Source organism: Bidens hawaiensis, unplaced genomic scaffold, assembly GCF_021521415.1.
Source record: "Bidens hawaiensis isolate Kalapana, Puna unplaced genomic scaffold, B.hawaiensis_p1.1 tig00006390_1, whole genome shotgun sequence".
Classification (NCBI taxonomy): domain Eukaryota; kingdom Viridiplantae; phylum Streptophyta; class Magnoliopsida; order Asterales; family Asteraceae; genus Bidens; species Bidens hawaiensis.
Window position 1 is genome coordinate 472196 of NW_027491431.1, and position 72089 is coordinate 544284.

Consider the following 72089-nt stretch of genomic DNA (forward strand, 5'->3'; position numbering starts at 1 on the left):
CTGGTTGCAAGTTCTTCAATTGCCAAAAGAGTGAGAGATAGTAAATGGAATGTGAGTGCTCTTATACATCCCTTTTAACGTATAAGAGTATAACTCGTACTCTCATATATTTGAAACAATAATTAACTACTCCGTATAAAAGAGTAAAAGTAGTGACCGACATAATCACAGAAAAATAAACCAGTGAGATCCCAAAGTAGCTACAAATAAAAATGATCCATCGTAATTCGTAAATGACTAAACTCGGTGGTAACTTTTATTTAAGAAAGTATAAAATAATAAAATAGGATTTCATATGTTCATGTAAATATAAATTTCGGCCACAGAATCTTTTTAAAAATAACTTATTGTTAATTAGTCGTATTTCGTACATTTTATTTGTCAGGCGAATGCATAGATCCAATGTGCAGACATAAAAGATGAATTGCTTTCTCGTTTCTTTTATTTGTCCCAATGAAACGTGACTAAAATAGATATTTTTAAACATAAACGAATTATAAATTTATTGACCGACAAGTTGCTTCCTATTTAGTTTCCTCCATGTTTAGTAAGCCAGAAAAATTGCATGAAACATTAAATAATGATAGAAATAATGTTTTGATAATTAATTTGTTAATTATGTTATAAAATATTTATCTTTCTTGTTCACATAAATTACCGCTAATTTGTGAGCTCTATTTATGAATCTTTAACCTTCTTCAACTTCCGCTTTGCCATCACACTAATGTGATTCATCAATCTAGATTAGATTGGTCTTCTTATTTTTCTCACGTTTTGGACATCCATTTATATGATGTCCATTGTCCAAACTCCTTACACCGAAACATTATATATGTAAGACCGGAAATCTTGAAAGCCTCAGGGTTGGTAAGCATATATAGCATATTTGTTTCACTGGTATAAATTAAAAATCGTAGTAGCGGAGCATTCAAACAATTTGGAAATTGACATAAAACAAAACCAAAATAAACCCAAGTTAATTAAAACAGTCTAAAATATAATGCCACTCTTTAGAGTGTGGGTAGCTTCAATTCATGAAGTAGCCAAGAGTTTCTCATTTCAAATAATTAATTTAACTAGCTAAATATCAAATATTTGTTTCAATATTTTATTAAAACTTAGTAAATCATAAGAAGACTAATGCTTTAACTCAACAGGCCAGCTGTATTGGAGAGAAAGTGAAGATTTGGAATGAAAGCCACAATGTTTCAAGTTTGATCCCGATTTAAACCGGGTTTTATTGTAGTGTGCCTTCGGGCAACGAGTTTTCCCCAAAACATGAGATAGTGTGTTCTACCCATCGATGTCTGCAATAACACGTATGAGGTTGTCTTTTACCGTTGAGTTGCCCCAACTATAAACAGATTTTAGCTATATCTTATCTTAAAATATAATTTTATAATTCTTAAATCTTCTTTATTTGTTACTTTATTTGGCTCATAACATTCTAAGATATGAATCTTAATAGAAATTACTAGTTTACAAAAAGTTAGATTTATTCAACCCCTATAATACATGTGTTTTTAACCTACAACCAAAGTTGCATTAGTCACTAGACAACCCTAGAGGGCCGATCAGGAAGTTGGGAGTACCGCGACATGGTAAATATAAAGAAAATTAATTGGTTGTGATGTGTGTGAATATATATATAAATTTGGATAAAAGTTCCACACAAATCGGGTTTTAAAAATAGGTTTTCACCTACAACTAAACCACACACGAAAGGCAAGTGTACCTATAGTTTGTAATAAAGTGTCGGCAAGAACCGAGTGTCAATCCATGGATACGGTAATTTTCTAGTACTAAATCTTTGAAAATGACCAACCGAACAAAGAAATCTTAATTTGAGTTTTTAACTAACTAAAGTAGCATACAACAAAGCAAGTAAAAATACAAGAAACAATCAATCCAACAAAACTACCTAGACATGCATTCACTCTACCAATGTGATAAAATAGCAATGATATGGTAAACATCATGAATCAAAACATAAATACTAGAAATGACAGACCTCTTCATTTGAAACATATGAGTTTGACTTTTACTACTTGCTAAAATAGTTTTTGTATTATCTAAATACCATTATTCCTTTTAATTTATATAGGTGCACAGCTTTCAAATAAACAAATTGTTCAAGAATGTACGGTTAGGAAACTACGGACAAGGGTAATTCTTTTAATTTATAGTAATTTCTTTTACTTCATCTATTGAATTTACATTTTTTAACGTTATAGGATATCATATTCTGTCTACAAAACACCAAAAATGGCATAATAGTTTCAATTATATTGATCATAAGTTGATAAAAATGTATGCAGGATACAGACATACAGTCACTGAAGAACGAAGACCTGCCAATGTCTCCGTCAATTCAGTTTCTTACTCTATTGGGTTGAAAATATTTGTATTTGAAAATGTATTATCATTATTATTATTATTATAAATAATTTATTTTTGAAGCCTAAAGTTTCTGCATTTACAGTACATCAACTTCCGGAAGCAATGACTGTTCTCATATGCCAGAGGGTGCCATCATTTGGGTCACCTGAAAAGGTCAATACTGTCCAATGTTCATTTTCTTATGTTTGAGGTATCTGAGAAGTGGTTTGTTTGTTCAAATGGATCTCTCACTATACTCCAAAGACTTATTTTCTAAATATTTTCTTTACCAATCTAACTAAGTGTATTTTAAGCTTTGAGGTTTGTCATGATATTATGATATCATGTTCGGGTTTTTAGTTTACAGGATAAGGAATGTGGCCAACTGCAGCTTCTACACAAGATTCTTTGCTCAAAAACATGAAATCAAGTTGCTTTGCGAATACATGGCCACCTGCAGCTTGCAGTTGTCGCCAACAGCTTGCTTTTGCTGCTTGTCTGCTGATTGATCCATTTTGTTTTGTAAGTTGTGTTTTCGTTTTCTCCTTTACTTGAAACTTGAAATCCTCTTATGTATGTTCTAAATTGTAAGTAGCATTTAGCAATATGACAAGTATGCATTTTCTCTATGATTGATGATTGTGTTAAAATATAAGAAATTCAGTAGTTGACTATGTCTTTGTTTTTTTTTTGTAATGAATTGATTAACCTTTTTGCCCTCTTCTTAGAATTGAAACTATAACTCTAATTGTGCAAATTCTTTTGTGTTTTGTTCGGGATTATGTTTAGCTGTAGTATTAATATGTATATGTTTCCTTGAGTATATATTGTTATAATAATCATGATAAATTCTCTTTTCATGCGTATCTTTTAAAGTTGACATAATCGTGTTTTGGGCCCACTCAATCCACACTTAATATACACATGTTTTGAACCAAACCCATTTGGTCCGTTACACCAACCCACCTAACCTATCTGTTTTGACCCCTCTAATAATGTGGCTGATCTTAATAACTTCTTGTGTATTTGCCGATAATCACGGGAATGTAGGGCATGGCTGCTATAGGTGATGTGGTTCGTGTTGTGGTGAGTGAACACATAGAAGAGCTCAACCGTTTGAACGCTTTCATACAGGGGGACTACTAAACAGGTTAAGAAATGCAACCAATGGTTATACAGAAAGAAGGGTGTGTTTCATTTTCAATAATGAGGTAGCTATTTTAGGTGTGTATAAATATTCTCCGAATGTTTCTCATGTTTCTTCTGTTATCGAGTATTAACGATGTTGTCACCCAAGATTGGGGATAATAATGAAATTTTAGATGCTTGAAGCTTTTTATCATTTAAATAATTATTAATTAGGAGTTCGTGTTTGATGTTGGTGAGTTGTTTGCTAACTTATATGGGGTATTTGTGGGTTTATTAAAATGTTGGAGATTTTATTTTATCATTTGCAATTTGGCTTCTGTCAAGAGTTTATTCTTTTAGAAATGGAACACTTCTCATGTTCATGCAGTGATTAATTTAGTTATGACATTTGATTATGGTTGTAGCTGAATAATTATATGAGTTTAAATCATGAATCAATTTCCATGTATGATTTTTGTGGTCGAAAAACTCCGGCATATATTGGTTTGTCAACTGTGTGGGGAAATCTGTCTATTGCATACATTTCTTATCTATATTTTTATGGTTTGAAGACGTTAGATTCATTCTAATTCAAGCATCAACCAATGCAGATTGGTGATTGGGTTCTAGAGATTGTTATAAAATTAGGTCTCAAAGTGTGAAGGAAATCGGAAGTGATCGACGTCATCATTTTTTTGTTCTTTTTAATGAAGTCGGTCTTTTTTACACATAAGTAAGATGAACTACGCTTTTTCGTTCAAGTGCAAAGAAAGATAGTTTGTCGTTATTTCATTAAATATATTATTAGAAAGATAGTATTCTATTAATGCATTCATCACATTCTCGCGTTGATGTTCTCGTCCATTGGACGGGTAAAATGCTAGTTATAATTGGTAATGTCTTGGCTACAAGCTTGATTAGTCTTTATAATCTAAATGATGGTTAGGCATTATAGAGAACATGAGATGCAATAGGGTTCATCAAGATTCAAACCGAGTTAGGGTTTGTCAAGCGTAAAAGCGAGTCAGGGTTTGTATATTTTATGATTAATATGAACGAGAGTTAGGTCGTTTAGTTCGTGTTTGATTATCGACCGGGAATTGAAAACAAACATCTTTATAACTCTAACGTATTTTACCAATGTTAATAAAAGGCACTTCATACGACACCGCAGACTACGTACGTAGTAGGCATGCAAAGAAAGATCAATGACAGGTTGCGTTTAAACTGTCCTAACAGAAAATTGAACCTTAGATTGGTTTTTCTATGAAACTGCAGACAAACAAGAAATCTTATATTAAGACAAAAAAATATTCCAAAAACGAAGTACAAAGCCAATCCACTGTCACATGTAAAAACAAAGCAGACTTCGATTTTTCATAGGATAATAATTTCAACGTCATTAGATCTTGCCCATCAGCTTCTAGAAGCATATTTTTATCCATCTATATATACACTATTTTGTCTCATGGCAACCTCCACATGTATTATTCAATAACTTCAACAACACTAGCTATATATATAACTAAATATCATGGGGTTGTCACTCAATAGATCAATCACTCTAGTCATCGCGGTGCTCATTTTTATATGAGCGCATGTCACGTATCATCACACCGTTCACGTGTGCTAAACAAAGAGACCATGTTACAGAAGCATGAACAATGGATGGCACGTTATGGGCGTGTATATAAAGATCAGAATGAGCAAATAGCGCGATTTAAGATATTCAAGAACAATGTCGCGTACATTGAAGAATTCAACTCACAAAACCAGGCTTACAAGTTGAGTGTCAATAAATTTGCTGACCAAACAAATGAAGAATTCAAAGCTGCTCGTAACAGGTTAAAGGTTCACCACACGATTATTGGCTGATCAAACAGCATCATTTAGGCATGAAGAAGTGATTGATGCTCCGTCTAGCTTGGATTGGAGAACGAAAGGAGCCGTGACTCCGGTTAAGGATCAAGGTCCATGTGGTAAGCCAGTCATAAACTTGTTCCATTATATATGCATACACATATACATAAGGCATGGCTCATGAGCCACTCGAGATCGACTTGCTAAAAGCTCGAATTAACGTGAGCTTAAACGTGAAAATATATGAAAATATATTTTGTGATTGATGCCCTGAATGGTATACATAGATGATATAATATAGGGAATACCTAACCGTAAATAAGGAAAAGAGTCTGCTAAACTATTACATATATACACAGTATCAATACAAATAATGCATGCTAATACGCCCCAGCAGTTCGAGCGGGGTCTTGACCAATGCTCAAACTGGATCGAAACGACTGAAACAAATCACGTGGTAAACCTTTTGTAAATATGTCGGCATACTGATACGGAGCTGGAACATGGAGAACATGAACATGACCCATACGGACTTTTTCCCTGACAAAGTGAATATCGATCTCAATGTGTTTTGTGCGTTCATGCTGTACAGGGTTACCAGACATGTAAACCGCGGATACATTATCACAATACACGATCGTTGCACGAGTAATGGAAACATGAAGTTCCAACAACAGATTACGAAGCCATGCAGTTTCAGCAACAGCATTAGCTACACCCAGGTATTCCGCTTCTGCACTAGACCGAGATATAGTGGGTTGACGTTTTGACGACCATGATACAAGATTATTTCCCAAATAAACACAATATCCGGACGTGGAGCGTCGCAAGTCAGGGCATCCCCCCCCCCCCCAATCTGCATCCGCGTACACAGTCATAGACGTAGGAGCTGACGGTGTAATCCGTATACCATAATCAATTGTGCCTCGAATGTAACGTAATATCCTTTGCGTGAAAGAAAGATGAGGTTTCCGTGGAGCGTGCATAAACAAACATACCTGTTGTACTGCGTAGGCAATATCGGGGCGAGTGAACGTGAGATATTGTAGAGCCCCTGCTAAGCTGCGATATAAAGTCCCGTCTTCAAGCAACGGCCCGTCAGTAGCACCAAGTTTAGCACCGGTTTCCACGGGAGTAGCACACGGTTTACAAGAGGACATGGAGGCCCGTTCCAGAATATCCAAGCTATATTGAGACTGAGATAAAAATAAACCATTGCGGTCACGTGTGACAGTGATGCCAAGAAAATGATGCAGTGGCCCCAAGTCTTTCATTGCAAACTCTTGAGATAGCGACCGAATAATTTTGTTTAACAATGTTGTCGAGGATGCTGTTAAGACAATGTCGTCAACATACAAGAGCAAATAGGCCATATCATTCCCTTGTTGATAAATGAATAATGAGTTATCACAAGCGCTTCCCCTAAAACCTTTGCTAGTTATGAACTTAGAAAATCGGTCGAACCAAGCGCTTGGTGCTTGTTTAAGTACATATAATGATCTCCGTAATTTACGCTAGATGAGGTGCATTTGGGTCAACAAAACCAGCGGGTTGATGCATGTAGACATTTTCATGCAAGTCACCATGAAGAAAAGCATTCTTCACATCGAGTTGATGTATCGGCCAAGACTTGGATAACCCAATAGACAGAACAGTACGTATCGTAGCCGGTTTAACAACCGGACTAAAAGTCTCGTCACAATCGATACCCAACATTTGAGATTGACCGTTCGCGACTAATCTTGCTTTATATCGTTCCAAAGTCCCATCAGAATGGTATTTATAACGAAATAACCACATACAATGTATAACAGGATGATTAGCCGGGTAAGGCACCAAAACCCATGTACCACTTTTTTTTAACGCTTTAAACTCGTCTATCATGGCCAATTTCCAGTTTGGATCGGATAACGCTTTTTGGTAACTAGTGGGTATTGGGGAGATCGGACTAGCGGAATGGGTAGTGTGAAGGCTATATTTAGGATTTGGTTTAGCGATCCCAGATTTAGCTCTAGTTTGCATGGTGTGAATATTGGGTGGAGGTGGTGCATTAAGATTTGTGTCAGAATGTGGAGAAGTCGCAATGGGTTGTGGATCGGTGTATTGGGCCGAAGAGGACTGATTTATGGGGTTAGGTTGTGTTGAAGTGGAAGGTTAAGGGATTGGGTCGACGTGGGCTTGTGGAGGTGGAGGCGGTGTTGGGGCTGGCGATGTTGTTTGTGTTCTGGGTATCGGGTTAGGGAATGAGACCGGATGCAAAAATGGTTCATCATCAAGGAAATTATAATAAGCATTGGCTATGGGTTCATGATAGGGAATGAGAACTCGTCAAAGACGACGTGACGCGAGATATAAACTCGGCCGGTAATAGGATCTAGACAGCGGTAACCTCAAAAATCTGCAGGATAGTCAAAAAAGATGCATCGGGTAGAGCGAGTGTAGAGTTTATGTGGAACGGTGGCGGAAAGATTTGGGTAGCACGCACATCCAAACACATGAAGATGATCGTAAGTGGGGTGGCGATTGTATAAAGCATAAGTTGGGGTTAGGTAGTTAAGTCTTTTAGTGGGTAGAATGTTGTGTAGGTAAACTGCTGTGTGAAGAGCCTCAACCCAAAATGGTGGTGGTAGGTGTGCATGCATAAGAAGTAGGCGAATGATGTCATTAAGACGCCGAATCATACGTTCGGCACGACCATTTTGTGGTGAAGTTTGAGGACACGAGAACCAAAATACGAGTCCATGGGTAGAGGCAAAACTGTGAAAGTCACGGTTATCAAATTCGCCACCCAAGTCACATTGAAAGGTTTTAATGTTACGATGAAATTGGGTTTGGAAAAATTTATAAAATTTCATGAAATTGGCAAACACTTCAGATTTAAATTTAAGCGGATAAACCCACACATAATTGGTAAAGTTATCGAAATCCATGTAATACTTATAATTTGAGTTACTAGGGACCGGCGAGGTCCATAAGTCACAATGAACAATATCAAAAGGTGCAACCGTGATAGAACTAGATTTAACAAAAGGTAAACGTTTACTTTTCGAAATTTGACATGAATGACAAACATTGGAAATATCTTTATTACATGAAATAAAAGACCGACTGGAAAGTAAATATAAGATAGGATGTCCCGGATGCCCGAGACGGTTGTGCCAGTTGTTGGTAGCAGTTGTAAGTAAGCAGTTTGCGGAAGCGACCGTAGGTTCGGTAAATGGGTATAGATCCCCCATGCTGTCATGGCGCGAAAGAGTCTTTCTAATTGTAAGGTCCTTCAAAGAAAAACCATACGGGTCAAATTCAATAGAAACAAGATTTTCACGACTAAATTTACGAACAGCAATTAAATCTTTAATAATGTTAGGTGCTAGAAGAATATTATTTAAATGAACGGTTTTCGACGGGAGGTGGTAGGTGGAATTACCCGATCCGGATATTGGTAGAGTTTGGCCATTACCGACGAGTATATTTTCGTTAAAAGGAATAGTAGATGGGGATTGGATTTTACCTGGGTGGGCCGTCAAATGAGATGTTGCACCGGAGTCCATGTGCCAAGGCGTGTCGGTTTGATTGATTTGCATGGCCTGAAGGGCGGCCCCAAGTTCAGTTGGACAGAGAGGGTTCGGACCATATCCATTAGACGCTACGTGGGCCTGCTGTGGTTGGGCCGCAAAGCCTGGTGGCATATTTGGAACATCTGATTTAGTTGTCCATGGGGAATTCCAGTTGGGTTGGGCTGGATGTGGGCAAGGTGGAGGCCCAGACCACCCATGTTGAGTTGGCCCATTCCAGTTGTTCCAGCCAGGAGAGCCGTGCCACCCCTGTTGTGTGTACCCATTGTTCCAACCATTCGAGTTTCGACCACCACGGCCATAGTATCCACGACCACCGCCCCTGTTACGACCCCGATGTAGTGTTCCCTGATGTTGTGGGTAGGGTTGATTCAACTGAGGGGTCTGATTTGGTGGAGCCGTGGCAGTAGAAGATGGTTGGGCAGGGGTAGCTAGGGCAGCCTGAGTAGGGTAGGAGCCAACAACCGTCACTTGGAAGGCCGTTTATCATCTGAAGTACGAGTCGGGATTCGTCCACCGGCCTTTCAACATCTTCCAATTGATTTGCTAGGTCTTTCAACTGCTGAAAATAATCATCTAATGATGAACATGCGACAAGAGTAAGATTGGTAAACCTGTGTTCGAGTAGTTGTGCTCGGGCTTCCATATTGTTGAGGAAAATTTCTTTAATCTTATTCCAAGCTTTTTGAGCGGTTGAGTCAGCTTCAAGAACCCGACCCAGGATTTTATTATTGATGCTGCCATAGATCCATTGTAAAACAATGGCATCAACTTCAGCCCAAGACTCGTATGCCTCATCAATGACGGCCGGTGGTGGTGTTTCATCAATATGTTGCAAGACCTTGTAACCTTTGGCATGCAGTTTAAAAAGTTTGGTCCAGGCTGAATATGTAACTTGTTTACCATCCAAGACCCGGATTTTGTTTTGTATGTTCGTAACCGAATACACGGGGTGAAGGGTTTTGGTGTCTGGTTTGGGAGGGTTGTCACCGGAATTATTTGCATCGTCGGCCATGAGCAAGAACAGGAAAAAAATTGATATGATGGCAAGGATTAATCGAGGGTTAGGTGTGGCTGTGATACCATGAAAATATATTTTGTGATTGATGATGATATAATATAGGGAATACCTAACCGTAAATAAGGAAAAGAGATCTACTAAACTATTACAAATATACACAGTATCAATACAAATAATGCATGCTAATAAAACGAGCTTGACCCCAAGATCAAGCCTAAAAATTAAACGAGCTTGAGCCACAACTCTAGCCTAAGAATAGGCTTGTTAGAAAAAAAAAATTCAAGCTTCATATATCTGATTTAAGCTGGCTTATGAAATTATACGAGTCTATTATATATATAGTTTTTATATTTTCTATACTAAATATATTATTTTATAATAGTTGTTACTATGCATAAAAGTATATATTCTAAAAATAACTAAATAATATATAGTATTCTAAAAATAACTAAATAATATATATTATGTTGTACATAAAATTAAAATTAAACTATTTATAAATAATAATTCTAAATGCATATAAATTGATTATCAAATATTAAACCAGCCAAGCTGAGAGCTTGAAAAACTACTCACAAACGGAGCTCAAGCTATACAAATAAATATCTATAAATTAGCATCTTTATATATATCTGATTAATATATATGCATATATGTCTAATAAATAGGAAGCTGTTGGGCATTTTCGACAATTGCTGCTACCGAAGGAATTCATGAAATCACTACCGGGACACTAATCTCACTATGGGAGCAAGAGCTAATGGATTGTGACACGAACAGTGAAGACCACGGCTGTGAAGGCGGATACATGGTTAACGGGTTTGAATTTATAGTTCAAAACAATTGTATAAACACCGAGGCAGCATACCCATACACGGGATCAGACGGAACTTGCAACACTAAAGAAGAAGCCATCCATGCAGCAACGATTAGCGGGTACGAAAACGTACCAGCAAACAATGAGTCAGCACTATTGAAGGCAGTGGTTATGCAGCCTGTTTCGGTTGCGGTTGACGCATCTAAATTTCAGTTTTATGGAAGCGGTGTTTTGAATAGAACTTGCGGTACTGATTTAGACCATGGAGTCACAGTTGTCGGGTATGGAACTAGTGATGATGGCATGAAGTACTGGCTCGTGAAGAATTCGTGGGGCTCGGATTGGGGTGAAGTGGGGTACATCAGGATGCAAAGAGATGTTGAAGATAATGAAGGGATGTGCGGCATTGCTATGATGGCTTCTTATCCAACTGTCTGAAGGCGGGACACTTGTGTTTAATTCAATGTATAATCAGACTTTTAATCATGTACATATTGTTATGTTTTATACAAAATGACTGGATTACTTGTGTTGTTATAAAAAGAGAGTATCCTAAACAATCTTGCCTTCTCATTCATCATTAAAGATTATTATACAACCATTTCTTTAACTAACCGGCTGTTAGTTACCGGTTACAATAATCCTTTTTAAGTGTTAAAATGACAATTACCGTCTAGGGCACGTTCGTTTCACAAAATCCGTAGTAGTTCAAAGGAATTAGAATAAAATCTCACTAACATGGTTAATTTAGAATAAGTGTGAACTAATTAAAAACATGATCACGAGCCCTGTTTTTGTACAATTGTCAAAGTGAAGTTAACAATATCAACCTCCACTAGTGACCCGATAATTTACCCTGGAATAACATGTACTAAAAACACAAATAGAATTAGATTTCAAGACAGTCATCATCATCATTATCAGTGGTCTCATCCCAGTCAAGTTCAAAAGAGTTAGCTGACTTCATCAATTCCGTTAGTCCCGTTAGATCCTCTAAATAAGTCGGATGATTGATAGCTTGCAGAATAAATTCCAGACCCCTTTTTCTATACTCTGAAACCACCTGAAAATCACGAAATGTCCAAAATAAGTAAGTTTATGCGTAAAAAGTGTTGTAAAAAATCATTGACCCGTTTAACCCATTTATTTCTTTTAAGTGTCATGACTTAAAATAAGTGTGTATTTATGCACATTTATGCCAAAAACTCGAGAAATTAATATAACTTAAAGCGTAACTGTTTTATGCACGTTTGTATTTTTGTCGTAAATTTATACTTTTAGATTATTGATATGCAAAAAAAATAAAAGAATCTGGTTAAACGGGTAGTGTTCGCGTCAACCTGTGTTCGGGTTCATGTGTTTGAAAGGATTTTCGGGTTCGACTCAAAATTTCCATTTCAACCCAACAACCCAGGATTTTCAGAAAAATATTGTCACTTTTTAAATTCAAAAGTGACAAGAATTAGTACCCAATTCAACACCAAAAATCTATTTTTTTTTCTATTTTAAAGAATATATATTTACAATTTATATAACTTGACTAACCGTTGGGCAACAAGCAGTGCAACTATTAGAGGAATGTCCAACAAGTATCATCTGAGAAAACTGTGAAAGCGCGCCTCGGATTTGATGAGGTAATATACCGAGCGGTTGCTCACTGTTACCACTATCCAAAGACTTGCCAAATTCGGCTTCCGCTGATATCCTATAAAAACAAGTGTGAAAAAATAATAATAAATAAATACTTTCGTTAAAAGAATTTAATTTAAAACCGAAGCATTACCCGAGAGGATGATGCAAAATTCCAACAAACAGTTCAACTGCAAGGGCAGATGCAATAGGGGCGAGCCCGGGGCGTGTCACCGTGCATTGCTGGTCCAAAGTGCGGTTAGCGGTTGACTGCATGATAATTTTTTGACTAATTAATGAAGATAACTCTTTTTGTGTTACATGTGAAATGTATACCAACTAATTATCATATACACAACACACAGCCAAAGTAACATGACACGTGTACATAAAGATCAAATGAAGAAGTCACATACATCAACAGGGGCAACAACGTCATTGCAAAAGTAGCAACCGAGCCTCAGCTTGCTATCACTCTGTGACAGTGACATTTTTTCAACACCAGCTGATATTGTAACGGGCTCGGTTTTTGATTCATCAGTTGCACTAAGAGGACCCGAACCGTGACGCATTACCAAGAAACTGTCGAACCCCAATGCGGCGGTTATTGTAAGCTGAAATTGATAATTTAAAAATACATCAATGTCAGTATTCTTGGCAGTAGAAACCCATAAGGGCATAATGGTAATATACTACATTACAATAAATTTTAAGAAACTTGTTTTCAAGTAGGGCTGTTCAAAAGGCAGCAGCTCGCTTGTTTGTAAATGAGCCGAACCAAGTTTAAATGTTTAAACTAAAGCCCAAATTTTAATATATAAAAAAAGTATGAATTATGTAATACATCAACTATGCGTTATGCTAATGTTAAAAATAATGTTTCTTTTCTTTATATATATATCAATATGTGTAAAGATACAAAATTATTTTTTGTTTTAACTTTTAAATATAAACGAGCATGTGTAACGAGCCACTAGCTGGCTCGAGATCTCAGCTCGTTGAGATAAACGAGCCAGCCAAGCCAGATCGGTTTTTAAATGCGCCGAGACCGGGCCAAGGTAAGCTCAGCTCGTTGGCTCGTTCTTAAGGCTAGTTTAACTAGATCGTCGGCTCGCGCGCCAACTTGTTTAAATTAAAGCCCAAATTATATTAAAATTTTGTAGTTCACTAATTATGCATTATGTGTATGTTAAAATAATAATTTTTTTCTTTACATATATCAATATCTGTAAATATATAATTTTTTTAAATAAACGAGTTGGCTTGACAAGCCACGAGCAGGCTCAGGCTTTTTACAAGCCAAGCTCGATCTCAGTATTTCAACTTGTGAAGATAAATGAGCCGAGCCTGAGCCCAATCTGACTCGACTTGGCTCGGCTCGTTTACAACCTATTTGCAAGTGAAGCCTAAGCCATTCATTTAGCATAAAAGTTGCTTCTTTTTCGTCTTTTCACATTTATTTAACATAAAGATTTACATATTGACTTTTGAAATCGAACTCAAACAAACCTTATTAGCATTGGCACATAATAGAGTCGGAAGCCAACGACTTTCCCTCGTATCGGTCAACAAAAAAACAGCATCGTGAGACTCGACCAAATCCTGCAAACGTTTGCAGTCATCGAGCACGTTTTTCTCGTCTTTACTAGAAACAGGATGCCCGGGCATCGGTATAGACATTACTATGCCTTCCACTTCCTATAATAAATATAAATCAACAAATAAATAAATTATGTAACTCAAATATTTAGATTTTTATTAGATAAATTTAATTTACCACTGCGGGAAAAATTTTACGAAGACTTTCGGCTGCTACAACGGCTTTTTTATCGCCTTTGACACTATCATCGAATGTATATAACGATTGTCTTAACGGATTCGACATGGCCACTTGACCGCTATCCACTAATGTTATTTTCCGCACACCCCAAGCCTGCATATAAGCGTGAGATTATAAGTGTACCGTCAACAAAAGTCGTCAATAGGGAAATATTAGTGGTGGCAATTTCTGGCATGACAAGAGAATAACGGGTTTTGGTGTATCTAAACTCTTTAGAAAAACGGGTAGTGTTTGGGTTGACTTGTTTAGATGAACATGATGCATGTTCTGGTTGACCTATTTCTATAACGGGTCGACCCACCAACCTGTTGACGATCCATTTTCTTAACTTTCTTTTACAACTCACCAACTTGATTAACACGTTTACAACATGGTTATCACTCGCCAACTCGTTTGACCCGTATTGATAAGCGGGTTAACCAGGTGATATTCGGGTTAGGGTTGATGTTTTTAACACGAAAAGAAATACGGGTTGTTTTCTGGTCGACCTGTTTAACCCATTTAGTTAAAGGGGTAGACCTACAAATCCCTTTATGGCACGTTTAAACATTGATGCTTCACACGAATAAAAATAAGGGTCGTGTTCAGGTTGAACAATTCAACCCACCAACTCGACACAGTTGACAACGGTCAACAAGAATGTGACTCACCATGAGCATGCGTGCCACCTGGCATCCAAGAGTCCCGGCTCCCAACAAAAGACACTTGGTACCAGACAACATGTTCAAGTTCAAAGACGGTAATGCACGCCATCTCATTAATTTTAAATTCAAATCCGCAGCCGATATAACCCTCCTGCATAATTTAAACATTTTAATTGCTTGATTCTTGAATTTTAAAATAGAAAAAACAATTTAACCTCCCGACCGACCTTGTTGGATCCATGGAAGTAGATAAGTCAATGTGTCTCGATACTTTCTTCTTACTATTCACTTCCCATCCAATTACATTTGGCACATGCTCTTCATCTTTCCATGCTAATTTAGATTTTACAAAAACAAATTTAAGTTTTAAAAGAAATGTAAATAATTATTTTTTACATGTAATAAGAAACAACTGCAGACCTTGTGAAGGCTGTATTAGAGCTTGACCAACAAGAGACGAACTCAAATCAGCAAAGCCACGATTCTCACGATAGCATAAAAACTGAACCGTGTTGATATTCCATCGGGCAGAAATAAAGGCTAAATAGTTGCGAAGTGGCCATCCAGGGTTGCTTGGGCCGTGATATGGATCATAAAAAGCAAATAAAATCTGCCACCAAAATAACTGGCTTTTTAGAAAACTTTTGGCGCTAAAAGATAGCCATTCTTGAGTCCTATCAGTAGATTTGTTTAAAAAGCTTGTGGTTCGCTCAAAATCAACTCATTTGTAAACGAGCGGAGCCGAGATGGCTCGATTTGTAAACGAGCACAGCCCGAGTCAAGGGAAGCTCGGCTCGTCGGCTCACTAGTTAGGCTCACTGGCTCCTTTAAATAAAAGCCCAAATATTAATATATATAAATGATAATTGATAACCCAACATTATAACCCAAATTGTAATATATAAAAATTGTAAATTTTGTAGTTTAATAACTATGCATTGCGTGTATGTTAAAAATACTATTTTCCTTTTTCATATTATAATATGTGCAAAAAATATAATATCAAATTTTCTAAAAAAAAATAAACGAGTTGCCAGAGCTTTTACGATCCGAGTTTGAGCTTAACATTTCAGCTTGTTTACATAAACGAGCCAAGCCCAAGCCCAACCTAGATCGGTCGACACAGCTCGTTTACAGCCCTAGTTCTATGTTTAGAAAGATGTGTCTTCACCTTATGATCTTCGTGTTGGCATGCTTTAAGGTCCTTCAGGGGTCTAATGGTAGCATGTGAATTTGAAGAAATGCAAACTAGAAAGAACGGTATGTCTACAAAATTACATATTATTATATTAGTAGCGTTATATGGGAAAAACCGCATGCCATTTACAAATGTTAAAACTTGAACATTAAGGTCAGAAAAAATGATAAATTCTCTATATTTATATTGACTATTTAAGATAGTATTCATTTAACACTGGAATAAACACATCATGGTGTTAGTTAAGTACTTATAAACAAACAAACGACTCCAAAACCTTTTCTTAACATGCAATGTTTAGTATCCAGAAAACTAGATTACATAAAGTATGGAACAAAACAAAACAAAAGGTACTAAAAACAGTAGCAGTAAACTACAGATAATATAAAACAGTGAGAAAGGCAGAGACATGAATAAGTACTTTACAATTTTCCATTTCAAAGAGATTGGTTGGACCGAAAATCAACACACGTATATAAACATACACATAAAAGGTCAAAATGACTACCTGCAGTTAAACTCGACTTACGCCACTCATTACAGCATGCTGACACAGATTCAGCCTGTACACCATGAAAGTAAGATTGTACATTTTAGCCAAAAAAAAAAAAAGTTAACTAATTGCAAGAAAAATGAAGCTATAATGCCAAACCTCTTTGGCAGTGAACCATTCCGATGCGGGCTTTAAATCAACCAATGTTGCCGGAGGATCAAGAACCAAAGCAGGAAAAGCAATCGAGTAATTAAAGTGAAATCTCTTAAGGTCTGCAAACGATACAATAAGGAACCTCAAAAGCAAAGAACTGTCCTCCTCTACCTTTCCCGATCTAATATCGTCCCATATCTGATATTCAAGATTTTGACATCACATTCATATGTCGCCAATAAGTAAAATCAAACAAGCGTACTCAGTATAATCTTACTCAAAGCAGGGCTATCAATAGGGTCTGGGGAGAGGCAAACCTTACCTCTAGGTGTGTAAACGAGCTGAGCCAAGCCCAAGCTCAACTCGTTTTGACTTATGAGGGCTCGAGCTCAGCTCAGCTCATCAATTGATATTTTAAGCTCAGGCTCGGCTCCTTTATTATTTATTAATTAATTTATATACGTTTTTTATTATTTTTATATATTTAAAAAAAAAAACTTTAAACGAGCCTAAGCCAAGCTCAACTAGGTAATGCAAAACTAATACCTAAATGTCTAAAAAGAGGTACAACATAAATGCACACAAGGCTCTAGCTCAGGCTTGATAACTAAACGAGCTTTATTTGAGAGCTCGAAAAAGCTCGGCTGGTTTTGAGCTTTTTATCAATCCGAGCTCAAGTAGTTCGGATTATTTTCTTACGTCTAGAGTATAGTAATCCAGATAACACAAACAAAATGTAAGCATTGATAATACCTTGTTTCCTTCAGCCTTTAACAAAGTCTTTTTATCAATAGCCTGATACCCTTCAAATGTATTGGTATTATACAGCGTCCCGGGCACCGAACACTTATTTCTATTCCCACGGGTGGGTAACTCACCCGACTCGGTTGACAAAGATTGACCAAGCAGATTAAAATGGGTTGAAACATGAGGGTTAGAACAAGGTGCATAAAAACCTAAATAAATAAACATATACCAAAATTAGTAAGCAAAATCTTAACTTTATCCTAAACCCATGTATCTATCTAGCATACCCATGATTGGAATTGGGTCCTCATTGGTTTTGAATTTGTTGAGTTTTAAAGAACATAATCCATGCCAAAAACCCTCATCAATAGAACTCTGAAAGGGTGCAAATTGAAGAACAGAGCCTTTGTTTTCACCGGACATGATTATACCTTATTCGGGTCGAATTTGATCTGGGTTTTGTCGATCTTGAAGAAAGATTTTGATGATAAGCAAACAAGAAACGTGTATCAGAGAAAAAGGTTTTGACTTTTTTTTAAGTCCAATGGAATTTTAATTTTTACTATATATATTATATATTATATTTATTCATTTATCTTATCAATTTTACTAAATCATGCTTAAAAAGCATTGTATATTTTGCATTAAAAACTTGTATTTTGGAGAAATATGTAATTTCAAAGTTTAGGAAGAAAAAATATATAAAAATCCCTAAAAAAAGATTTTTCTGACCTTTTTTGTCTGTTCCACACAGACCACACTTGGACATTTAAGTCTGCAGTGTGTTTGTTTTTCTAAAAACATTTCATTAAAAAAAAGTCTGCACCACCTCTTCCTGATATAGACATAGATAATGGTCTTTCAACATCTTCTAAACTCATTATTTTCATAAGATATCAAAAAAAAACCCTAACCAAGAACTCTCCTCTCCTCTCTTCTCCTCATCTATCCTTATTGTCACCTTCAACCTTCCTCCCTGCCGCCGCCTGCCCACCTTACCGCTACTGCCTGCCACGCCTACCTGCTTTGCTGCCACTACTCTGACGCCTTGCTCCGACTCTCCATCCATGTACACTAATTGTTAATTAATTGTGTTAACTTATTTTTTATTTGAGTTGTTAACTGATTAGGTTTTTTTAGGTTTTTGTTAATTGATTTGTTCAATTAGGTTATTAGGTTTTTGTTAATTGAATTCTTGTTAATTGATTGTTCAATTGAGTTGTTAATTGATTGGTCGGTTTGTTTTGTTAATTATTCCTATTCCTATTATTTTTTTACTATTCATATCAAGAATGTGTGGAATACGACTTTGAATGTGTTCATAAAACTTGTATGTTTATAAAATAATAATAAACATGTGAACAATGCACCGGTGTAAGGGTATAAGCATTACCTAAATAAATCAGATTTTATAAAAATTAAGGTGTACATGGTTATACATGACCTTAACATGATAGTCAAATTACAAGGAAATCACACTATAATTTACGTGAAGCCACTATCGTGTTTTCAAGATATCGCTCTTAGCAAATTGGTTGAGTTTATCGCATTTGTTAGTCGATTATAAGTTTTTTTTATTAGTAACTTAGCGACTATCTAGACATTTAATATCCATGGAAGATGGAAGTTCACTTGGTCCCTAAACTAAACTATAACATTTATATAAATAAAATTAGCTTAAACAAGTAGATATAGTTTGTAAAACTATTTAGTTATTAGATTTAAGAACACAAAACTTAATTAGTTTATTACTATTAATAAAAAAATAACCATCAAAACTCAATCCGATATAGAGTTACCGTCACAGGACATGTAAGCATGTAACCCACAAAATAAAAAATAAAAAAATAAAAAAAAAATGAGCCATGATATATATTTGATGTTTAGTGAAGCCCAAAGAAATCTATAGTCTCAACATTATAATTGTTTTTCTTATTAAAAGGCAGGATCATTAAAGTATGAATTTAAATTTTTAGTTTATAGTTGAAACAGAGTCTTACAAATCGTAACACGTTCCATCAGTTGTATATAAGTAATCAACATTGTAACTATAACTTATTCTGTATTATGTAGATGTAAAAGTAAATAAACCTTTATTATGTCTCTCCTTACATATCTAAAAAATTAAACACTACAACTTTAATACTTCAAAAAGAAAAAAAAAACAATAAAAATAAAAGTAAATAAAATCATAGAATAGAAAATAAGATAATGGGCGAGTTTACAAGAACCGATAAAATACAGGGGCAAAAGTAAAAGTAAAAGAAACAAAACGACATGTTAAAAGCCCGGGAGTCGGTCTTATTAAAACCTTTAAACCTTTGAAGACGGAGCCACATACAAGAAAGAAAGAACCCTAAAACACCGACAGATTCTAACCACTAAAACATCCAAATCCATCCCATCACTAGAATCCTTAATTATGTTTTAATTAATAATTTCTTCACAGGTGGGAATTGAATTCGATTGAATCCCAATAGCCGTACTATACTAGAATCCTAATTTTTTATATATTTTTCAGTAATTGGAATTTTTATATGTAATCTGTCATGTTTTGAAAAGCTACATATAAAAGTTTGCATAAATACTTCAAAGCTCACACCAAGGCACCGAATAACCCCGGCTCGCTCCCCACCGCCGATTAATTGATCAAAATTGAAAATTTTATATATGTTTATATTTGAAAAGTTACATATAAATTCCAATGCGATTAATCGTTAGTACCTACCCCACCGGCGCTTGACTAGCGAGTTCTACAACACTGGCTAAAACCAAGCGCCAACTAGCCATTAGTTGCTGCACCGATAAGCTCCGACTAGCTATTGATTGGTGCTTATTACTGATTTTTACAACACTGGAATAAGGAATCTGGTTGATTGTTTATTTAATTGAAGTTGCAGGGTATAAATGAGCACTCAAGTGGCATCTACAATGGAAGCAACCGATCACGCTGACATGGAATCTGAAGTGAAGCCTCAAATGATTTACAGGTGCAAGAAGTGTAGGAAAATTGTTGCTTCAGAGGATAATATCGTTTGGCACGAGCGAGGTGAAGGTCAGAAAAGCTTTAAGTGGAAGAAGAGGACCGGAGATGCAACAAGCGGGCCGACTGAATGTTCATCCATTTTTGTAGAGCCTTTGAAATGGATGCAAGCAGGTCAGTAACCAAACTTCCTGTTTTGCTAGAGGTGCAAAAATGAACAAACGGGCTGGGTCGGGTTTCAAACTAAATTTTCTTAAATCTTGGTTTTTTAAAGCATGATACTTTTTAATAAATGGATGCAAGTAGGTGAGTCGGGTTGGATCTCGAACTAAAGTTTCTTAAATCTTGGTTTTTAAAGTACATTGCTTTTTAATAAAATGGATGCACACTTCCCATTCACTAGAGGTGCCAAATGGACGGTCCTGAGGGGGGTTGTTGACGGGTTGGGTCAAGATCCTTAAATTTTGGTTTTTACAGCATAATCCTTTACCAAAGTGTATTCCTTGTTAACCTTAATCATGTTATGCAACAGTTGAAGAAGGTAATGTGGAACAGAAGCTTCAATGCATCGGCTGCAATGCACGTCTGGGTTCGTTTAATTGGGCTGGTATGCAATGTAGCTGTGGAGCGTGGGTAAATCCGGCATTTCAGCTCCACAAGAGTCGTATGGATGAATGTCCGTTTTAATATTTCCTACTTGGTACAAGTTTTGTGTTGGAATTTAATTACATCTTATGCTCGTTTTATTCGTTTTGCCATGTTATGAGGATAAAAAATTTTATAAAAGTTTGCATAATAATTTTTCCTATTTTTTGAGCAAGGAATACAAGAACGACAAAAGTATCCAGTAGAATCTCACTCAGAATAAGAAAATGTTAAGAGGATACTAGAGACCCTTGGCTCCAAAAATCTTTCGTTTTCATTCTTTTTTCGTTTTATGTATAATGTAGGTATGGTAGTCAGATTACATAAAATGTAAAACGACCATACGAAAGTACTAATAATGGAAGGAAGAAACAACGTTTATTTGCTAGTGTTTCAACACCACTTTGTTACATAATTGGAGTTTTTGAACCTACTGGCCGGCGGCAAACGCCTCCTCCGGGAAAACCTTGGTGATTCCCGCAAGACTCTTGAAATGAATCTTTCCGGTGGGCGGATCCTCGATGCTGATGTCATTTACTGGCGGCCACAACATCAACTCTTTAGCCTTCACTCCCTTTAGTTTCTTGATCCTCTTCTTCTCCACATAACCAGTGATCTCTGAGTCGTAACTAACGAGCTTTTTGATCATCTTGAAATTATGCTCGACTTTTTTCGCCTGTTGATAGGGGTTTGTATTAGATTGAAGAGACCGAATTGAAATAACAAAAGAAAAACCGATTATTTGGTTTTATATGTTCCTAGATACCGAATTCTTGGTCAGATTTTGGTTTTGCGTGCAACTAAAACTGAAAACCTTAACCAAATTGAATTTATAGATTTTCATTTTTTGGTCTGAATTTTAAGTGATTTATTAGAATGTAATAAATGGTAAATTAACCTGAATGTGTAATAATTCATTAACAACCAATAAAAAGATTTGGGCTCAACTTTCTTTTTGGGCCTTTTGTTTTGGGCAAAAGTTTCAATCACAGATGTTAATATTATTAGTTATTATTTGGGCTCAAACTTTTAGTTCCAAAATCATTATTTAAACCAAAACTGATCCAAGCCTAGCCCGAGAAACCGAAACCAAACGGATTTCAAATACTCAAAAACAGAATGTTTAGCTTGAGCCCAGCATTGACCCATGCACACCCGTACCTGCAAAATCCACATGTAACCGGTGGTCTTGACGAACCCGACTTCAATGACATTAGCAAGCGGTAGGAGACCTAATGGAAGGCCGTGCTCTTCAAGAATGGAGACTGCAAATTTCAAACCTTCTTCATGGCCTGTCTTCAAAGTTGCTCCTTCTTTTGGGTCCGCCATTGATGTTGGATTGAAGCTTTTGTTTAATGAGTGTTTGTGTGTTGTGAACTTGTGATTATTTGGCTTGATTTGTTTTATAAGGAAGGCTATGAGAATGAGACAATGTTGGTGGGTAAATTCGAGGTGGTCACAACTTTGAAACGCTCACCGGCGAATTGTCTGCTAGCATTGTGAAACATATTGAACACTTATGATTTAAAGTGTGTTTGGAGAGTCAAAGTTAAGAACTACATAACCATAGATCATAAGATGCATGGTTTTTTTTCTTTCTATCTAGATATAGGTTGTTAATGAATAAAGATGGATAAACAGTAAACAGTCTAGTGTCAATGTGCCATGGACGTATCTTGATAAGCTATTTGTAAACCGTACAACATGATTTATGCCGAGTCAGTCTGATTATGATATTTGGGACGATTTAAACGGCTGGAAATAAATGAAAGAGTTTCTTTGGAACAAGAACATTGGTAATGCTTTGAGATAACTTCCTTACAAGAACATCTTAAATGGAAGATACTAAAAATGTCTAAATGTGCATCTAGTCAGAAGTCATATTAGCAATGTGTATATTTTATAAAAATACTCCTTTTTCTCTTTCAAAAGCTTGCTTTTCTTGTGAGTTCATCCATAATTTATGTTCACCAACAAAAGGAAAGAAAAAAATATAGCTTGTGTTCTTCATCTAGTAAAAATCACTAAACAGTCATAAAATTGAATTGATTCACTACAAGTCTACAACTAAATGAAGAAAATATCAAACATAGACTCATCTTACATGACTTGTAGGTTTATGAGGGCAAACGTTATTCGCGAATTAAGTTAGATTGTTTTCTAGCTTATTTGCCTATCCATGTAAAACACGGGTCTTCTTGTTTTTGCTCATATATGTTTGGTGTCATGTTTACGTTTGATGTCATGTCTTTAATAGTCGAAAACTCATCAAATAATATAATGCATTACCACTATATAAGGTCTTCATCTCACATTTTTGTGTACATTTCATTTTTCCAAAACATTGATATGGATTTACTTTTATTACTCATATTCTTTGTAGCCAGCATATTATGTTTTCTAATCTTTGGTGGTCTTGAACCATTAAGAAATGGAGTTAACAAGGTCAACTACGGGTCAGGAGCGAGGGCACCTGAAGCTACTGGAACATTGCCAATAATCGGTCACTTGCATCTTTTAGTTGGTTCCCAACTTCGTCACAAACGGTTGGGCTCTATGGCTGAAAAGTTTGGACCCATTTTCACCATCAAACTCGGTGTTCACCGAGTTCTAGTTGTTAGCAATTCTGAGATGGCCAAAGCGTGCTTAACTACCAACGATAGAGTCTTTGCTAGCCGGCCGAAAGAAATGTCAAGCGATCTGATGGCCTACAACTATGCTAATGTCGGTGACGCACCATATGGACCATATTGGCGTCACATTCGCAAGCTAATTGTGCTTGAACTTGCGTCCCACCATCGTGCACAAATGCTTGCTCATATCCGAGTCTCTGAAGTGAAGTCATACATGGAAGACATTTACAAAACTTGGGGTAGAAATAAAGGGTCTTCTAGGTTGACATGAAGCAATGGTTTGGAAACTTAATTGTGAACATGGTTATACGTATGATGTTTGGCAATAACTTTGCTCGCAATGAACTCGTCAGAGATCAGTTTCGGAAGGCTATTAGGCTGTGGATGGACATTTCGGGTGTGTTTGTTCCATCGGATTTCATTCCATGGTTGCGTTGGTTAGATTTAGGAGGGTATGAGAAGAAGATGAAGAAGACTGCAATAGAGATGGATGATGTACTTAGTGCATGGTTAGAAGACCAAAAAAAGAAGATGAATGCTACTTCTACACTGCAGGTAGATGAGAGCAGACACCAAACCGTCTTCATGGCGACGTTGTTATCCCGTGTTAAGGAAGAAATTAAAGAGGACCTTTATGGCTTAAGCACTGATAATATTGTGAAAGCTACGAGTTTGGTATGAATTTTGTCACTGACTCAAAACCAGGCAAATTGTTCTCCTTTTATGTGAAGTTTTCTTTCAAATACATATATATATTTTTGTATCGTTAGGTGATTTAGGACACCAATCAAATAATTTTATTGGACCCTAAGTGGTATTCAAAAGAAATCATATTTTTAATATTACAATATCAATGAATTTCGCGGTAATCAAACCTTTTTTTTTCCTTTTCATAGTCAATATTTGCGGGTGCTACGGACACGACAACAGCGATTCTGATATGGGCTTTATCTTTACTAGTAAACAAACCTTTGGTGTTAAAAAAAGCTCAGCAAGAGCTTGAAAACCATGTTGGGAGAGATAGAAAAGTTGAAGAGTCAGACATGCACAACTTGGTGTATCTTCAAGCCATTATCAAAGAGACGATGCGCCTTTATCCAGTTGTACCGCTTTTGGTTCCTCACGAGTCTATTGAAGACTGCATTGTAGGAGGTTACACCGTACCTAAAGGGACACGCCTTTTGTTAAATGTTTGGAAGATTCATCACGACCCACAAATATGGACTAATCCATTCGAGTTCCGACCTGAGAGATTCTTAACAAGCGAAAAAGACATTGATGTGAGGGGCCGAAACTTCGAGTTGATTCCATTTGGAAGTGGTAGAAGAGTATGCCTAGGGATGTCCTTTGCTCTTGAAAGTATACAGTTGATACTGGCCAACATAATACATGAATTTGAGTTCCAGAATCCATCAAATGAGCAAATTGACATGACCGAAAGTGGTGGATTAATTAGTCATAAAGATGGTCCACTTGAGCTACTCATCGCACCTAGACTATCGCCACATGTGTATGAAGCCTTGCTTTAGGTTCGTACCTTCCTTCAGTCCATTCAGGTGCTATCTGTTTGCTTGCACTTGTCGTGTTATCGCTATTAAATGAGTGTTACGGACAGAAGGTTTTCGATAGACATGAGAGGTGCATATTACTATATTAGTGTATGCTTATGCTATACTTGGCATATAAGCTACAAAACTTGGCATATAAGCTACAAGTGTGTAGAATATAGAATCCATTTGATGTACAAACAGGGTTCCAATTATAACAAAACTATAATGATTGTTAAAGAAAAAGTAAAAACAAATGGTTTGCTGATAATATTGAGTATAAAATTATATAAACGTTGCTGGATTTGTAGAGCTATTCTCGGCTCGTGTCTAGGTCACCGTGGGAATTTCAGTGCCATAACGTAGTCCGTCAACTTGTAAATCACATGACAAAAAATGAATTGAGATGAAACTACGGATTTTTAATAGCAATACAACTATATACAAAAGTTTAAAGTTACCAATTTTTACAAAAGCTTTATTTTATAAATTATTTAAAAAGATAATTAAAATAAACTAAACTTTTTTTCCATCCTTAAAGATGAACACAACGGATGTCTCAAGGATGATCGCCCCAATACTAAATTGTTAGCGAATTATATGTCATGAAATTATTTGTTCACTCCTGCCTAGAATAATTTTATAAACTTTCACAGCATAATTTTAATTTTAAAAAGTTGTAAATAATCATTTTACAACAAATTTTTTTGCGTTGATGGAAAGATAATATATTTTTATAACGGCAACTTTGTTTTTAGTGTTTAGGTAAATCCATCAATTTGAGTTTATCAATCATTTTGGTCAATATACACTTGAAGCATTGGTTGTTTATGTGGTATGTCTTTTATATCGCTCTGATCAATCTATGGTGGCGCAAAAGGCTATCCTGCTCTATTGCTACGTAGCAAGAGAAGCCTGCTTATGTGGCTTCGGCGGCGTTTCGCCTTCTCTTCGCTCTGGACAGGAGCGCTAGGGGACACGGGGAGGGAGTAGGCGAAGCGTGTCGTTCGTAATGGAAAGAAAGAGACCACTACTTCGCTTTTTTGTTGGATCGCCGGCACGAACGCAGTGGTCTCTGACCAGGACCAGGAACCAATTCGAATTTTGATCTTGACATGTCGGTGGTTTTTAACCGTAGGCATTTTGCCAGGAAGTTGGTGGGCTCATCATGAATTAGGTCGGGGTGGCTGGTGGTTTCAGGATCCCATGGAAAATGCAATCCAGAGAAACGTGTGGTTTCTGAACCCATTGAGATAACCCAAGAATTTCGCTATTTCGATTCTGCTAGTCCTTGGGAACACGCACCGGGTCTCGGCGTGAGCTGCCAAGCCGACTAGCGACGATCTGCGACGGGAGAGTTGAGAGGGAAACTAAGTGTTCAGTGAACCGTTTCCCTCTCAGACTCTCCCTTCCTAGAGCTGCTTTGGAGCGAGGAGGCCCTCGGCCATGTGTATTCCAACCCTTGGCCGGGGCTTTACGTGCGTACGTGTGCGCACACACGAACGCGTACACGCACACGTTCACATGACGTGCGCGCGCGCAAAACAAAACCGATTCTAAGACCACTGTAGGCTCTTAAAACACATGTTAAGGCACCTGCATAAGCGTTTATACATAAACATTCAAAAGTCAATGCTACCCCTACCAGCCATATGGACCCAAAGAAGAAGCGCTCTAGCGCGGATGACGGATGACACCTACCAATTGCCCAAAGTGTTCAACATCACACTCCCCAAATTAGAGAGTCCCGTTGCCTCACTCTGGTCAGCCTATATTGTCTTAGCCGTGCTCACGTTGACTTCAAAGTTTGGCATGGGCGTTTCACCAGGAAACCATACCGCCAGTTGCCACAAGAGTATAACTCTCTAGCGTAACAGACGGTGGGACGAAAACCAGGGTGTGCTCGTCAGGATCCGAACTAACAACCTCACAAGGCCTAGTTCAAATCCTTTTTTATCATATCCATCAAATATGACGTAAATAAGAATTTAACTTAAGTGTCTGCTAGAGAAGCTAAGCATTCCTTCCACTAGGCCAAGGCCGGATGGATAAGAAGATAATATAAATATATATAATTTTTTTTGGCCATTTAAAAGGCCGACAATTTATAGGGAGGCAAAATGTCGAAGGAAGTGCGCATCCAACGTAGATTTTTCTAGGATGATTTTTTGGCATTATTTAACTGTCATATTCTGCTTGTTTGCATGTGCGCATAACATCAATTTTATCGCCACTAAATTGTTTTCTTATAGCAAGCATGTAGTCATTTACCTTAATTATTTTTAATAAATTGGGTATACATGATATTTTCAAGATTTGTAAAGGAATATATGATATTGCCCCTTACATTTAAAACACTTATAAAATTTGATATTTTGAAAAGATAGGGGGTGATATGGTGGTTTATGGTGTAAAATAAGATGTCAAGAGTTCAAACCCCGTAGTGTACAAATTTCTTGGTCGTTCAAAAACAATAACATAAAAGAAAAGAAAAGATGCAATTTACAGTCCTACACCTTAATCACTCTCTATCAAAAAAATATAAAGCACTTTTGATAGAATTTACTTGATTCTTATATGTTTCTGTTGATGATCTATATATAAGACTTCTTATTAGTTCAACCTTGTGGCTAGCTCAAAGTTCGATTTAAAAGAAAAGCTAGCCTCGAAAAAAATCTTTTTAAACTACTTAAAAAGTTTGTATTATGTGCATGTTAAAAACATGTCTTTTAATATGTGTAAAAATAAAAATTTAAAAAAATTGATGAGCCGGCTCGAGCTCAACTTTTCAGCTCGTTAAATATCGAGCCAAGCCGAACCAGCTCGAGCCCGATTCCAACCTGGCCTCGCTTGGCTTGGCTTGGCTTGGCTCAACTCGAGGGTATTAAACCACTTTGTCGGTTTATATATGATTATTAACTGGTTTGTGGCTATCAATGTATGACTATTGAACAAAAATATAATATAAAAAGATTATAAACTAATTACAAATGAAGGAACAATAACAGTATTAACATACAAGTAACTGTAGAGCTGTAGAAGTCCAAGATCATCTCAACTGTCACTCCAGTTATCTTCCCCGTCGTCACTTCCAACCACCTAACAGTTTCAACAAACATAACAATTTGATTGTTAGATTTGGGTTGTGACTTATCTCAAACGGGTCAAATGAGTTAACAGATGGGGTCAAACCTGGCGGATCGCGCTTGCCTTCTCGAGAATTGCAGTGACGTTAATGCTGGTCGGGCCAGCAGGTGTGGTAGTTGGAGGAGCAGTTGATATTCGTCTTAGATTGCGTGACTGCACGCAATAAAATTGTTAATGTATCTGTGGGTTTGTCGGTTTGAAAATTTTTAAGTTGAAACTGAAAATCGAACCGAATTCAAAGTCGGCAGAACCGAACCGAAAAACGAACTCGAATTTGGTTCGGTTTTGAAGGGAATAACCAGATTTTAACAAAAAAAACCCAAACAACAAAATGCAATTCAGGTTCCTCAGTTTCAGCTTAGGTTTTAATCAAAATGGGATAAAATTTGGGGTAAATGGATAGGGTTAAAATGTAAACCAGGTTCCTCGCTTTGAAGATATTTTTGATAGAAACCAAGAACCAAACAGAATTCAAATTTTGCAGAACCAAAAACCGAGTTCAAATTCGGTTCAGTTTCGGTTTTAATCCAAAAGAAATCCTGATTTTAACAAAATATCGCAAAAAATAAAATGCAATTCAGGTTCCTCGGTTTTGGTTTCAATTAAAATGGGATTGGTTTTGAGCTAAATGGGATTGGGCTAAAATGTAATTCAGGTTCCTCGGTTTTAACCACCTACTTAGGTTTCCTAAAACCATAAATGAAACCGAAAAGCGATTATGCCTAATTCAGTTCAGTTAAAAACCAAACTGAAAACTGAATATGCCAGTTGGTTCGGGTTTAAATAACTTCCATTCGGGTTCGGCTTATGATGTAAAAGCGTATAGTGAACACAACGTCAATGATGTATCCTTATGAGTGTTTCATAGGTGCTAATGTGCTATAGGGTTTAGTTAACTGAAATGGTCGGCTTAACTGTGGATTTTAAATATTTTATATAAAACCTAAATGTATATAACTCAATAAAAATATGGAAAGACTACATACTTTATTTCTAATCTGCTGTAGAAAATCTTCCCTTTCATCTCCAAATTTCCCATTAATAATGTGAGTAGATCCATTTTGAGCGTGTAAATTCCACCAATCAGGCTGCAACAAATAAAATGCAATATTATTTACACAATAACATGAAAACATAAATAATATAAAACTTACCTTGGGCTTAACCTTAATGCTGTCTGTTTCAACAACATTCTCCTGTTTTCTTGGAGCTGGCTTAGGCTCCAGAGGTGGCGTAGGCTGCGTGGGTTTCAGATTTCTTGTTGCTGGCTTAGGCACCTGAGGCGGCGTAGGCGGTGTGGGTTTCAGATTTCTTGGAGCTGGCTTAGGCTCCTGAGGTGGCGTAGGCTGCGTGGGTGTCAGATTCAAAGTATAAGTCAACGTCTCTGAGAGATCATCAAGGTTTGGCTTGATACCAGTACCGCGCCATTCCATTGGCGGCAGAGGCGGTGGAGGTGTGGGTCCCTTGAGGTCATTAGTCACCTGATTTTGTGAAGCTTTCACAGTATCAAGATTTGGAATATCAAATAAAAGACCATGTGTAGAAGACTGAAATCTGATTCCATTCACTTGAGAGGTGGAGACAGATTCTGCAGATGAGATTCTACCAAAAGCATCATCTAATTCATGATCCTTGAGTCTGGGAGACTCACTGGAATCCCACTGCTCGGAATTGGATTCAGATGGATGATCGGATTCATATGGAGATGATCTACAAAACGTGTCATCATCATCGAAGTCGGAATCAAACTCGTGTAATGAAACTGCCTCTGGAACCAACTGAAATGACGGAAACATGTGTCCATTATTATTATTATTATTCACATCGGGAAATGCCAATTTCAGTTTGGAAGTCTGGAATCCATCAATCGGTTGGAATGATATTCTCATATGTTCAAGAGGCGGTGAAGAAGGTGAGATGAGCGGGTGTCCATTCCCAAATTGTTCTCGGAACGGTATCCCGGTAACAGTTGGATACCCTTTATGAACGGTTGGATTCTCGGGCACATCAGTTTTCACTGAGTTTGCAAGTGTTTCGTTCCCGACAAGTGATATTTGTTTCCTAAAACCATTGGCTAATAATCTATTGCTAAATTCAAATACCCGAGATGAAGTAATAGGATCATCTGCACCGGGGAGTTGACCAGATGATTCAGGTTTGACATCATTGATGGCGGTTTTAGCCTCTTCCACAGGCTCTGGACTAGTGGCAGCTGGCAAACCAAAATCAGGAGGTTTGGAAGGTTCTAATCCCAACAGGCCACCATTCGTCCAGAACATTACTGGATTGCTGACGATAGTTTGACCACCAGAAGTTGATCCGGATGGCTCGATTGACTTGTGGGTGATCATAGGTTCATTCACCATAGGCTGTGGGCTTGGTTCTCTATAGCTGGCAACGATCACTGCATTTGTAACAACTCTTTCAACTTGATGATTCTCAATGCTAGATGAACCGTTAGCTTCAGCATGTGCTTCAAGGGATATTGGCATTGGGGTCAAGTAAGTGTTTTCAGGAACATGAAACTCAAAATCCATTGAAATATCGTCTATTTGAGTTTCTTTATTCTCAAAATCCAACCTTTGGTTGTCAACATCTGAGCACCGCTTCAGTTCTTGCTTCGTGTGACAATCTAGATCGTTTTCAGATTCTGATTCAATAGTGTTAAGTGCATCCATGTAATAATCAGTCTCGCTTTCAATCTCATCATGCTGACCCCGGACAATGACAGGTATCAGATCAGGTTGTTCTTGTTCGTCTTGAAAGTCAAAGTCAACGTCGTCAACAACTCCGTTGCTCAGATTTTCCTTCTCATCAGTTGTACAAGGCACCTCTGTAGATTCATTTGGTTGCTTAGTAGAATCTATGATTTCTAACTTTTCGTCCCAGGTAATGTAAGCTGACTTTGACTTATTATCATCTAATAGATAACCGTTGTTGATATTTTCATCGAGTGAAACCGAATCAAACTTATCAAGATAAGAATTATGTTGCACATTTGAATCAGAAGACGATTCTTTAGCATTATTGTCTTCTGACTGTGTTGAGCAGCTTGGACGGAAGATACACTCTATGTAGCCCGACCCATTTTTCGAGTCAAAAGAAGTCAAATGGTCAACTTCAAGGTCAATTACAGGTTTTTGTAAGGCATCTTGAGAAGCAGAAGCTTTCTCTTCTAAGTTTACCGAGCCAAAATCAGTTCTGCAGAGGAAGAATTACAATATAAATCATAAACTTGTTACGGTTTTATCGCATTAATGATCGCACATAAATGATAAGTTTTCTAGTGCTTAAGAATATTATCATACCTTCCACCGTGCATGATTACTGGTGTGTCATGTGTCACGTCTCTATACCTCGATGAAGATCTCTTTTTCTACATAGTAGTTAAGCACCATTATTAGCTAACTAACTAATGTAACAAACTCTATATTATTTATTCTAACAGATTGAACTCATTATTAAAGAGTAAAGAAACCTATGTGGTATATGAAACATACCTTGTTTCGGCGGGCCTTCTTTTCTCTCGAGACCGTCTGAAGATGAGCTTCATAAGGTCCCACTGAAGATCTTTTGAAATAAGTTGGATCAGAATATCTTTTAAAGCAAGATCCCGGTCCTCCAATATCAAACCTGAAAGTCAGCCATTAAGGTCAACACATCTACCAGTATAACAGCATTCCAAAACACATATTCGTTATTCATACTTATCAAGTTTAGACAGGCGCGGAGGATCACGACAATCCTCATATGGCTCCATAACGCAACGTGGCAAATCACTGTAAATGAAATGATTGTGTTCGGTTCTAACTCGCGTATGCCAGTGAGAACCTGCAATATATCATCAACACAAAATTCAAATTGAAGTTCAAATTAGTGTTTTAAATTCATAAGCACGATAAATATTATCTTACCAGCTGTGTAAGCAAAATGTAAGTGACTCCTCTGTGCTAAAATAGCCTTCTCTAACGGAGGAAGTGCAGCTTCAACGGCGTGCACTCGCTGTACCATTTTATGACTTCTAGAAGATGTAATTAGCACTTGCTCTTGTAATCCATGGAAAACTTCTGCTGCAAATCTATTCAATCATCTTATTATTTCAGTTTCCTAAACCTAGATTCAATTTTATAACCAACACTAAGTGCTGTCTGGTAGCCTCTTAATGATCATAGCCTCTTGATGATCAAATCAAATCATTTCAGATTAAGTTAATAATAATAATAATAATAATAATAATAATACTTACTCAGCCAGATCGCCTAGCTGACGGAGGATTCCGACGAGTCCGGCAACGGCGACGCCGTCGAGCACGGCCTTGGGATCTTCACGGTTAGTGTCCGTATAGAGCTCCGGCGTTCCTAGACCGTACTCGTTTCTCACCTGCACTCTGACTAACGGCATGCTAACGGAAACCGTAAGAGAGAGAGTGTGTTTGAGTGGGAAAGTGTGAGAGAGAGAGAGAGAGAGAAAGAGTAAATGAGAGAGAGTAGGTGAGTGGATGGAGGCAGGTTAACTGCTGCTGCTATTGGACTGAAACAAATAAAGAAAGAACGAAAGATCAGTGTTTTTAGATTCAATGAAATATATAATATTATTAAGAGACGACGACGAAGATGGCATTGCCACCTCTACAAGCCAAATTTTGGTTCCTGGGTGAGTATCATTGTTGCCACCTAAATTACTCTTTTCTCCTTGCTCTTTTTCTCTTAACTACTAGTTCTTTTTTTTTTTTTTAATGTTATTCCTTTATAAAAATAAATATAAAAATTGGATTTTAATAATCCAAACTATTACTTATTGACCAGTAATAATCCCAACTAACAATCTAACTATTGACAATCCCTACTTTCAAGTTTGTTACCAATTAACAATCCCATACTAACTGATGACCAACTCCGTTTGATTTTAATTAAACAAATAGTCCCCATAGTTAAACACGTATTGATTTAAGAAAAAGATTCAATATTTATGAACTGAGGTTTACTTCTCTATCATCTTTGCCGATCCCAACCCCAGTTTCATGATTCAAAATTTCTTTCTATCATATTCTGATTTAGTTTCTTTTCCATTTTACACATGCACATATATGTGATTTCTTTATATTTGATTTCATATTCTCTAACAGATCTTTCAATCATATTCGGCAGACTTGAAGTCTTTATGGCTGAAGTTTGAGCTAGCCATGGAGAGAGCTTTGAAATCCCTGATTTGCTAGCGTTGTCATAGCTTAAAATATAATTAGGTTTTCTATTATCCGAGTTTTATGTCTCGTAATTACGTTATCGCAAATTCATTTAATTATCTTAATGAGCTCGTTGAAGCCCTAGCTCAGGCACTCGCCGTGCACCACTCATCACCGCCACTGACTGCGGCGAAAGATTTTGGCTTTGAATCGTGGATTCCGTTCGTTCCTACTTCAAATCTGAAGAGGTATGTACCCGCCTCAACACCGAGCAAGGCGGGTCAACCCACAAGATAAAGACATTATGAAGGCACAAAGCCAAAACCTATGCGCATGGCGCATACAAAACATGCTCAGGCATCATATGCCCAGGCACACATATGCTCGCGCATCACATATGCGCGCGGCGCATCAGCGCGGCGCATATCACATGCTCGTGCATATCACATCTGCCCAGACACACATGCTCGCGCATCACATATGCGCGCAGCGCATCAGCGCGCGGCGCATATCACATGCTCGTGCATATCACATCTGCGCATGAAATATCTGCGCGTGAGAATAAAGAGAAGACCTCGCGCATCCTCAGGATGGGCGCATATCACACGTGCGCATAATCAACCTCGTCCTTATCCAAATCAGGATTAGGGCAACCCTGATTGTGCACGTCAGACAACCTTCCAGAAGGCATCTTTTTAAGGAGTAAGAATATGCTGATGTTGACAGCTGCCAAATTAAAGGTCGACAACTCAGCATGACACATGTGTTACCACGTGATTACAACCAACGAGAAAGCGCCAGGTGTCCCAGAGGACACGTGGCGCAGTGCGATTGGAGGAAGCCAACGAGGTTGAGCCCAACCGGTGGTAACCCTAGCACTATAAATACAGCATCAACTCCACTTTGATGACACATTCATACTCAATCATTAACAGTTACAAGCAGTGATAACACATTCAATCATATTGAATCACATTCACTCACAGTCAGTTACATACAATCACACAGTCTCACAACCAAAGGGTATTGAGCAATTAAGCAATACTCTTGAGATTCTCCTACACACATTATTATCTTCTCCACAAATATACTGATTCTCACGCCGGAGGGTTACCCCAAAGAGGACCCCTCTGTCCCTTTCTGAGGGGTAAGTAACGGCGCTGTTCATTTTGTAGGTGGAAGAACACTGATCCAGAAGAACCATCGGTGAAATAGTATAATCACACCCGAGGAAAGTAGATCTGCTACCAGTGAGTAGATCCACGTTTCTTCATTGGCGCCATCCACTGTTACAAACGGCAATCAGATCTCATCAGATCTATATAAAAAAAAAAAAAAAAATCAATCACCATGGTTTCTGGAGTTCGTAACGTTGATCAAGCTCTGGAGGATATTGAACGTGAGGGTGTTAACGACGGACAGCAGGTTCTGAGGGTTCCGCGTGATTCTACGCGTACCACCAGCAACCGTCCCTTCGTCACAACCCCTCACGGCCAGACTGAAACTCCTCCAGACGATCTCACGTTACAAAATATGGCCGGCGCGAAACTGAAAGGACCAATGGGTCCAGGAGAGGAAACAAATGATCCAAATGAATGGCTCATAAACGAGCAGCGGCGTCTGATGGAAAAATACAATGAAATGGTCAAGCAGAAAAAGCTAGCCGACCAAACACAAAGGCAAGCTTTTGATAAGCAGACTACAAAAAGGCCGCGCGCGCCGGAAGAAGGACATTCTGTTCACACTGCACACACTGAGTTCAGTGATGAAGAAGTGCATAGCATGAGGAAGACACGGGATACTCATGCAGGAGGCTCGCAGCTCCGCGCGCCAGTGAACATGGCGCCTGGAGCCAGAGCAGATCTGGATCTGCACATGCCGTACAGCCCACCGGTCAGAGGGCAAGTGGACGTAACCACGCCCTACAGACCAGCCATCCTGGTAAAACACTCAAAGTTTACTGCGCGCATCGCGCAGGCTCCCGTCCAGCACAAGACAAAGATGCCAAGTGGTCTGGGCAAATATGATGGCACAACAGATCCAGATGACTTTTTGCAAGGTTTCTATAACACGGGAAACCTAGAGAGCTGGACGATGCCAACATGGTGTCATATGTTTGCTCGCTGCCTCACGGGCGCAGCGCGGGTATGGTTCGAGAGCTTGCCGACAGGGCAAATTGATGGGTTCGAGGAACTATTAGAAAAGTTCCAAGCCCACTTCGTACAGCAGCGCAGGCACACGCGCGATCCTGATGACATCATGCACTGCATACGCAGGAATGATGAAACGATTGAAGATTACATCACTCGTTTCAATCAGGAATCCCTGGCAATCGGGGGTATAACTGAGCAGCTCCTGCGCGTGGCCTTTATACAAGGCGCGCGCAGTGATCAACTCCGCCGGGCTCTCGTAAGCAAAGATGGTATGCCCACCACGTGGGCCAAGTTAATGGAGGCATCGCGAGTTTTCGCGAGAAATGAGAAACAGATTGCCCAAGATAGGGCAAGAGAAAGAGCGCATCAGGCAGAATCACCGCGCAGCAAAGAGAAGAGGGCCAAACAGAACTCTGTATGGTCCAGGTTGCAGCCAACAAGTTTTTCTTCCGCGGAAAAACAAGCGCAACCAACCTCACCCCAGCCCCAAAAAGAAGTTCGTAATCGCGGGGAGGGTGACAAGAGGGAGGGCGGCAGAGATCCTAGCAGACCTCTGCCAAGAATATGGACACCCCTCACTAAAACACCTTCACAGGTGTTAAGTACTGAGAATGTCCAATTCAAGCCCCCCAAGCAGCTACACTACAAGGGACCGCAAAACAGTGGCAAATATTGTGAATTTCACAGGTCCCCGGGCCACAACACCGACGCATGCCATCACACAGTCTCACAACCAAAGGGTATTGAGCAATTAAGCAATACTCTTGAGATTCTCCTACACACATTATTATCTTCTCCACAAATATACTGATTCTCACGCCGGAGGGTTACCCCAAAGAGGACCCCTCTGTCCATTTCTCACAGTCAGTTACATACAATCACACAGTCTCACAACCAAAGGGTATTGAGCAATTAAGCAATACTCTTGAGATTCTCCTACACACATTATTATCTTCTCCACAAATATACTGATTCTCACGCCGGAGGGTTACCCCAAAGAGGACCCCTCTGTCCCTTTCTGAGGGGTAAGTAACGGCGCTGTTCATTTTGTAGGTGGAAGAACACTGATCCAGAAGAACCATCGGTGAAATAGTATAATCACACCCGAGGAAAGTAGATCTGCTACCAGTGAGTAGATCCACGTTTCTTCAAAATCCATCAACATCGGCGAGAAAGAAAGAAAACGGTGGTTCATGGCTGTGGCGGCCGGTGGTTCTGATGGCCGTAAATACAGAGAATTCGAGAAGAAGCTTAGAGTAATTTTTTTTTAAATCAAATCCAAGATATGTATTAACTGTGAGGACTATTTATGTAATTAAAAATAGACGAAGTTAGTCATCAGTTAGTGTGGGATTGTTATGGGTAACAAACTTGAAAGTTTGGATTATTAATAGTTAGATTGTTAGTTGGGATTATTATTGGCGGGTAATAATTTGGATTATTAAAATCCAATTTTCCTAAAAAAAATAGTCTAAACATAATAGTTTTTTTTATAAAAAACACATGAACTTATTTTAGTTTGTTTTCTTAAAACCTTTACCATTTTAATTTTATACTAAACATTTTCACCATTTTAGCTTCTCTATAGTTATTTAGGGGTTGTTTGGGATTCCTTATTTTACCTCCTTATAACTTTTCATTGTTAATAAGTTACAACATTGTAACTTATGAAACTTTTCCTCGCATAATATAAGCAATCATAAACACTTTATTACTTTTTAAAAGTTAATAAGTTATAAGTTGGTGAAGATAATCCCAAACACCCCCATAATGAAATTATTAAACTTTATCATAACCAATAATAAAAAGTAAGTGAGGATAAATAACCAAGTATAGTGTTGTAAAAGGCGGCCAAGTACTCCCCGATTACTCGCCGTCTATATCGAGTACTCCCGGTCTCGGCCGAGTACTCCGTAGGTATTTTCCGAGTAATCCCTGACTACACCCGAGTACTCGCGACTCCCTAGTCGACCGTCTAGTACCGCCTAACGACTTTTACAACCATATTTGATGGTAGGTTATTCATGATAGTTAGGTGATACGATATCAGGTGCTCAAGTAGTAAGAGTGAGCCCCTTCAACTAGTGTTACAAATACCAAAGTATATCAATTAGTTTGTGTAAAATAACAAAAGTTTGACTAAAAGGAGAGAATATTGTAATGTGATATACTGTATTAATTTAAGTAAAGAAATACTTAGATTGGGTTTTCTCTCAAGTTAAAGTGTCGTATTCTCTCACCTTATTAAAGATAAAAAGATTTTCATTATTATAATGGATTAAGACTTCCCACCATCAAAATCTAACCAAATATATACTGCATTTATTTTCTATATATATGTTTTTTTAACATCAAATTTAATTTATATCTAAAATCCCTTAATTTTATACATGCAAGGACGCCATCTCTATTTTAAAAGAGTATGTGTATGTTCTTTTTGGAAAATAATCAATTACTTTTTTCATTATTAAAATGATTAATAGGAAAATAAGACTTCCCACCATCAAAATTGACAATCTAAGAAGAAATACAGGATTATTTTTAAGTCTGTATTTGAAAAAGAAACTAAATACAAATAATATTTGATGTTTCATATTTATTAAAAGTACAATAAATGAATTTGAGGGTATGTTTGGTACGGGGTAACGGAATAAATGAGGGATGGAATGGACGTGGTAATGGAATGGATAAAAGAATGAAATGGATCATTGTCATTCCATTGTCATGTTTGGTTACCAAATAAGAACGGAATGATTAATCACTTTATTATTATTAATATTTAATATTAATAATAATAATAAAAAATAAATAATATTAATAATAAATGAACATTCATAATAACTATTTTTAGGACCCTCGTGGTGCAACGAGATAGTTAAACCGTATATGCGTTGTGCAATGTTAACTCATCAAACTTAAAAAAAATACTGATAATGTAGTAATAGTTCTAATATAATAAATAGTTATATCATGATATACAAAACAATAATGATAATTATATAATAATATTATAATAACTATAATTGGAAAATAATAATAATTATTATAATATAACTATAATGTTATAATAGTAATAATGATTGTTGACTTTTTGACTTTTTAATTTATTGAAGAAATGAGAAAAAAAACACTCATACCCAAAAGAATGAAAATCCTAAAAATAAAAGGAGTTTTATTTCATGTGGAATAATTCATTCCATTCATGCATGGTAATCAAAATGCTTTTTTTTTTGAATTCCTTTGAAATAAATTATTTCATTCCATCTTCCATTCCTCCATAACAAACACTACCTGAGTAAACAAATGCATTACTACTTGCCAATTATCCATGTTCAAGTAGATCAGTGAGGCATTAAAAATTTTCAATATAAAAAGGAAATGTCTTAAGTTTAAGTTTCACATGGGAAAAAAATAGATAGGTTGGGCCAATGAGTTTGTTCACGATCGGTTTCATTTTGAGAGTGGTCTTTGATACTTAGGAAATAGAGATAATCAGATGGTCTGTCAGTGATTCAAATTAACCATTAAAAAAATGCATTGTTACCATTTGTATGGTTATTCTCAAATTGTAATTATTTGATGTTTCATTTACATTAAAAAATACATTAAATAAAATTGAGTAAACAAATGCATTAATACTTGCAAATAATCCTGCTCAAGAAGTGACGTGAGACATTAAAAGACTCCAATTTAAAAAGGAGAGGTTTTAGGTTTAAGTTTCATATGTGATAAAAAAAAATAGACAAGTTAGGCCAATGGGTTTTCTCACATATGGTCGGTTTCTTTCTGAGCGTGATCTCCGTTATTCGGAGAATGGAGATGATCGAGTGGACGAGTGATCCGTAAGTGATTCAAATAAGTCTTTCAAAGTTCAAACAAAAATATGCAGTACTACTATTTGTATGTTTATTGTTTCTCAATTTGTGTTTTACTCTTCAATATTCTATTATACTTTTGTGTTGTTTTAGATTTTTTTAGCTGATCTTACTAAATATTGATGTATTTAATGATTATTAAACCCTTATTTCCTTAATTTTTAAAAATGATTTATTGGCTTGTTTCTGTACGGATTTAATATATTTTTTTTGGAACGACCAACTAAGTAACGCCGGGTACTCCGTACTAAACACAAGTTAAATGCGTATTGATTTGATTTACCATGCTTCAGACTTATAAAAACTTTTTTTTATTAAGAATCAATAGATGAAACAAAAATCATTCAAAAGTTTAAAAAAAAAAGAAAAAAAAAAGCAAACCAAAAAAGCTTATTACTTGAAACATCCTTATGCCCATCATCCTGCCTTCCAATGCTTGATAGCTTTTATTAAATATCATTTAGTTTTATAAAAATAAAAAACAAATAGTTAAAAGTATTAAATGTCTGGGTGTTTTATCTTTTTCTTTTTTGGATAAAGAAACTTTTTTTATGGAGTTGGTTAGACGAAAGTGGCCTTTTGTATTTGTATATTGTCTTTGCCAGGGTGTGTAGATGTGGTTCCCATGATACTTCGGGGGGACAAATTGAATTAATTAATCCGCCGTGATGTGGGCCGGTTTTTAAAGAGAGTCTATGCGATTCATTAAGATGTTCTATTTAGACACATTCTCACTTTTAAGATGGTGTATGTAAAAAAAAATGTGTGTAAAATGGGTGTATGAATTGTAAAAAGGGTGTCTGAATAGACAAACCCTTAATTAAAGCTTATTATTTGTGAATACTTTTTTTAAAAGGCGTGAATACATTTTCTTAACGGTTATTTGGATAACTAACGAGCCAATGACCCATAAACACATCTCCATTTCAGTATAAGGAGAAAACCCATCAGAGATAAACAAAACTTCCAAATCCAACCCGCAACCTCTCTTTTTTCTTTTGTCACAAATAAGACTTGAACACAAGACTTCTCCTTTTTAATTTGAAATTTTTGGGTGTCTCACCTTCTGAGCGAGGCATTGGCGCATTTGTATACATATTGTATATAAATCAAATTTTTTTAGCAAGCTATTACTTATTTACTTGTTAATAATATAAAATAATTTTGAAATATATCTTTTTATTTTTAACTTTCATTAAACACAAAACCAAATTATTTCTACTGAGAAGATAGTAAGGTTCAGAACCAACATACAAAGCTAGAACAAATTACATAAATTTATATAGTCGAAATTTTCCATCTATCTATATAATTATAAAATTAGCCATATTTTTAATCCACAAGAAGCTCTAACATCGTTATATATCCAAGCAATGTATCAATCTCTATCGGCTTATTTTCAAACAGAACTCGTCACGAACCTTCCATAAATACCAAACTGCCACCATAACATGGAGTGAATCATTTTTCTTTTGTGACCAGCCTCCAGAATCTGTTTTCTGGCCTCATATATGTAGTCAAATCTTCTTTAGCTTGGATAGGCTGAATATTTTAAAGTATAAAATTGTCGTAAGATTTTAATTGAAGTTGCATATAAATTAATGTAAAAAGGCTTGAAACATCATTTATTAGTCTAATACTCAAATGTTTTCTACTTTACATATAACAAAAGTCGGAAGCAAGATGTACGTGTGAGAAAAGTGTATGAGACGTGAGAATAGGAAAAGAAATAATGAAGAACACACTTCCACTTTTTGACACAGAAGGAATGATTTATTTTTAATCTTTCCTAAAAACAATTAACGATTGCATAATTTGAAACGTTATATTTGCATAATCCTCACCCAATGTATACCTATGTTTGCAGACATTGATTATGTGAGCACATATTTGCGACAAATGTGTTTTTTTCTTCATAACGGCTATATGCACATCTATCTACTCCTATTCCTAATTATAAACTACTCAACGAATAGGCCTAAATCAGAACTCCTTTTTGATGATGATGATGTTTATTTTTTATTTTTGTGGTACTCGAGTAGGAAGAAAAAGTGTAAAAATTTTTCGGATAGAGTGGTTGAAAACCCATCTTCTAGTCATGTAACCTTATTCGTTTTTTGCCAGACTAGTTGCTTGCTAATCGATGCCATTTAATGCAATACTGTAGTTCAAAAATAAAAAAAAAACAGAAAAGGCTGAAAGGGATCGTTGTGGACTACTCTAGTCTAGTCTACTAGCATATCACATGGAAGACTTTGGGCTTGTAAGATGAATGTCAGATTGTCAACTGTCAAGTGGGCTACAGATATTTGGGCTTTCTGATTAGGGATTCTGTTATGGGCTTGTAAGATAGATGTCATGTGGAACTTGAGTCAAGCAACACAATTTGATAGTTAACAAGGTTAGAATCCAGCGTGTTACAAAGTTGAATAAATATAATATTATATCCTTAGACTACAGTAATAAAAAGGTTATCTTCAGAAAACTCGTTTATTGAACGAATAAACCCGTGTATTACACGAGTTAAATAAAGTATAATGTAATATGTAAAATACAATCGCCAAGTTACATCTTTAAAATAATGAACTTTGGCATAACAACTACGAATTTTTATAAAAAATTTGAATTAAAAAACGATTGATTTTATATTAAAGTAAGAAATTGCAAGTACCAATAGTTAGATTTGTATTAGATTCATTTGGTTATGATACAATAACTATTCAATATTCATAATTAAATAATAAGTATCCATAGTTAAATTTAGAGTAACTATTTAAAAGTATATTCTTTTAAGGTGTATTGGTTTTTATTAATCTTAACTATTATCTTTTGATTGTTGCATGTTTCAACTAATAACGATCCCACCTTTTATCACATTTGATCCCAACGGTCTGCGACAAACAGATTTCTAATGCCGTTAGTTGCAGGTCGATGGAAAACTCACATTTTTCGGGAAAACTCAACATATTTGTCCCAAACAGCTTTGTAACATTGGGTCGGACCTTCAGTAACATTTTTCCAGTAAAAGCTCCAATTACTGAGGTCGCTGAAACTCTAGAACCATCGTCGATTCGGTTGGTGGTGCTCAAGTGGTGGTGGTTGGTTGGTGGTAAGTTAGTTGGTGGTGGTGGCGGTGCTTGGTGGAGTTCAGGTTGAGTTTTCATGCAAAAAATGTGACTTTTTCAGCCAAAAACATTTTTCCGACGACCTGCTAGTAATGGAGTTAGGATTCTGTTAGTTGCAGACCGTTATGAATAAATATGTTAAAAGATAGGACCGTTAATAACCAATTCTTTAGTTGGGACCGACAACGACCAAAAGATGATAGTTGTGATTAATAAAAATCATACCCCTTCTTTATTATTGTTTAATAAAAGAGAAATACGGGAAAACACAATTGAGGAAGCCTGGAATTGTTTCATGCGTCCTCTAGGGTTTTTATTTATTAGGTATAGAAAAGATGGGATAGATATCACATATAAACTTTGAAACACGAGCAAAAAGTGTTGATGGGTTAGAAGTGACGAAATTTAAACTTTCAAATTGGAGGACTGAAAATAACAAAATATTCAAATCAATAAGACTTCAAATATTCAAAATTCAAATGGTTCAAGCCTTTTACTTTTGAATCACAATCAGCAAATAGTGATTGACACGTGGGTTAGTCCATACTTAAAAACAAGTCAAGTAATAAGTTTTTCACCTAAGGACATTTACCTGGTCTTGTTTGCATAAATAGTGTTGTTCTGTCTAGGGATGAGATCTGTACTATATTCGTACCTAAAATCAGTAAATTTGAGTATCTGTACTTGTACCTAATTTTCTGGTACGGGTATGGGTAACGGTATGGTTGCGGGTATAGGTATTTTCGGGTACGGTACTCGATTTGGTACAATTTCTTCTTTTAAAAAAAATCTCCAATAAACTTGGTATCGGTACCATACAATACAAACAAACAATTATCTATAATACCACACCAAAACCGTAATAACACAACCAAAACATAATACTAAAACTAAAAACGAAACAAATCAACCAAAATATAAAACCCACTCTTAATCAGGTAATGAATTCCGAAACATACAAAGTCTCCCAAAATTATTTTTATCAAAATGTAACAAAATTAACTTATGCAAAGAAAGTTAACATTCGTTTAATCTTCGCTAGTCATCTTTCCATTTTCCTTTTTCTTTGGTTATTGTTTCCTCAATTTATATAGAAAAACAAAAGAGAAAGTTAATACATGTTATTTAATGACATATGCAATTACACATGCATGAAATAAAAACATATGAATATACAATATATGAATATAAACATATTGATCGATAAGGAACTGATTCAACTGAAATATATTATATTTTGAAAATCTCGATTAAAAGTTAAATCATGAGTGTTGGAAACCTAATAAAAAGCCTCTACATATTCTAAACGGGTACCATTACCTGTAATGCCCGTACCTAAAATTAGTAAATTTGGGTACTTATAGCGTACCCAATAGACGCGCACGGGTACAGGTACAGGCAAAGGTGCGGGTACTAAACGAATACGGGTACGGGTATTTGAGAAAAAAAATCTCATCCTTGGTCCTGTCAAAGCAATCACTTGTTCTTTTTTCTTTTCTATTTTTTTTTCTTATGGTAATTAGTAATATTTAAAAGTGATATACACTATTATTTGTACTAATTTCCAACTATAAGATTAGGTTTTTGGTTTATGTGATGTGGTTTTTGGGAAATATTTGGGTGCAAGTTCATTAAACCGTTGATTAAACATGATTTTTTTTACAATGGGCTACTAAATTTCGGTGTTCTAACGTCTTTCAACTTGATTTATAGATTGGGTCAAGTTTGACACAAGCAAACCTTGATTCTCAAATGTACTCTTTTAACACTAATTCGAAATCACGGAACTTTGAAATCTTATTGATGTTGCTTTTGGAACTTGAATTGCTAAAAAACTTGTTCGAAATCAACTTGATTTGTAAACAAGCCAAGCTCGAACCAAGATATACTTGTTCGTTCACTTATTCATTTGCTCGTTTAAATCAAAAGCCCAAATTTTAATATTTATATATTATAACCCAAATAGCATTACAGAATCTCAACCTCTCAACCTTAATAATATTCCTATTCTTACATAATGTATAAGCCCAATACCCAGTTGAGTTTTTCACTTCATCAAAAGTCAGAAGGTGAAAAACCCCTGATTTCAGTTTCCTGGCTGCAAAAATAAAATAGCTATCACATGAGATATGGGCTTATTAGATTTTTGGTATGTGGGCCATGTGAATACACCGTATCTGGGCTTCATGATTAGGATTATAAGTTTATTTTGGGCTTGTAGGATAGATATCATATAAAATGTCTCCACTCTCAAGGGAACAAATTTAAAGTGTCTGGATGAGTGTTTATCCCTTGTAATAATTACGACAATTAACAAGTTTTGTAACCCGGCAACTTGTACCAATTATTCAATTAATATCGTCTATTTTTCCTATTTTGAGTTTGAGGATTTTCAGGAGATCGTACAGAGAATGAAATAGACGAGGGAATGTGAATTCTTGTGTTACAGGTGATTTCATTCCGTTGATCAACCAAACATTGTTTTTTCATTCCCTTATGAATTACGATGGTTTATGACATTTCAGCTGTCATTTCTACATACCAAACACTATATACCTTAACTATTGAGTTCTCCTCTCATCCATAATCTACGTGTCAAAATGTATTGGCGATATTTGAGACGCGATATGTCTGAAGACGTAGAAACTCTTTATACAGAACATTATGACGTGGGACTGCAAAGGACAAGTTTTTAGATTTTCACCTGAAGCTATGATAATCCATTACCCTACTTGTTTGCTAAAAATAATGTTGTCATGCTCAAACGGCCCATTTGTTTTTGGCACGATATTTTGTAACACCCTAATATACTAAAAAGTGATGGATCTATACGACTATACGCACTTGAATATTGTATGTTGTGCTACACTACATACAAGTACAACCATGGGTGAATCTATACATACACTGACGGTAAACCTTTTTATGTGTGATATAACATCTGATCCTCATTACATGTATGCTATTTATGCATTTGATACTTGCGTAACACCAAATCATCAAATATATTTTCTCTTAAACACCAGTATTCAACGTGTTTTGGGATTAGCGGTAGTGGATGAGGGGATCCCATCTGAACACATTTAGTGTGTAATTCTCCCCTCATCCACTACCATTAAACCAAACGTGTTGATGACATTTGAGGTTCAATATTCTTTATCGGTTATCTCTTGTGTTCATGATTGATGCGAGATTTGCATAGAGTGTTACAACTACCATGCAGAGAAGAAAATTTGTTTACGCATGCATTTCATAATATTATAGAAGATACCATCAATCTGACCCTTTTAATGGGTTTCAAGCCTGTGGATCTTCTAACTGATTGTTAATGTTAACTTTGTCTTAATTCAAGTCGGGATGATCTTCTCCACGCACCGCTGCAAAGGCCGAGGTGTAGCTACAAGCATTGCTAAATAATTAACGGTTTTGATGAATAAATTTTATTCATACTCCGCACTTGTTGAGGGTATATATAATATCATGTATCTAACTAGCTACAAGCTGTTGTTCTTAATAAATTTTATTATATTTATAACGATGAGACTGCTATTTATTAAAATATATATATATATATATATATATATATATATATATATATATATATATTAAATTGAAGGGTATGGTGGTGTGGCCCTTACGAATTGTTTGCTTTTTATGGAAAAAGACAGTCGCAAAATTCAAAATGTTGAATTGGAGAAACAAATATAAAACAAAGGCGATTCTTCTTTCTCTTTTGTAAGAAAACATAAGGACCCATGAACAACGTGTGGTGTCCGATTCATTGAAAATCTTTATAAGAGAATAATGTAGTTTTAGATGGAAGGATTCTTAATTTCAAATCATAATATTCGAAATATAAACAATTATACACCTGCAAACTAAACGCTCAGACAGTAGCGAATATAGAAGAAAAGTTCAGTGATATCCCAAAAAAATTTTCGAAGATAGCGGTATCTTAATATTTGTTAAGGGTTACCCGAATACATATAACGGAGAAAAAAAAATTGATTTTGCATAGATTTGACACTTCGCTATGAAAGTTGAGGGGCATCCAGGGTTCATGCACAATTATTTTTACCCTATGCGTAAATATATTTATGTACTTTTGTACGTAATTTAGGTCTATATTTACGATTAAGTCACCGCGTAATTGCTGTATTATAAGGGATTGATGCACAATAAAGGATTATTGTACAATAATTAAAACGCAACTCTATACATATGCTTTATAGGTTTTATATATTTTATAAGTTTGTAATACTGATGGCGAGGGAGACCGTAAGGCTAAAAAGTACCACTACAAAGTTTGTGATCGGTTTTGGAGGTAGCTGATACGGACCTTCGATAAAAGAATTCGTGACTATTTTTGTGACCAAGTTTAGCTGTCGTACTTTCTTTCTCAACATTAGCGACCGAACTTTGGTTGGAAATTAATTGCTCAGCATATTTTTCAAACAATTGACTTTTCTTTTAAAAGTTCAAGTTTGGTTTTGCTACTAAAAATTATTCAAATTATACAAATAAGAATCGAACTTATACTGATTTTACTAAAACTACAAAAGTACACACAAAGGTAAAATTATTTTTTTTTTTTCAAATAAAAACATGTTTAACTTGAAACATATTTTATTTATCTATTTATTATGTTTATTAATATTATTTTTTGTAATTGATCCAAATCGTTATCTATATGTAACACATGATGGTATTCTTGTGATCCATGAAGCGGCTGTAGTTTATTTGTGTATCTAATATTTTCTGTCCGTTTCGAAAAAAGAATGTAACATTTCTGGTAAAGAGAACTTTTAATATATTATGATTATAGTAGGCTGGTATTTTAGAGTGAACTAAAATCAAATAGAATTTATTTGAATTCAAGTTTAAATACAAATCGAATTCAAATTGAATAATTTAAATCAAAATCAAATTTGAATAGAATACAAATTTAAGTAAAAAATAAAAAATAAAATTTTGATTCGATTAACTCCAAAATTTGTTACTCGATTCGTTAAACACCCTTACGGACATTTGTCAAACTATTTGCAGGCCCACCTGACGATAATAAATTTAAATTCAAGGAATCTCATTAATCAACAATAAATGATATTGAACAAGCATTCAGCGTCCCAAAGCAGTGTTGGCAAATTGTTTGCAAGTGGGCACAACTTTGGACCAAAATAAAATTCAAAATGTATATGCTTGTGCGGTTTTACATAATTTGATCTTGTAGGACATAAGGTGTGGATTTGCCAAATCTCTGAAGATAATTTTCCATGGCTTATGTAGAGATCAACGATGAAGAAAAGCGTGAGGCGATTTGCAATTGAGAAACATTCGATTTAACAAGTTATGCAGGCTTAATTTGTTAACTAGACTCGATTCAGAAAACATTCCATTGGCAGATTAGCTGATTGAATACTAGTGGCAGATCTGTCTCGTTTTACTTAATTATAGCCTATTATTGGTTTTCTTGGGGATTACTTTGTAAACCAAAAATTTTCTCTATTATAGCATCTCTTGTACATGTAGTTCATCACGAATGAGGCAGATTGTAATAACAAAATACACTGGTTATAGCACATGGACGTAGGTCAAGCAATTATCTCTCGTGTTCATTCTCTTGTATATTTTCCTGCAATCGATTGCGTGTGCGTGTTTGATAATCAAATCCCTAACAAGTAATATATGAGCTATGACTCATTACACATGGGAAAAAAAATCAAGAAACGAGTCTCTGCGATCTAGGGTTTGTATTACCAGCACCATTAGCCGATAAAAACCCAACAATTGCCAAAAATAATGAAAGAAAAAAAAAGGAATCGTGAGGATACATACTGCCACCATCACCTATTGTCCCATAAAATTACTATTGTTCTTTGTAGACTGTTTGTCTGAGTTAACATATCACAATTGTTTGTGTTTGCACTATTGTCGTCATCATAATTTGGAATTGAGAATTAAAAGTCAAAAACAACGGCCATTTGTCACATCCTGACTTAGAGCCTAGAAGTGTGACATCCGGTTGGTAGCTGTTTTGTAAATATATCAGAGTTGTAGGTTTATTTTAGCGGAAAACTTTATAAAATATTAATTTACATTGAAAATTTACTCGGGAATTAAATACCCGAGTATTCGGTTACAAAATATTGTTTTTATATTATTACAAGGATTATATATTCAAAATTGAGCCATATTATATCGCGATCGTCTATCACGATGACTCTAATCCTTGTATATAGCCACCTGCACTTAAATACCTGCAATGGTTGGGTAAAATACGTTAGTGACGAGCTGGTAAAACGTTGACTGACTCTTAAAAGATTTTATAACAGTCGTTAAATACAAATATAGTTTTCTGTTACAGTCTCAGCAGGAATGCCGGTCATTTCCGGGATTTGTACCACCGCCCTAAACACACAATTCAAGAGTTCCCCGAGCATGTTAACCCGTTGGAGAACTGTAATCCCTACTTTAAACGATCACTCACGAATAATAATAATAATAATAATAATAATAACAACAACAATAATAACAATAACAATAACAATAACAATTAATAATAATAATAATAATAATAATAATAATAAGAAGAAGAAGAAGAAGAAGAGCAGCAACTCATCATAGGGCTTTGGTAATAGAGACGGTTTGGACGTTAGCAGGGCTTCGGGACTTTGTATCTTGCACGAACTTTGAGAAAACGAGTTGTTGGTTTGCCAGGAAGGTTGGGGCATGAATTCCAAGGTGATGTATGTGAAAATGAAGGTGTTTTGGGATGGAATGAGCTCAATCCTGTAGCCCCCCCCCCCCCCCCTTTATAGGCATTTTCAGGCTCCCATCGTGCAGCGCGATGGAGCTTGGGCTGTGGTCGTCGCGTATCGCGACGCTGCAATTCATGAGATCACGCCACGTGTTGACACCTGTACCCGGTTGCTTAATGTGGCCTTCGCGTATCGCGATGGTCTAGTTGGTTTGTCCATCGCTTAGCGCAACACCGCCATCTCCTCAATTTTGTTGAACTTCCATCGCATATCGCAATGGGATTCTACTTACCCCGTCACGTAGCGCGATGGGCTTAGAAATCCAGAATTTTCATTTTTAGTCCCATGAATTTAAGAAATGCCATTTTTGGCCCAAACATAGAGGAGAGGGTTTCGAGATGTTACACTATCCATATTTGAGATCATTAAATCATCGATCAATAAGTATAATCCAACCTGGCCGCCAAAAGTTTATCCAATGCCGCCGATCATATTTTGTTTCAAATGAAACTAGTGAATCAGGTTTGTGTTTCAAGTTCGTTTCTGTATTCTTATTATTGATTCAGTTTTAGGTTGGTTCAAGTAATATTGGTTGGTTCATGGTTTTGGTTTTTGGTTTTATCATTGAGTTTTGGTTTGGCGTGATTGCCGTGGGTTTTTTTGTTTTGTTTTGTGGTGTCCGAGATTCTTCAGACCGTGTTACAGTGATCCAAAATCAGTTTATCGGGTGTTATGCGAATGAGAATAACATGTTGAATGCCTTATCAATGTTTTGTAGAATAGTCGTTAAGTTCTTTAGGCTTGAGTCATTGTTGTGTCGCTTCACTGTCTTTGGATCCTATTTGTTTCTTATCTTGTCTTTTGAAATGGCAAAAGATAGGAAAGTTCAGATCAAAAGGCTTGAGTGTACAGATTATCTTATGTGGAAATTGTAGATTGAAGCATTAATGTGATGGACAGATCTAGATGTTCTTTTAATGGTGGAAAGACCAGATAAAAATGAGTCCTATAGAATGGGGGAAGATAGATAAGAGAGTCATGGCAACAATTACTCTTTTGTTGTTGATGTTGTGGTTTATAACATCATAAAGGAAACCGTAACACGTGGTATGATGGAGGCAATATTCAATATGTATAAAAAGCTTTCAACAATAACAAAGTCTTTCTGATTCGAGAGTTGGTTAGTACAATGACGACGGAAGGAAGTTCAGTCAAAATACACATCAATAATTGAATTTGATGTTGACCAAACTTAAGTTAGTGGGAATCAAATCCGAGGATGAGGTTCAGGCTTTACTACTGGTATCTTTATTACATGACAGTCGGTTCGAAACTGTTACAACCATTAAAAGGATGAGGGGCTCAGGCTTTACTACTGCTATCTTTATTTCATGACAGTCGGTTCGAAACTGTTACAATCGTTAAAAGTTTAGCAGATTCCAGTGGCTTCACTTTTGAGGGAATTCGAGATTTAACTTTGGGTGAACATGTCAGATAACGAAATTATGGTGAAACATTAAGTGAACAACTAATGTGGTCACACAAGGAAAAATAACAAAGGTCGTGGGAGCGGGAACATGAAAAGGAGCAATTCTAAGATTTATTAGGATGTGGTTTGTTGGAACTGCAAGAAGGCAACACACTTTAGTAATTAGTGTCTAAATATTAAGAATGATATGAAAGAAGTTAACACTGCAGAAGAATACGCAAATAATGATGCTCTAGTTTTTAGTGTAGAGAGCAATGTGACTTTGTGGGTCGTATATTATGGGGCTTCATTTCATGCTACCCACAATAGTGAAAAATTGTAGTATTTGAAGGAAAGTGATTTTGGTAAGGTAAGGCTGGCGAACACTGATGTTCTTGATGTTACAAGCATGGGTGACTCGGATTTAGTTGTTTCCACATGTTCATGGACCTTGGAGGATATTAGGGTAATTCTAAGCTTAAAGAAACAATTGATCTTTGGTAATTGGATTAATAGGGACATGAGGTTAAATTTCGGGAACATGTAGTGGAAAGTTATTAAGGGAAATCTTATCATAGATCAAGGAAAAAAAAAGAGATTTGTTTTACATGAATAGTTTACCATTCAAGAAGAAACCCTCCTAGTTTAGAAGAAAATCAAAGTCCTGTTCATAGAGTCTAGTGCACATAAGAAGGTTAGTTTTACATAAGAGAAATCCAGAGCCATATGTTAATGTCATATTCAAATTGAGCGTGCAAGGATAGGTTGAGAGAAACCATTGAGGGGTTTTCATGGAAGTAGGAGAACTAGAACTTGGCCGGTCAGAGCGGCCAAAGTTGTAACATTTCGGGTTTTCTTTTTTTCTTGTATTTGTAATCTTTGCCAGACCCAGTTCGTACTCGGGTAATTTAGAAATAGAATTTTCGCATTTTTAGTATATATTATTTTATTTATTAATTGATATTAACTATAAAAAATATACAAAATCATCCCTAAACTAATATTCTTAACACAATTGCATCCACAATTAGAGTTAAGGGACCAAGTTGCAAGTTGTGTTCAAAAAATGCGCAATAAAGTTTTAATCTGCTATTTATGAGGTTTAAGTCAAGTTGGGATGGTTTGATCCGGTAAAATCTAAAATAAACCAGGTCTTGACTTTGGGTTCCATTAGACTATATAATAATAATAATAGTTGGATCTTACTTGTCCTGACAAAGGCATGGGTTTAAGTGGACACAATATCGGTGATCATAGCTTTTGCGTTGTTCTAAATTTAAGATAATCTCATATGTTTTTAAGACTGCATTTCTCCGATCCTGACACCATTGCAACTAAACTTTTTCAGGGGGGAGGGGGATATTTGATATAACGCTTAATATAAATAAATCCCTTGTATATTTTATATAATATTTTATTAGTTTATGTTCAGTTTTTATTAGAATTTGTATATTACTAACATATTTGAGTAATGTAGGTCCCGAGATTTGTTCGTGGTTAAAAAAGGCGAAAAAAGAGCTAAACCAGAGAACCGGAGGATCAGGAAACGAACCAGACCGCATCAGGAGTGAACCGGACCGGACCAGACCAGGCCACCCCTCCTCTTTGCCAGAGCGTCACGCGACCAGGAGGGGAAAAGCCCGTCGCGCGGCGCCGCCACACCAATATTCCAGAATCTTTTATTTTGATTAGTTTTGGGCGTTGGAAACCTATTTAAACACCTTTAAACTCAGCCCTAATGATAACCTGAAGACGCAAGCCGCTTGGGACGAATTTCAGAGCTCAAGAAGAGATATTTTGGAGGTTTTGGAGGTTTGGAATAATACGGTGGCGTACTTATCATTCAAGAACGAAGACCACGGGTTTTATCGCCTTTAATCTTTCGTTTATCTTGTTTTTCACCATGAATTCTTGCATGATTGTTTCTTTTAAATTTAAGATGCTTGGCTAAACTTTATGAACTAATTAGGCTTATGTTGAACCTATTTTGATGTTGTGATTTGACTTGGATTTACTTATCGTTATGGTTTTATGATTTAGTAAAAGATTTAATCATATTAAATTGATGCATGTGGATGCTTAGGATTGTTTGATTGATTGTTATTATTCTATAGTTGCCTTGATTATTGTTTGTCATTATGATAGGTTGCTATTAGGTCATCTACTTTGTGTTTTTGACTATTTTATTATTGATATGCGTTAAGATCATAGAAATAATAATTGTTAATCAATTATACTTAGGTGTACTGCTAACCTAAATTGTAAGGTGCTAGGTTATTAATAGATCTTTATTATTTAATCTTGCTAGATTTAGTTCTCCGTAAGGATTCCGTCTAGGTTTGATTATCTAATATTGTCTATTGAATCAATTAAATATATTAAATTGTCTTTGATTTTCGTGCTGTAAGGTAGGATTTTGTATAAAGGAACCAAGTCAATATTAATTAGGTGACCATAAGGAAACTTGATTTTCAATACTGGTGTGCGTTAATACTTATTAGAAACCCATAGATGTCTTCTTGAGAAGGGTCAGGGCCTTGTTCGGGTTTTCTTTTAAGTGTTTATTTTACGATCCCAGTCCATAACTAAATATTTTCTGATTAATTAGCAACTGTAATTTAGGGGATTCTAGCCTAGGTAGTTTTACATTGTTATCTGATTTAATCAACAAACTTGTCTTTCGTTTAATTTACTTGTTTTCTTAAATTAGTTTTTAATAATAGTTTTAAATTAGTATTTTAATTAAAAACCCCCTTAAATAAATAATAAATAAATAAGCCGTGTCTGTAGTTGAGTCTAATTAACTAATAAACGTAATTTAAAGAGTCTCATGGGTTCGATATCCGAACTTATTTAGCTTTACTAGAGTCGATCGATCACTTGCTGGTTAGTAGTTTAGTTGAGTTTTAGAGAGTGTAGAGTATTACTTAGTGTCTAGATTAGCGTAATTTAGTTAATAATTATTAGACTACTTTTAGCACATCAGCCACCTTACATAATGGCAATACTACAAAACTTCTATTCACACAAGAATCAAGCAACACAACATAAATGTCGTTAACAACAAACATACCTATCACAACATCAGGAGCCTTCTTGTCCTGCTCCTGAGTCATCATGTAGGCTCTTGCCTTAGCTTTTGGTATCTAAGCATCTTTCTTTTCACTTCCACCAACATCAGAACTGGTATATTCTCTTGCCTTGTGGCCAATCTTGCCACACTTGTAGCAAATAGGTTAAGTAGTACAATCACGGGAGTAGTGCTCGGTCTTTCCACACTTATAGCAAGTGTTTGCTCCAGTACCCCTCTTACATTCTCCACCATGCATGTTTCCACAAGTTTTGCATACTTCTCTATCTCTCTCTCTCTCTGGGTATCTTATCTTTGGAACGCTAGATCTAGATACTCGGCCGTTCAGCAGGAGCGGGCCACTTATTTTCTTTCTTCTCCATAATCTCCAATCCTTAATGACAATGCCATCATAAAAAATTATGCAAACTCTACAACGTTGTCATAGGTTATTGGTTTATTAGCTCCGACATAGATTCGTACTCTTTATGGTAGCCCCCTCACGTAACATTTGATTTTCATAGTCTTTATATCAACCATATTGTAACATCCCAAAACTTTCGGGTAAATTTTGCCAACTTTCAAAAGTAAAAGGACCAAAGATGTTCCAAGATTGATTATGAACCAAGTCCCCGGATACGTAAGACGATAACCAACACAAAAAATGAGAAACAACAGAATCTGGTTGCCATCACGTATTGTGACGGATAAAGCCCAGGTCCATTGCGATACGCGACACCCTTGCAACTTATATGGAACTAGAGTTTAGGACCCGCGCTTCGCGACGGGACCGTTAAATCGAACAAAAACATATACATAAAAAAGTTAAACGATAAACTTGGTGCCGAAACGAAGTCATTCTGTATCAAGTTACGACATCAAAACTAAACAAAAGAAACAAAGCCGTCTATGCCAAAATACAACAAATTATATCATATGTAGAATAAAAAACCGGTGCGTTACAGTTGCGAACCAACACAAATTCGGTTACTATCAGCGGTACCAACACAAATTCGTAAACATAAATTAGTAAGCCAAAAAAAAGTATTTTAAAGGCTAGGTGTGAAACGTTGAAGCGCGGGTATAAAACCATACGAAGATGAGATATTTTTAAATCATGAAAAAAATTTCAGTCATTATAAAGACAGACTATAAAAATATAAAAGCAAAGTTTAAGAAAACCATTTAACCGAAAAATAAAATATGTAAAGCCTACACTCGCTCAAGTTTAGTGTTTAAAAATATAGTTTGTTAAGTATTTTATTTAGTTTAAACAAAAAATAAAATAAAGAAAATAAAATCATCATTTTAATTGTGAAATTATGGATATTGATTTAGTGGTTATAATTAATAAAATATTAAAATAGTGAATGGTAGAAGGAATAGTAATTTAATATTAAAATAATAAATAGTAAAAGGAATAGTAAATTTGTGAGGGAGGAGAGAATCTTCTATTTAATATATATATAATTTGGACGGTGTCACACTACTTGATGGCCTTACCCATTTGACGATCGTGATATGCGAAGACCATGCTAAGTAACTTGGGACACGCGTCGAACCACATGTCGACACGTGACGAGCCATCAAGCCACGTGGCACCACTTGGCAGCCCACAAACAATTAACAGCCTCACGCTACGCGATGACATGTTCATCATCTCATCGCGATATGCGATGGATCCTAAATTTATAAATAGGTAACTCAAATATTTTGGTCAAATGCATGACAATCAATTAGCTAACAATTAATAAAATTATTTATATCTAAATTCATTTTCTCCATCAGTTTGTTTCTTTCTAAAATTTTCAAGCTTAAATGGCAAAAACCGAAAAATCAAAAACGAATTAAAACCAAAACAAATACCGAAAAACCAAAGCCTAAAAAACCGAAGCCGAACAGTTTCAAAAACCCAAAAACCGAAGTTTCGTTTTTTGGTTTTGTTTTATCCTAAAACCAACTAAAACCAAACCATGCACACCCCTTGTTAGAAATGAGACAAAACTCCTATGGTAGACCCACTTTTGTATTTGAGACAGGAAACCAAACTATACTAGATTTAGGTACGAACGTAATTTGAATTCTTTTACCAAAACATAAGAAAATAGATTTGTTATATATAAAACATGATAAAGGGATGATGACCACTAATGATTCATACTCAAATGCCATCATATATGCACATCATTTATGATACATTTTCAGATTTTCATGTAAGAAACATACACTCGTGGGGTGGGACCACCTTTCATTAACATTTTCTAAATAATTCTATCTACTTTTTGCCTCCTTGAAAATGTCTTACTTTTGACACACTTCATGTATTTTCTAACCTTTTATCATTATAAGTAGAATAATCTTCATCAATTCATGATCATATATATATAAATATGAATACTAAACATCCAAACTAATCGATTTTAGAGTGTTCAAAGAGAGAAAAAGTGTGTGTGATCTAAACGCGAGAGAGCATGATAGGAAGGAGAGAGGGCTTGGTGGGGGGCTCTTGTGCAAAAATGCTCGTAACTAAAATTTTTGAGTGCTGAGAAGAAAAATGGTATGTTCTTGAGATGCTTAACATGTTTTAATTGTGAGGGGCGAAGCCTAAATAAGTTAGGCATGTAATTATGTAAAATGGGTCTTGAAACTTACTATAAGAGAAACTTTTGTTAATAACAAATCAATGCTTGACTATATAAATCAATCAATCCATAAGGCTGTATGCTATGGTGAGGGGCATCGAAACCCCTTCACGGTGCCATGTCAACGCCACGTCATCGGCTCGTAAAAAACGGGGCATCGAAGCCCGTCCCGCTATGGTTAATGCCCCTTGGGCGCCCCTATATATATATATATATATATATATAGGGGATGGATCATGCGAGAAGTGATATTATAGCAAGAAGTGCGAGAAATAGATCTGGACCATTCAATAAGTTAATCAATGGTTTATAATAAAAGTGGCAAACTTGTAATAAATATGAAAGAAAAAGCCAAGGTTATTAATAAAAAAGGGTAATTTGGCCATCCAAGTGTAAACATTTAATATGAAATGTATATCATTAATGGTTATCTCTTATTTTACTCCAAATTTTCTTTTGGTATTTCTTAACTAGAAACTTTCAACCACAATTTTTTTTTACTTCCACAATCTTAATCATTTGAAAACAATTTTTTTTTCCAGTTCATCTAATCGGGTAGTATTTTCTTTTGAGTTCAAAATAATTTTGATAGTACGTTGATTAATAAAATAATTGATTTACTAATATACTGGTTTAATGCATATACATGATACATAAAAAACATACACCAACTTGTCTCAAGTGACTACACGACATTAGTTTTGCCTACACTACATTAGATATTTCTACATTACATTAGTTATGACAACACAACATTTGAAAGTGTCCCCACGCTACATAGATATGTCTAAAATACATTAGTTATGACTATATAATATTTGAAAGTATACCTACACTACACTATATGAGTTTTACCTACACAACATTAGCTATATCTACACTACATTAGTTATGACTATACAGCACCTGAAAGTGTGCCTACACTACATTAGTTTTGCCTAGACAATATTTGAAAGTGAACCTACACTACATCAGTTTTGCCTACATTACATATGATATGTCAACACTACATTAGTTTTGACTATAAAACACTTGAAAGTATGCCTACACTACATTAGTTTTTCCTACAGTACATTTGATATATCTGCACTAGACTAGTTATGACTACACAACATTTGAAAGTAAGCCTACATTAGATTTCCAAGACTATATATGATATGTCTACACTATATTAGTTATGACTACACAAAATTTGAAAGTGTGCATACACTAGATTACGTAACTTTATCTACATTACATAAGATAAGCCTACACTACATTAGTTGATTATAATCAAACAAAAAATAAAAAAAACACTTCACATAAGAGATCAAATAAAAAAATTAATTAGCCATGTGTTAGAATAAAATGATTTTTGATCAAATGGATTTTAATTGTTTAAATTTTAGATGAAATAAATAATAATAATAATAACTTATCATTTGCTAGTAACTTATCATAAATTAAACCATTAATGAGTAAGAGTTACAAAATAAAACATTTTATATTTTACTAACATGTTCTTCTATTTAAATAATCATAAATTAAAAAAAAATCATGTGATTGGTTATAATCTCTTATCGCACTTCTGAAATGAATCAAATCCTATATATATATGCATATATATATATATATATGTGTGTGTGTATGTGAGAGAGGAGAGAGAGAGAGCCCCCTTTCCGCGCCCATCTTCACGACCACCGGAACCCCTTCCGCGCCCCCACCGACGGCGTCCTGCGGCGGTGTTCCGCGCCCACATCATCCCATCCACCGCGCCATAGTACATAGTTTAAAGGTAAAGCACCTTCCACATGTCATGCATTATTCACTTGGTGTAGCAAAATATTGATTGGATTTGCATCAAATTAAGTTAATAATATTTAATTAGAGGTCTAGCACTAGATTATTTCATCTCTCCATAACACTAAGGGAGGCCAAGGACAAAAGGGAGTCACGATCATTCAATTATTAAGGGCTTTTAATTACATAAAGAAATGCAATGAAATTGTAATTAATTATGTTAAGATATAGTAATACCAATGTAATCTTTAAGGCCCCACCAAATCTCTACAAATCAAACAAAAGAATCGATTAATGTAGCGTATAAACTATTAGATGTGGTTCTCATTGATTGACATTAAAAACTTAACTTCTCTAACAATTTTCATTTAAAGAATAATTATTTAGAATGCTATCTTACTCTACTAATAGAAAAATGTTAAGATTTAGTTGCCAAACATGCATTTACTCCTACTTTAATTTTCTCTTATAATTCTTAATTTTTCATCTCATTCATCATAGTTATCCACGGGTTATTGGTCAAAAACATTTTATGAATTAGGTTATAACATAGTTGAATGTATTTTATTCATCATTCAAAGGTTGCAGATTATAAAGGTAACAGTTACACATGGTTTGAGTCAAAACATCTTCTGCAATGTTGAACCCAGATGGTTTGAGTCAAAAAAGTTGAATTTAAAAATGTTTCGACTCATTTAACACGTTTAATGCTTGTGATTAAATGACTGGGGGTTTAGAATTTGAGGAAAATGAGCGAAATAAAGCATTTGGAATAAAAATGAGCTTTAAACACATTTAATGTTTCTGAAGCTTCAAACACCCTCCACCAATATAAACAGGTTCATTGAGATATAAAATTTATCCTATTATAAATATTAACTTTCTACAACATTCTTCACAATTGCTGCTAAATTACATCAATTGCAGTGGTTACTGATTACAAATTAGTTAGGCTTAAATAATCAACCATTAAATATAAGTGTTGTAATAATAATGTTTGAAATATGTATGTATTATCTTTAATAGCACATGCAGTTAAATTTTTAGTGCTTGGAGTTTTAGTGTTCTACATTGAAAAACTATCCGTGATTTAAAATACACGTGGGTCACCCACATTTGATTATTTATTATTAATTTTGTTCATTTATTGATTTCTTTTTATATAATAATGTGAGAATTGTTTCCATCCTTCTTGTAAATTGATGCCTGTAATGGATACTATTGTGTTGGTCTTAGATTTAATGTTAATAAAAACCAATACTTTGGACCTAAAATTGGGATGGATGGTAATCATGTTTTTATCTTCTTTTTTAAAATGGAAACATTTAAAGCTTAATATATGAACATCTTAAAATGTACTTATACAGACATCTTAAAATTTACTTATTAAATATCAACACTATTATTTTCTTTTATATGTTTATTCTCAATGTATATATCATGGGGAGGTAAATTGTCTCAAAGGCATGCGGAGGACCTTGCACTTGTAGTAGCTCAGTTTTATCGTCGTTAATGAAGCTTTTAGATTTATTATATGGAATATCAAGCTACAGACAATTTCAATCATAAGAAGTATTTTGAGAATCGCAATTGAAATAACGGACCTTATTTATTTTTATTATTTTATAAATCTTCTGTAATACGCAGGTTCGAAAGCTAGTATTTAATAAAAAAAACTTTACAACGCAGTAACACACTTTTAGATTTAAACTATTTGTTAGTAATGAAACTTGTAGTTGTATCCTTACCACTTGAAAGAAATTACCATATTAACAACTTTGGAGCTGCATACCCCTTGGTTAGTGTCTTTAAAAAATTTAACTTACTATTCATAAACGTTTATTGATATTAATTAAAAACATGAGAAAATTTTATACTCATATAAAATATGGTAAGCTTAGTGAATAGTGATTACAAGGAAAATAAAAATTTATTATAACAACGAAAAATCTATAGATAATAATATATGTTCCTTTAACGTTTCTCTTGGTGTATAAATTAAGAAAAATTATCAAAATAACGTGTTTATCAAACATGTGTTAGCTTAGATCAAATAAACTTAAACTTTTCATTCGTATTGAAGACTATACTCTTGTGTTGCGGCCTGCGGGAATTCGGTATATGTTCAAAATATACTCTTGGATGCCATGGTGGTGGTGGTGGTGATGCAATCTGTCACATAAGCACGATTTCGCCAATTATATGCCACATAAACAAGTTTTTGGCACGCAAACATGCCACGTTATTAAAAAAGTAATGATGCTAGGATTCGCTAGTTAGGGTTCGTTGATAGAAAAACATATAAAATGTGGGACCGCCACCAGCCATCTTGTTAGTTGGGACCGGCAACAACCAAAATGTGAAAGTTGAGATTATTTAAAAACAATATACCATATTATTATCATGATTTTTTATATACACAAACCGAGCCAAGTCGCAAGCGAGCAACGATTCACACCAACCAATGCTCGGGATATGCTCGTTTAGACTATTATTATTTTATCGAAGTAGTGGTTGTCGAATGGTACGCCAACAGTGGTTGTCGAACGTTAGCTCCGGCGGCAGTGAAAGGATGGATGGCTGGTCTATGCTAGTGAAAGATGAGAGAGAGTTGGTGTGAGAATGAGAAGGAAGGAGAACGATGGATGGAAATACTCATAGTGATTCCTTGTCTTATACGATGTAATACCATCAGTCGGATCTGTTTGTTATGAACGGCCAAGATTTAATCACTTCCTTGTCACCCGGATCGTGACCTTTAGCGGTGACAATCCAGATATCGCTATTAAAGTGTCGCTGCTAAAGCTTAGTTTTTTTAGCGCGAGCTTTGTAAATTTTTATTGTTTGCTAACCTAAACATATTAATTAGTTAGCTCAACAGTTAGGATATTAGATGGAGAGGAGTTTAATTTTTTTTTGAAGGGCCAAATTTTATAAAAGAAAAAAGAAGGGGCAACCTACAAGCCGCAAGAGCCCACACAAGATGTAAGAACAAAATTAAAACGAAAGAACAACTACAAACACACTACAATGAAAAACTGACAAAGTTAAACCTACACTAATCCTCCCAATCTAAGATCGACCGTCTGAGTGATAAAAAAAACCAGCTAAACTATTTTTTTGTACATTTTTACTGTGTTAGTTCATATCTATCTATCTATCCTTGTTATTACTATTATGATTTATATAATTATTAATATATTTTACGGAAAAGTTAATCAATAAGCTTATGAAGGGGTGTGTAGCATCAACCTAACATGCCACTTGGTTACGTGTAACATCATATATAATGGCTTACATAGTACCTATAGTTATAAAAAGACAAAAAGTTACTCTCATACTCTATTCCTATACTAGCGTTGGTTTTACAAGTTGTAACGGCAACTGTTGAAATATGTTTTTATAAAATCAAGCTTATCAAGACGGATTTGCACAATCGAATGGGTGATGAGCATTTGAACAATGCTTTGATTTGTGTGGTTGAAAGAGAAACGCTTGATAAAGTAAAATAAGAGGTTGTAATGGCTCAAGCTTTCAAAAGCCGAATAGGAGAAATATCAACCCATGCGTTTAAATTTATTTATTATCGTGTTTCAAATTTTGTTTCATTTTCATTGTATGAAATACGGCAAAAAAATAAAAAATAAAAAAAATTGAACTTTAAGCTAAACAGCAAACATAAAACATATATGGTTAATGGTTCTAATTTGTTTGGGCTTTAAATTTTAGTTGGACTTTAATTGGTTTGGACTCATAATTTGGTTGAGCTTTAGACAAATACGGATAACATTATATTTTTTTCAGGGGCAACGAAATGCAAAAACCAACAAAATAATTTTTTTTACGCTACTGACGTAAAGTTGAGGGGTAGCGGAGGCTATCCCTGCTAAGCTTATAGGTTCGCCCCTGATAGTGCTACTCCGCATCCCATTATGGGCTACGGTGGCGTTAACAGCACCAGTCGTAACTATCGGCATCTTGTCAACATGAAGAAGTACCTCTCTTATTTCTATTCTATATTTGATGAGAACTATGTTCATTTTGTTGACAATTCTAATTAGAGGTGGGGTATAAAGTCGGTACACCTAGAACCGGGCCTGTACACTCAACCTGTGGGTAACGACCAGGTTTCCGTTTCTTAGGGAAAACGTATTTGGACCCGAACCCACCATAACCGATTCCCTCTCTACCAGCCTACCGGGTTAAAACCCGGACCCTGAAAAAACATGGTTTGCGCACCTCTAGCTCTAATGTTGAAAGTTGAAACTGATGAGTCTCACAACACATGAAGATATAAAGCCTGACAACAAGTGTAAAACTGACGAGTCTCACTTTCTGAAATTATAATACAATTTCTTCCAAATGAATTTTTACCGAATCCTATTCCAGAATGTATCTACTATCTAGTCCTTCATTCCGTGTCAAATCTAGCGTGAGATATCCTTTGTCATGTCATCCAGAATGTATTTTCTCTTTCTAGTCGGTGGTACTTTGTGTGTATTTATATGATCCGTGAACTTGTTGAAGGTAAACACATTTTCAAAGAGACAGTAACCTTTTAACCACCATAAATATTTGTTTATTCAATGTTGTACTATAAAAGTTCAACTTAAATATTGACAATTATTATAGTAGTCCAACGTCTTCGATCTTTTTGACGTAATTCAAACGAAACACAATATATATAATATGTATTTTTTTCAATTTTAAATTGTTAGCAGCCTCTCCATCTCTCTCACGATTCCATTTTATTTTATCTTTATTCAAATAATTATTATTATATAGTATAATTGTGAACTTTGGTGCCGCTAAGCTTTCCATTGAGGCACTTGGCGGCACCATATTGGTCAAAGATTTTTTTTTTTTGTTTTACTTCCGATATTCCGATATTGTAACGAAATTAACGAAAACCGACCGAATGACAATTTTGTTTTCCTTTTATTTTGTTTTAGTTTTGGTACCATAACGAACGTTAAGAAAACCGACCGAACACCAATTTTATATATGTTTTTTAGTTCCGTTACCATAATGAATGCGACGAAAACTGACCGAATTTGTGTGGAACCACCGCCTCAACGTCTGGGATCAACAACTCTCGGGTTTTACTAACGCCCAAGTTTTACCGACTAACGCCACCTCATTGGCCCCCCTTAATTTTCATTTTTTTGTTTTGTTTTAGTTTCGTGTATGTAACAGAAACCGACCAAATTCACGTCAGATTAATGTCTGAACGCTCAGGACCGACGATGCTTGTGTTTTATCACCACCCAAATTTTACCTACCTGCCCGACAGTCCGACACAACGCGTCGGATAAAAACACTAGTTCAATATATAAAAAAATTATCCATCCATGTCGGGATTATCTTACTATACATACTTCTAAAAAACTTTTAAGTGAATTCATTGGCCAATAAAATTTAGAATATGTAATGTTCTGTATATTTAATGCCGAACACATCTAAAATAGTTATTTGTTTTTTACATTAACCTCGTGATATAACTATAGCAATATCAGTTAATAGTCAGACAAGTTTTTTCTATATGAATTAAGTCAATAGAATAAACATAAAGAGTCGATCAAGTTTGATCAAAACTCGAATGTGTTCTCAATTTCGTGTGCTCCCCCTTTAACAAACTGGTTAGAGCCATAAATAGAATCCGATCAAGGAGGTCCTGGTGTTTTGATCACAAACAAGTCATCATGGCAATTTTCAAGTTGCAAGGGGTATCAAGAAGTTGAACAACACCAACTATAACCCATGGTCTACACGTTTGATGTCTTACCTTTAGGGGCAAGATTTGCTATTCAGGGCTGTCTTAGAGAATTATTAAAAATTTTTTAGCTGAAAGTGAAAAAAAATTTGGGCCTTAAGTAACAGGGGTTTTTTATTGTGTTTAAACAATTTAATTTTTAAATGGACTTACTTGGTTATGATTTGAGTTGTGTAAAAAAATTTCTGTATAAAATAGGCTTAAACGTATCTCAAGTGAGATAAATAAAAATAGGATTAAACAAGTCTAAAGTGAGATAAAAGTAGGATTAAACAAGTCTCAAGTGAGACTAGAACTCCCAACCTTTTGGTTGGGTGCCACTAGACAAACTAGTGGCTGTATAATTGAGTTTAAACACTAAATATACATACTGTTTTTCATAAAAATATATGTAATTTTTTTTTAAATTTCGGGCCTAGTGGGGTATCGGGTCGAGGTCTGTCGATCCCCCTGCCCTCTTTGAGAGCCAGCCTTGATGTCATTAATGGGTCTGAAACCCAAGTACCAAGAATCAACACCAATGATGCGATCCATAAGTTGAGGGTTAAGGTCTGTAAAGTGATATTTGTTCTGAGACCACATTGGAGGAGGAATTACTCGATCATCTACAAGGCGTAGAGTATCCAAAATAAGCTTGGGATACGTTCGTCGGTTTGCATTTAAAGAGGAATGACAAATGACTTTAGATGTTGGAAATCGAGTCAATGGTTGTGTCACAAGGGGAGCTCTCAAATTTCCGATATTTTCGAAAGGTGAAAAACTTTTGTCGAAAATCAGTGACTTCTTAACCGACTCTTGTTGAATTTGAGAATCGGCTTGCCGGACAAGAAGCCATGGTAAAACAGATGGTCGACATCTTGCTCAAGATAGAAGACACAACCTTGTTTATCGAGAAGGCGGATGGGAAATCTCGGTTCATAAACCATCGAATTGAAAGTTTGATTGAATTATTTGATCAAATTCAAACAAACCAAAGGCTAATGAGAAAAAAGAACTGTTGGGTGGAAGCAACGAAAAGCACAAGAATAAATGTTTTCTCTAGAGTAAATTATTGTTTATGCCCCTGTGGTTTACGGAAGGGATCGGCTTGCGTCCCCTTTTAAAAATTGTGCAGGCGAATTTACAAAATAAAGAAGAGCGCGGATGGGTCGGTCGAGAGGTATAAATCCCGTCTTTTATCATGAGGCTTTTCTTAAGAGTATGGTCTCGAATATGAAGAGACATTCAACCCGTTGCGAAGTTGACTACCGTGCAGGTCCTTATCGGTATCTTGGAGAGTAAGAGTTAGGACCATGGAAAATGGGTGTCAACATGTTTTTGTACTGCGATCTTGATTGGGAAATCTATGTGGAGTCGATTTCGAAGAACGACCTCGACCAGGGTAGTTAGAAGCAACCTCTAAAGGCTTGGTACGAGAAGATTTCTGAAACCTTCAAGTACAACGAATTTATGTGAACAACAACGGATGCAAGTTTGTTGGTAAACACTAAAGGAACGAAAACGACGATTGTACTCGTATACGTGGATGATTAATTTGATCATCACGGGAGATTTATTAGATAAAACATCCCAACTTAAAGAAAATTTGAACACGAGGTTTAGAAATGAAAGATGTGGGACGAATTTGACATTTTTTTTTGGTTTGGAGCTTGATTATGCTAAAATATATAGTACTACACCATGGAGGTCAAAACCAACGAACTCCAATCGACAATAATTTCAAACTATACTCGGATGAAGGTAGGGAAGTCAAATATCTGATCGGGTATAGACAAATTATAAGTACGTAGTCTCATTTACTTAACAGTAACGAGTGTTGAGTCGATAGATGCAAAACGCAAGAAAACTACATCTACATGTGGCTAAGAAAATGTTAAGGTACATATAAAAATCTTTTATATACCGTCCCCACTTTTCGTCGCACATAACTCCTTTCACGGATTTACAAGATTCTAAATAATAATAATAAAAACAAAATCGTCTAAAAACAATGTATCAAGAGAATCAATAATCTTATATGAAGCAACAATAGCATGCTAACTAATTGAATTAGATAAAACGCACTGTAGGACGTGATCTTAAATGTATTAGATGGAATACACTAAAATAAACTGAAACATTCATGAGATTTGTGATTCTAACCAAAAGCTTTACTTTTATCATCAACGAGACACTCTAAAGATAAAGAGGGAAGAGTACACTACGTTACATCAAAGAACAATGGATCACAGTACAGTATAATCAAATTTAATATTAATGCTAACATTATAAGGATATAGTAACAATGACTATGGGGAAGCATATATGATATATAGCAAAAGCCACAACACGCTATATTCTTTAATATTGGGACACGAGCTATGTATTGACAATCTAATAAACAAAATGTGGTACTCTCTCTATCATCTGTTGAAGCTGAATATATACCTGTCACTTTGTATACAGTTAGATGTCAAGCCTTTTGGTTATGAGCTAGGAATCCTAGAAGATTGAAATATGCCACGAGAACAAGCAACAAAGGTATATTATGATAATAAATCTGCCATACATTCATATTAAGTTTCATTATATCAAGAACTAATCAACAACAATTTGATGCTGAGATTGACTTTTGAGGATCTAAAGAACAATTGGCAAATATATATCTAGTATACTATTAAAGCAATAACGTTATCCATAAATGATATGTATTTTTATAATTTATTCTAATAAAATAATTTAATTTATATTAAATTACATTCAACTTAATTATATTCAACATATTCTAATCTACTATACTAATAATAGTAATAATCATGTGTTTCTTAATGAGTTTTAGTTTTTTTTTAAAGTTTCATAGTAGTTATTTTTTATTTTGATTTCATTTCGATTTTGTTCAGTTTTAGTTTTTATAAAGTTGTTTCGTTTTGGTTCGATTTTTTTTTGTTTTTTAGTTTCGTTTTAGGTGGGTTTATCTTTATTTAGTTTTTTGTTTTTATAGTTTTTGTTTTTGGTTCGGTTTCAGATATATCAGCTTTAGTTTTTTAGTTTCACTTCGGTTTTTGTTTAGTTTTTTTGGCATTTGGTTTTGTTTTAGTTTTTTTTTTCAATTTGTATCTAGTTTGTTTAATATTTGGTTTTAGTGTCTATTAAAAAATGAAAAAATATGAAGGGTTCACAAATTAAGTGAAATGTTCACGTGAGTTTCAATTTTAAGGTTGATATAGTTAACTAATTTAGTTGATTGATAGGTACAATTATGTTAGATAAAAGCCTTTATTTTTGGCGGTTACACAAGCATCATCACACCATTTCACAATGCAAAAGACCATTCATAATGGGGCGTCGTATAGACAGAAAATGACTCTTAAGGAGCATTAACCATGACGTATGGCCTAACTACTGATATAATTTTGTACTAATACATATTTAATTTTAACAACTTTTACGAACACGTTTCACACATATCACCAACAATAATTACAAATTTATAATCAGGGATATAATTACCTTGACAAACCGGCCAACAAACTAAATTACTTTATCCAAGATATTATTTGTAAAAGTTACCTCTATTTAAAAGATTTTTGCCCACACCGATTATATATTGAATGAAGATGTCAAACATGGTGGTGTTGGTGTATATATATGATGGCGTATGAAATGTTTGATAATTATCAAGCCTACCCTACTTATATATATCATAATTAAAAGATTAAAACTAAAGTAAATGTTAGTGCTTATAATGCCCCGAAGGAAGAAATTGAAATGAAAACGATAGGGGGAAAAAAGCTTTTCCGAAGGGACCCAGTAGATGTCTCCTCAATAGAAGACTCAATATGGATCTTCATCTTTTTCTTCCTTCTCCTACCCAACCTTTTATTTTTACTATTTTTCACCTTGGATCGAGTTGTCATCTGAAAACATTACTCATGTCAATCAACATACCAAAAGATCCATCTGAAGGTTCCTCTCGATCAGCAACCGGCGATCAGAGCCATCAGCCTGCACCGTTAAGCCGATACGAATCACAAAAACGACGCGACTGGAACACTTTTGGACAGTATCTAAAGAATCAACGGCCGCCGGTTCCTCTAGCGCTGTGTAACTTCAGCCATGTTATCGAGTTTCTTCGATACCTTGATCAATTTGGAAAAACTAAGGTTCATGTTCTTGGGTGTGCCTTCTTTGGGCAGCCTGACCCTCCTGCCCCTTGCACCTGCCCTCTCAGGCAGGCTTGGGGCAGTCTAGACGCCCTCATCGGGCGCCTGAGAGCCGCATATGAGGAGAACGGTGGCTCTCCGGAGAAAAACCCGTTTGGAAATGGTGCGATTCGGGTTTATTTAAGGGAAGTGAAGGAGTGTCAAGCTAAGGCAAGGGGGATCCCATATAAGAAGAAAAAGAAGAGGAAGAATCAAATTAAAGCTAGTGAAGAAATGAAGGCTTCAAAATTGCAGGCCACTTGAATTCAACATCACATGGTACATAACTATACTTATAGTCATGCATATGGATATATACTTCTCATATCTACTTGGTGGTTAATTTTAATCTATGTTTTATTAAAGTTAGTGATCATTCATTGATTACCCTAAAATCCCGTGAAGCAAAAACCCTAGTCTTCGTGTGTCTAAACTTTAAGTTCTTGAAAAAAATAGGCATCTCTTGAAATCCTTAGAGAACATATAACACATCTCTTTCTCTCTCATATCATGCAAAACACTGTTTAGAAACGGTGCTTAAATTAATTAATATTTCTAGCTCAAGTGTCTACTTTATATTTATTTTGTCCCTTTTGGGATTCGCAACGATTTTGTGCGCCCTACGGATGACCGTGTAATAACTCACCTAGCTCCTATATTGGGTGTGTTAGATCATATATCAGCTTGTCTGATCAGTTGTAATATTAATTCAAATTAAACATAACAATTGAATCTCCCTTGTAACGAAGAAAAATAATAAATAAAAACAATAACAAACGCAAGCCACAAATAAATGCAGTATACTAGATCATGATCTACGAGTTCTTGTCCAACACTATAGGCAACAGCCAAGCTGTCATTGTACGCCTATTTTGGCTTATGCTTATACTCCTATCAGGTTCTCTTCATTTCTTCTAGATTGCGTGTTTAAGATTAGTTTTTTCGTTTTCAGCATATTAGTATTATAAGCCCATTTAAGATTCCATAATGATTAACTTAATTAGCATCATTTTCCTTGGATATTTCATAGTATATATTAGTGTTTCTTTAAGTATAATAGTACTATTTCATAACGTATATTACATAGAATTAAAGTATGTATTTCATAGGATTAAAGTATATTAGTATTTCATCGTAATAAAGCATCATTTTCCTTGGATATATATTAGTGTTTCATCTTATGTTAGTGTTTCTTTAAAGTATATTTGTTAGTATTACAGTATATTAGTATTTCATAGTATATTAGTGTTTCTTAAAAGTATATTTCATAGTATATTTAGATAGGGTCATTGGTTCTTAAAGTACATTAGTTATTAATCGTGTTCATGAATCGTTCTTAATTATCAATATTAGTTATAATTAATCATACTTACAATGTACGTATATTATTAATATTACTAGCTAAGGAATTTTTCTTTAGTTTATAATTCCTAAATTTCTTTGAAAGGAGGTAGTATATATCCCGCCAAATTCCATAAATAGAAAGAATAAAGAATACATGAGACATATTCTTCAATTCGTTAGTTGTAGCATCTCTTGGAGGTACCCAACTAGACACTAGCTGATAAGAGATCATTTACCGGGAGGGATCTAACTATATCACACTAATATACTAGCTGCTCTCTCTCTCTCTCTCTCTCTCTCACACACACACACACGCACTCACACTTCTATACCGATCCTATTGTGCTCAGATGATCTCATTCTTCTAGTTTCATGTGTTGTTTAGGTGAACTTCTCTTAAAATGTTTTATGTTAGGCTCAAATTCTGCATGTAGTCTGAAAATTTTCACGTAGATTCATTATAGAATAAATATGGAGCATCAAAAGTAATTTCTTTTTGCTAGAAGGGAAAAAGTTATCCATTTTAGGCAATGAAAAACCATATTTTGTTTTGCAGGATTGCACAATGTCAATAGTGTGAAGATATGATTAACTATTTTAGCTAGAATTTAAGAGGTTTTGAATCTTTCCAATATGATCATAGTTTACAAAAGTGGGCATTAGTTCATATTGTTTTCCATAAGAAAAAAGTTACCATTGAGTTGGTAATATTGAAATTAACTATAGATTTACTGAAAAGAAAATTTCTGATACATGCAAATGAAATTATTACAATAACCCCGTTCAATTGGGTTATGTTATCCTAATTGTTCAAGTGTATTTAGGGATATATGTGTTTTAAGCTAGGGTTCTAGAGTATTTTAAAGGGGTGTGCACATCTTCACCCATTAAATTCTATATTTGTCGACAACGTTGCATTCAAGAGAGATCATCATGAAGTTGATTGGTAGTTTGAGACTAAAGAACATTACTAGAGAAGAAATGTTTCCCTCACAAAATGCCTAGTAATATTCATGAAAGACAGTAGTCGTTCACTATCTCGAAAAGTTTAGCAAGACCAGCTAGGCTCTAGTTTAGCTCAAAACTTGAATATCTATCCCACCATTTGTAGGTTGTGCAAACGCCCCCCTCGATCTTGCTTCTTTCTCTTCTTCCGCCCATGGTGAATGCCATTATCATTTTTTGAATTTTGGACACACTTGATGAAAGTAGATGTGTCTGAAAGTAAACTCCTACATCTATCTTGAATAATGTCAAAACAACTAAGAGAGTTCACAACCTTCATCCTAGCCACCTTTTCGTTGGAAGCGTTTGGGAAATTAGTTATTTATAAGAATCTAGATAATGGTGAATTGCTTATATTTAGTTTTATAAAACTTGTTACTATTTTTGTAACAACCGGAAAGAACTAAACTAAATAAGTAAGAGACAAAATGATACTCCTACACATACCTAATATATAGCGGATACGGTGTATGTTACAAAATCACCTTACATTCGCTATTTGGTATTCTATCAAGAGTTAAGAGTTGTTCCTCATTTATTATATCTTCAAATAACTAATGTCCTCGTGTACAAATGCCTATCTAAGAGGTAAAGATTTCCACAATTCCTTCACTATAATAAGATGGAAGGGAACACTTTGGGCTTCTCATTCTCAAGGAAGTTATAATCTCTTTACAAATATTTGTGAACGGTTCTTACAAATTAAAATGTTCTTTTCTTGCTTTTGATCTTGATTTATTTGTTTGAAGTTGTAGACCAAATAATCTCTTAAGGTTTCATAATTTTGTTACATTAAATTGCAAGAGGCCCAAGGGAAATCCTTTTAATTGATGTATGTAGGGATGTTCATCGGATCGGATAACGAATTATTCGGTTCGCATTTTAAATTTTTAGGACCCTATCCGAAATCCGATACGAATTAGGGGTGTTTCTATACGATCTAAGTTCGATCCTAATCTGAATTAGTTATTCAGATATTCGGATCGATTCGATCCGAATATCCGAATAAGAATTCGAATGAGATTATTCGGATTTCGGTTTCGGTTTGGATTTTGATTTTATTCAAGTTTCGGATTTCGGATTTTCTGAACACTCCTAGATATAAGAGAAAGAATTAAAATGTTGTTAGGAGTTGGAAAGTTAGTTGGACCATGCATTAACCATGTTAGGTTTATCGATACTTCCTCTCATAAATTTTTGCTTCTATGTAACAATTAGTCTAGATATGCTCCAAATCATGTTTTTGGCATGCGAGAAATAAGCCAGAAAGTGTTCTGCTAGGATTTGGCACACAC

At 35.5% G+C, this 72089-nt stretch overlaps 4 protein-coding genes and 3 pseudogenes across 5 annotated transcripts; 4 read left to right on the forward strand and 3 right to left on the reverse strand.

The window, feature by feature from the left end:
- The first annotated feature begins 5041 nt into the window (after positions 1-5041).
- On the forward strand, positions 5042-11235 carry LOC143632416 (senescence-specific cysteine protease SAG39-like; annotated as a pseudogene). The gene is made up of 2 exons (XR_013153512.1): positions 5042-5486; positions 10632-11235. The product of XR_013153512.1 is annotated as a senescence-specific cysteine protease SAG39-like (transcript).
- Positions 11236-11629: 394 nt separating this feature from the next.
- On the reverse strand, positions 11630-17907 carry LOC143632417 (ubiquitin-like modifier-activating enzyme atg7). The gene is made up of 14 exons (XM_077100947.1): positions 17772-17907; positions 17491-17693; positions 16744-16935; positions 16600-16654; positions 16065-16159; positions 15314-15503; positions 15121-15226; positions 14900-15044; positions 14187-14342; positions 13919-14107; positions 12826-13023; positions 12564-12679; positions 12326-12485; positions 11630-11843 (listed from the first exon to the last, which is right to left on the reverse strand). Exons 1-14 carry the CDS (start codon positions 17905-17907, stop codon positions 11670-11672), a joined length of 2115 nt encoding a protein of 704 aa, XP_076957062.1. The 3' UTR covers positions 11630-11669.
- Positions 17908-20381: 2474 nt separating this feature from the next.
- On the forward strand, positions 20382-21246 carry LOC143632418 (putative inactive dual specificity protein phosphatase-like At4g18593). The gene is made up of 2 exons (XM_077100948.1): positions 20382-20641; positions 21000-21246. The coding sequence occupies exons 1-2, from the start codon at positions 20392-20394 to the stop codon at positions 21152-21154; spliced, it is 405 nt and encodes a 134-aa protein (XP_076957063.1). The 5' UTR covers positions 20382-20391; the 3' UTR covers positions 21155-21246.
- A 255-nt stretch (positions 21247-21501) lies between these two features.
- On the reverse strand, positions 21502-22481 carry LOC143632419 (uncharacterized). The gene is made up of 2 exons (XM_077100949.1): positions 22274-22481; positions 21502-21788 (listed from the first exon to the last, which is right to left on the reverse strand). Exons 1-2 carry the CDS (start codon positions 22439-22441, stop codon positions 21543-21545), a joined length of 414 nt encoding a protein of 137 aa, XP_076957064.1. The 5' UTR covers positions 22442-22481; the 3' UTR covers positions 21502-21542.
- Positions 22482-23461: 980 nt separating this feature from the next.
- On the forward strand, positions 23462-25299 carry LOC143632420 (cytochrome P450 CYP82D47-like; annotated as a pseudogene).
- Positions 25300-28218: 2919 nt separating this feature from the next.
- On the reverse strand, positions 28219-32840 carry LOC143632455 (protein SCAR1-like). The gene is made up of 9 exons (XM_077100973.1): positions 32686-32840; positions 32354-32517; positions 32147-32270; positions 31940-32072; positions 31748-31815; positions 29594-31640; positions 29426-29527; positions 28485-28592; positions 28219-28391 (listed from the first exon to the last, which is right to left on the reverse strand). The coding sequence occupies exons 1-9, from the start codon at positions 32838-32840 to the stop codon at positions 28347-28349; spliced, it is 2946 nt and encodes a 981-aa protein (XP_076957088.1). The 3' UTR covers positions 28219-28346.
- Positions 32841-67971: 35131 nt separating this feature from the next.
- LOC143632421 (protein LIGHT-DEPENDENT SHORT HYPOCOTYLS 10 pseudogene) lies at positions 67972-68724 on the forward strand (annotated as a pseudogene).
- Positions 68725-72089: the final 3365 nt, after the last annotated feature.

What these genes read in the sequence shown, in the direction of transcription:
- LOC143632417 (XM_077100947.1), bottom strand. Translation starts at nt 17,907, where the DNA reads ATGTCCGGTGAAAACAAAGGCTCTGTTCTTCAATTTGCACCCTTTCAG. An exon ending in TAAGTCGAGTTTAACTGCAG is followed by an intron (nt 16,160 to 16,599) that starts GTAGTCATTTTG and finishes GTAATTTTGTAG; the next exon opens with ACATACCGTTCTTTCTAGTT. An exon ending in AGGTGGCACGCATGCTCATG is followed by an intron (nt 14,343 to 14,899) that starts GTGAGTCACATT and finishes GCTTATATGCAG; the next exon opens with GCTTGGGGTGTGCGGAAAAT.
- LOC143632418 (XM_077100948.1), top strand. Translation starts at nt 20,392, where the DNA reads ATGAGCACTCAAGTGGCATCTACAATGGAAGCAACCGATCACGCTGAC. An exon ending in TTTGAAATGGATGCAAGCAG is followed by an intron (nt 20,642 to 20,999) that starts GTCAGTAACCAA and finishes GTTATGCAACAG; the next exon opens with TTGAAGAAGGTAATGTGGAA.
- LOC143632419 (XM_077100949.1), bottom strand. Translation starts at nt 22,441, where the DNA reads ATGGCGGACCCAAAAGAAGGAGCAACTTTGAAGACAGGCCATGAAGAA. An exon ending in GTTACATGTGGATTTTGCAG is followed by an intron (nt 21,789 to 22,273) that starts GTACGGGTGTGC and finishes CCCTATCAACAG; the next exon opens with GCGAAAAAAGTCGAGCATAA.
- LOC143632455 (XM_077100973.1), bottom strand. Translation starts at nt 32,840, where the DNA reads ATGCCGTTAGTCAGAGTGCAGGTGAGAAACGAGTACGGTCTAGGAACG. An exon ending in CGCCTGTCTAAACTTGATAA is followed by an intron (nt 32,073 to 32,146) that starts GTATGAATAACG and finishes GCTGACTTTCAG; the next exon opens with GTTTGATATTGGAGGACCGG. An exon ending in AGGCAAGCGCGATCCGCCAG is followed by an intron (nt 28,392 to 28,484) that starts GTTTGACCCCAT and finishes TGAAACTGTTAG; the next exon opens with GTGGTTGGAAGTGACGACGG.